The following is a 72089-nucleotide window of genomic DNA, read 5'->3' on the forward strand; positions in this document are numbered from 1 at the left end:
CGTCCCAATGGACCAATCTTACTAAGCGTTCCACGCACGCATGACGCCGCCATAAATTTAGTTCACAGGAATCAAACGGCAGTACACGAGACGGCTCGTGTCGTCACGCCACGCGCATAAAGTTCCTTCAATGCATTCCGGCAGCGGCGGCTTAACGAAAGTGGCTGTTGAGATCGGTATATTCAAAGGGAAAAACCCTGAGGCTGCTGCGTAACCAGTCGTTCGAACAACGCAATGTCTATTCGTGCCGAAGCCACCGGTCTTCACACCATAGGACGTCCTATGGTTTGAAGACCGCACTTTTAAAAAAAAAAAGGGAGTCCAAAGAGAGTCGCTGCTTCCATGACTCTCATCGCTGCCTCCATGACTCCCTTTGACACTTCACGACTCTCTTAGAGAATCAATGATTCTTGTGACTCTGTTTTGACTCTTCTACTTCTCAACGGGAGTCATAGGTCAGCAGCATTTGGCGCATAATATTCGTGTTCTAATTTATTTTCCTGGTAATCAATGGCTAATAAATATTGTAAATATATCGTTCTACAAAGTAGCTATCAACACGTACACACCCAACTAACGCTACCCAATTTTTATTTTTTATTTCTAAAATTGTCACTTACATTTAGCGATTAGTGGACGAATGTAAATACTACAAGAAAAGCACGAAAAGACTAGTAAATATTATAGTATTGCATAAAAACCAGATGTCACAAAAAAGATAAAAAGCCATAAGGTATTAGATCAGTAATACCTTTGCAAGACAACTCACTTTCAACGGGTAGTTTTGGTTTGGCCGGGTTCTGGATCAGTCGTCTGCCATCGTCTCCACGCAGCCATTGTTCACGCGGTCGTCGTGAATTGCTCCACGCTTGCGTACCATGCAGTAATTACCCTTTTCTTCTGATGGCTACTTATCGGACACAACTAATAACGAAAGAAATACGATTTTGATGGCACAGGAAGTGAGCGAAAAAGCCGCCCCCACGAAGTCACGTGAACGCAGGTCGACGTACGCCGAACGCCTCGCAAGGTCAATGCGTGCATTTGTTTGTAAGCTGGAGAACAGCCACTAAGACTAGTACTAAAATTTTATAAAACCATTTCGTCGCCGTTCGCTATTTTCAATGAGGCTAACGCGATACATGACAACCCTTGCTGTCCGAGAAGGCGTTCAGGCGCAAACATGCACCTCTTGCTACGGCGCTGCGACGAAATTGACCAAGGGAACGAGGGTGTTATAGAAGTGCAGTACTAATAATCTAAATGGTTGTTCTAGCTAGAGGTTGTGAACTAATGCACGCAGTGAGCTGGCACGGCGTTCGGCGTACGTCGACCTGCGTTCACTTCGCCTCTGCTTGGTTTTTGCCCGCTCCCCTGAGAGCAAAATCGCGATGATTAGTATAACAAGAAAATTTTTGACGTCTTACTGAAAGCAGTAAGTTATTTGGATCTCAATATGCAGCCCAAAAGGGAGCAAAAAAAGCTGGCGAAGCCATCTAAAGAAACAAAAAACACTACGTCAATGTAAAAAAATAATAATTGAAGGGGTTAATATTATAGTTTTTTTTAGTGCTTTCTCCATTATCAAAATACATCGTCTGCTGTTTCCCGCCATCACTGCAATGTTTTCTTTCTGCCGTAGCCCAGGACAAAGTCAATCTGCATAGTATCCAGGCCCCTCCAAAATCGAGTACTGAGTACACGAATACTGTTTACTCCGTTTACTCGCGATTTCAAGTGGTATTTTCCGCGCAGGTAGGAGGCATGTTACTCGGGTAAGATTTGGAACATAGCCTGTTGGTATTATGTTTTACTAATAACCTCATATAGATATAGTAAATCTTGCTTGATGAGAAAAAGTTGTATCTTGTAGCATACCCACGACCGCCACGACTATCAGGAGGGTTGAGTTTTAGCGCCGCCTGGTGAGAGGCGCACGGACTACACCGAAAAAAGGAGCTCGCACTAGGGGTGTCGCGAACCGGCCGAGGTTCGAGTTCGACCAGGTTCGACTTTTTCGAACTTTTCGTGGAAATTTCGACGAACCTTGTATTGAGGTTCGATTCGTGTGCGCATGTGCAACCGGCTGGCCAGTTGGCTTCGGATTGGATGGTAATGGCTAAGGGATGAATTAAGGGCACCGCTAATTGGTTATTTCAGTTAATACAGTAGAAAAAAAAGTTATTAACGTCTTCAGTGATTAGAAGTGGTTTCTTTTAATTCCAACTGTTCATAAAATAAAATAACCCTTCGCATAAAAATAAATTCTCCAAACCTAGACATGCGTCTATCAAGGTCTGGCCACACTGTCCGCGAAGGTTCGTCGAACCGGTTCGACCCAGTCGAACCCCGAAAGTTCGACCTGAAAATCCGGTACTACAAAAGTTCGCGACACCCCTAGCTCGCACATGGAAGTTGGAACGCTCATATGACGTGTTCGTTAGGAAAGAGGGGGTCGTGCTCTCGTCCTTCGTCGTGTTCGTCGTGCGTCGTTGATTCATTTCCGGAGTGCCAACATCAAATGTCCGCGTGTTATTTTTAATGTAGTGTTCTTTAAGTCAAATGCACTTGTCCCAGCAATCCTATAGCATTTCTACTGCTTCCTGAAAAAAAAGGTTGTCGAAGCTCTGAAAACAACGCATCTGCAGTCCTCTATTACCTCACCATATATACCGATCAAAAATCTCCTCCCAAGCAGTTGTTTCTTTGTTTTTGTTTTTAAGAGTTTGTAGTCAATGGCAGGAAGGTACAGTAAATAGGGTCAGATCATTTCCAGCTTTTTTTAGAAATGGCAAGCTTTTTTTAGGAATGGCAACCATTGTGATCCAAGACCCGAGGCCGCGGGTGCATTGCCGTAATGAAGGAGCACTCTCGGTCTCAACTTTCAAAGGCGTTTTGTCCTTGACTGCGGTGTATAATTTAGTAATTGGGTTTACATAGTCATAACCTGGTATTGTGGCTCCACCTCATAAATAATCACAAGAATAAAAAACATCCTTGGCATCACAAAATAGTTGACCGAGAGGTTGTTATTGTTAGTCGAACTTCGACGAAAAGAAACAATCCTTTCTGCTCAGCCTTCGGGACGGGACCCAACAAGACTTGCTGTCGTTCCCACTGTACGGAACTGTACAGGGCCTGATATCGCTCCGTCTCGACAGAGCTCTAGTGCACATGCCATCAGTTCGTTTATACAAAACTCTAGATATATTTTTTTTAACGTGGAGTGTTTTGAGTTTTGTTGGTCTCTTTCAACGCTCTTTAACAAGGCGGAGTTAGTAAAGTGTTGTTCCACAGATGTCTACCGCTATGGGACAACCAGAGGGGCCGAGATTTTTTTTTTTCTTTTAAAGTGAGAGCGTGTTAACCACTCCGCGACTGGTCCAAGGAGAAGTAACAAGAGCAGACGGCATGCAAGTACCTCGGCAATCCCGCTTGCTATTGCTCTATTTCGTTTCATATAAGTAAAAAGAAACCAAAATTTGTGTTTCTTATTTCTTTGAAACTGCACAAGTCAAGACCAGCTAAGTCGAAGTTTACATAAAAATAAAATCATTTACAAGAAAAATAAACAAAATAGCGTGATTTAAAAATAATCAAACAAAGATATAACAAATATGTGGGGTGCATACAAGGACGACGACACTGTGCGCTTAGGACCCGCTGACGTCGTGAGACGACTGCGCGTCAAGAAGGGCATGGCAGGCCGAAGAATGGAACCGCAGTATGTGTGCGTCCACAGGTTTCCAAAGTCAACGACAGAAGCTTCCGAGGGTGCCCCAAGGATGCACCTGCAACTTTGGGAGGATGCATGGGCATTGCTATCTTGGAAGCACTTTCCAAGATTCAAAGAAACTGAATACAGTTGGCAAAAACTTGAGTCTTAAGGCCCGTTCACACTCTTACAACCGAGTACGACCGAGAGAGACAAGATCTGTTAAAACTTCTTAAAAGTTCTTAGGACGAGGCAACACACTGGCATTCTGGCACCATCTATGCGGTGACCCTGGAACTGCATTGCACAGGAGCGAAGGTTTCGTGGGATTTCTGAGGTCGAACGTGCGTAATACCAATAAGAAAGGCTCGTTTATAACGTTGAAAAAAGTTTTTCGAGCCGAGAAAGAAAGGATAATGCGAAAGAGAAATAGTAAATATGCTGGACCGCCAAGTTTGCACTGCTACCCAATAGATGGCGCCGGTGTGTCCTCTTGTAAGAGGTTTTAAGGAACCCAGTTTTAAGAGGTCGCAAGAGTGAACGGACCTTTAGATAACCATGCAGTCAACGGAAAACTTAACAGTTCATGCGTTCTTGGCATTCAATACACTGCTCATCCGGTTGTCGGCAGGCCTCTTCACGATGTATAATTCGTGCATTACTTTGGAATTGATTTTTCTGGAAACAGGTGCCAGCAGGTACGGGCATAGACAATGGTAATTATATTCATGCATCGGTACAACTTTTTTTGTTATTTTATTTTAAAGCTTGCAGTTTAGTTTTGAAAGAACTTCGTGGTTCCCATGGCGAAGTTGCAAACATTATATTGGTGCGCTCAAAACCAGTTCAAGGTCAGAACTAATGCCAAGGCATCTAAAAAAGTAATGTGACCAGAAACAATGTCATTTATTATGTTGTCAAGCTAGGCCTCGCAAGTGTTAGCCGAATCGGGTCCACTAATACTCGCCCATGTAGGAGGGTGTCTTTAGTGCCCATGCTTGTTGTTTAATTAGACCTTGAACATGATTCATTACTACGGAGGACTTGCATTACGAATGAGTTTTCTAGTTAACGGCGGTGTTCCTGTGAACAAACCGCTGTATTAGGTGGGTAGAAAATAAAAGTGAAGAAGTGAACTTTGGTCTTTAATGGCAAGTAGGCTCATATGGAATCATTTTTGCTTCATTGGAGGCTCAAGTTTGCACGACACTGAAAAGATATTCCTTTCAGTCGACGGAGACAAGGGTACCACAAGAGCCAGCGAGGGAAGGTGAACGGAACCTCTTGGTGTCAACGCCCTGCCGCCTGCGTGGCTGTGCCCCGAACCGTGCAGTTTTTACCGAGGTAAACAGTTAGGCCATTTGAAAGTTTTGCGGATAAAAAAAAACTTGACTCACTTGCATGCCTTGCTGTAAACAATCCAATGCAGCACTGAAGTTTGCGAGTTGCAGATAATGTCACAGGTAGGATAGATAACCTCTACATTCTCAGAGTTCTGTGGACTAAGGGGCTGCCCAAAGATTACACAGCAGGATGGCGTCCCGCTGCAGAGCACCAGCATATGTCGTATGGCAAAGCCTGGAAGATTGCCACGAGAAGCGGTCGCCGAAATGGAAAAGGTGGAGTGGCATACAACAGAGAAGAGTCTCGCCGCAGCGGACGCGAAACACGAAACGAGTATGTTTCGGGCCCTTGCCATTGCAAAAGCTGTGCGCTGACGTCCAGGTTCTCCGAGGAATGGCTCTTTGATGCTCTGTGCTACCAAATCCTCACGCTCCAAATCTGTGACCAGGCACTCTATTACTCCGTCGTTGAACTGGCAGGCTTTGTGTGTATAGAGGTGCTATGGTCATACTCTAATTCACTTTACTCCTTTTTTTTGCAGGGGGAAAGTATCTTTTTATTTGCATTCTTAAAAATGAGGGTTAGACTGTTATGATTAAATTGGTGCGGACAACCACTAACAAGCTCTGTTTGCTGTCGTCGAGGCCTACGCTGTTTTTATCGATGCCGATGTTCGCAAAAAAAAAAAAAACGGCGAAGGGACAAGAGCGGAGGAAAGCCGTGCGGTTTGCGTGGTCGATGTAACTACTCATGTTAAAAATAAATCACATTGGTTTATGATAAATCCGCTTGAAAAAGTGTCTTCGCTATGCCACTCTGTAAACATATTTGTTTTTAAAGCTGAATACCAAGTGAGATAAGTATCATCCGCTGTCTTCTCAACTGGCTATTTCAATATTTTATTAGGAGTACTTGACCATGACTTAAAACAAAACCAAAGACCAGATTCGGGCTCATATTCGAAGGCAGTTCTTTCCTGCTAAACTTCAGTAACATTTATCTAAGCAAAGATGATAAACAAATTCCTATTAGATTTAGTGTCCCGCCATTTCGGCGTGCAAAAGATGCCTATATCGGTACAGCACACGAAAAGTTATAGGATACTTTGTAATGCAGAGATGCATTATTTTGTTACTCAGATAGAAAATTGTTATGATTACGTATACCTTGTAGTAGGCCTTGTACACGCAGCGTTCCCTCACATGCACACAGATGTTAAAGCAAGTTTTTTGCCCTCTAAATTCCATCGTGGGTTGCTTTCGTTACAACTAAAAAGAGAGCACAATAAGACGGGGACGAGAAAGGAAGAAACAAGCGCTCACTACCAACTAGTTTATTCAGAAAAAAAGTCTTCCCTTCCTTCCTTGTCCCCTTCTTAATGTACTCTTTTTTTCATTGCAGCCACGAAACAGCTTGCCCCGCAAAGAATTTTATAATGCTTTATTTGACTGCACTAGACACTCTCAGTAGATAAGCCCCAGTCTTGCCTAGCACCTAGCTTATGCAGGGTGCTGCAGAACAGGTACAGCTAGACTTTGTACCCTCCCGTGTTTCCTCAGTAAGGATCGTGCCCCTTGTGGTTCAAGTGCTTTCAGTGCACTTACAGATGTATTGCTTACGTTTCCTTTGAGCCTTAAATTGATATTCTTTGAAAAGAAAAAGTAGACAATAGCAGCAGCAGCCTCCCCCGCCCCTCCACTCTCTATCTCTCTCCATGGGAATATTTTAGGTTCCTCCTGATGGCTAAAATAATTTTGAATGCAATAGTCTGCATTTTTATGGTGTCCATTTGTAACCTGATACATCATCAGGCTGTCTACCAACCTGAAATTCTCAGGGAAATCGTCAAAAAGTTGGCTTCATCAGGGAAAATGACCAGTGAAAGTGGAACGGTTATGCGGAACGAAGCTTGACGGTTGCGCATAACATGTCCTCGACAATTTTACTTTGCTCAGCTACAACTTCGTCTGACTTCCAAAACTTATTTCTTTTCATTGGCTTCTTTTTCCCAGGACCCAGAAAAGACTTTCGGGAACCCGACGGTACTTTTCACTGGAAAGCACCCATGGACATCTGGCAGCATGTCCGTTGTCTGCGAGGACCTATGAAACGACGTCCCGGACTTTTCAGCAGGAATCTCTCTGGTATAAGTCATGTACTGAGCGTAGAAAGGTCAGTATGTGGGGAAAAATCGACGAAGCACACTTTTTGTGCTTGAGCACCTCATGGGTAAAAGAATACCAAGATTTGGTAAGAGCTGTGAAAGTTGTGACAGCACTCGGAGCACATTCCTAGAACAGGGGAAAAGAATTACCAATAAGATTACTGTTTTAATGTTTTTCATATGAATTTGGTGTATGTTCCAGCTATAATACAAAGGTTTTGAGTTCCATTGTGCATCCAAACTTCTGTTAGATTTCTTTTTGTGCATCTGTTGATCTGAGGATCCAAACCATAAAAGAAGAAACAGCAGAAAGAAGAACAAATCTTTGAAAAAACAACAAGTAGGCAAACCAAGGCCTAAGGAATTTTATTGCAATTTATTTTTATTCTAATTTAATCCTGCAACGCCAAGCAGGCAAAGCAATAATGTAGAAAACCCGAGACTGTGGTTTTTTACCAATTTCTTGGGTTTTCTACATTATGATCAACATCCACCAGCTCGCCTGCGCACTCACAGTTTTTTTTATTTCTTTCATAGGCAAAACAACCCTTCACAAAAATTGTCATTTTAATTTATTTTCATTCTTGTCTAATAATTAAACCAGTTTTGTGCCTTAGTATTACTTTTTTTAATGTTATTTGTTTAGTTATTGTGATAAAACACCTGTGATAAGCCGAAGCAGGCTTTTGAGCCAATATGTATCGCATTAGATTCTAATAAAGTAATCGTTTTAAATACTTGTGGTTTGTTTTTCAGTACCTGCACGGTAGGACTCATGAAGTTGCATGTGCACAAATGGCAGTGATATCATACCACTGCCATTTGTGCACATTGTTAAATTTGAAGATTCCTGCAATTTATTGCCACCGACCTGTCCACTCAAAGCAGGCATGAAGCAACAGAACATGCTGGTTCACACCAGCTCTTGCCAATAGTCCAAACATGTGATAAAAAGATATACAACCTATTGTAAATGATAAGTGGAATCAAACAAATAGAAAGTTAAGCTGCCGATTAAAAAAAGAAACTTCCACTTTTTTGTGTGCAAATTTCAATGTAACAAAAGAATGCCGTCCTGAAAGCTTCTGGTGTATTTCATGATAAAGTTTAGAGTAGCATTCAGTTCAGCATCGTTAAGACCATCATCATTCATTTTTTCATGTTTCATTAAAGGAAATTGCAAGATATTAGTTCTGCATTTCGACGTTTACACTTGCAAACAATTGATGTTACCGGTTTTTTTTTTTTTTTTTGGTGGAATCTAAGTTTCCATTTCAACTTTTATACTTTCACACAGTTGATGTTACTACTCTTTTTTGAGGAAATTCAAGTTGAATTACGCATGCGGCAAGACGTCTCCTAACGATCACAATGCCTCCCTTTGTTCAACAAACTGACACTTGACTATGGCTGCTATACTCCAGACGAAGTAACAGTCAGCACCGACTATCTTTTGGAGAGTCGCTCATACACTTCCATGACTCTTTTGCGAAAGGATTCGGGGGACTCTTCAATAAAAAGAGGGTCCTCACAACTCTTGCTACAGTGTCACGGGGATTACCAGGAAGGAGTCGTGTGACTCTTTTTCTCCGTTGGATAAGAGTCGTTAAAGAGTCGCAGTTGACTACGTCACCTGGAGTCGCCCATACACTACCTTGACTCCAGTGTGATGAGAGTCGCAGGACTCTTTTTAAATAAGAGTCCAGTGACTCTACAAACTGGAGTCATGGAGGAGTCAAATCTGTAGCGCGCAAATACCCCCCAAATGGAGTCATAGTGACTTTTGTTTTTAAGAGTGCGGTGGCTTCGGTGCGTTTCCATAGGAGTTAAGCCTTTTTCTTTTTTTTTACTTTTTTCTTGGGTAAGTTCGCTTTTTGAGAATTTTATAGAAAACATGCACCACCTGTGGCCAATGCTGTACAAAATCGGAACGCGATAGGTTAAGAAACCGATTTTTTGAGGTCGATTTAGAGTCGTGCCGCTATTTGGGACACGCACTCTTAGAAAAAAGGGTATGGATAGTCCTCCCTTAGGGGAGGAACGGTCTTGTAACCTATGTTCCTTTAGAAAGGGAGAAACTTTCGTCCCTGAAGCAGGGGAGCAAAGTTCCTCCGTCGCTTGCATCTCAATATGGCGGCCCCGAATTGAGCAAATCGAGCCCAATAAGGCTTGACGAGGACGCTACGTCTCTTGTACGGGATGAGAGCAGCAGCAAATAAAAGTGTAACACGAGTTTTCCGCAAACTGTGTTTATTTCCGAAGCCAGATTCCCCCCACAGGTACAGAAACTTGCGTTTCGAAATTAGTTACTCAGTTTTCTCGTCGACAGCACTGCGATGTTAAACGGAGACAACCGATACCCAGTTACTTCGCGCACTTTACGTCTTACCTTTGGTGTTCCTCGAGTCACAATTCCTTCGTCAACCGCACATCACGGAGAAGGGCAAACTCAATCCGCGAAACCAAAAGCCGCTCTCGAAAGAACAAACTCGAAGCCGCTGTTTATCGCGTAGCGTGAAAGGTTAAATCGCTAGCCACCAGATGGCGGGGTCACGCAGAGTAATTGCAAGTAGCTAGGCTAGGTGGCGCTAGGTACCGCCCAATTCATGTTCTACAAAAAAAAAATTGCTTCTCTCAGGCCATCCTCCGCTTGGGGATCCTCTACACTGTTAGCAAGTGCCGTGTATTTGGTGAATATTTGGGGTGAAAAACACGCTATTTACACAAATTACCATAAATTTACACGATGAGTAACGGATAATACGTTCAGATATCATGCGAGGTTGTAAAAAACGTGTTTTGGTTCGGTCATACACGCATAACCGTGTAGCCGACCTCGATAACACGCATCGCCTCCGGCGACGACCGCGGCATTGCCGGCTATCGAAGCACCGGAATGCTTGGGGACACACTTAGAAAGGACCGTCGAGACAAATGCCGCGGAAAGAAACATGTCTCGGAAACAGATATGCACCAAAAGCAATTACGCCATGTCGCGGGACGTTGGCGAAACCCGCGCTTACCGTGGCTCGCCGCCATTTTCTGGTCGATGGCAATACGGCTTCCCTCATGTCGCCCATGTTTGCATTTAGTTTAGGGCTCTTGATAATAGTTTCTTACACACCACAAATAAAGTCATGGGTCCAATTATTCGTTCAAAACAGTTAAAATGGATATAAAAAGCGTGTCTTCGATGTGAACACGTGACATTGCAGTTGGTTTCGTTTTTGCTTCAACCTTCAACTGCTTCAACTGCAAGCGATCTGGCCGATCTAACGTCGATGTACGGTGGAAGCAAGAGCCGGTTGGCTTTCGTTCTTTTTGTTTGACCGGAGAAATTTCTGGCAGCCGCTATTGTTTTGGTTTGACGGTACGCGAGAAGCTTCGCATAGAGCTTCGCAGTTTGCGAGCACATAGTGAAGACGTGACCGGAGAAGTGCCCCTGTGTCGTTCCCGGAAGACGGAAAGTACCATTCGTCGTGTGTGCTTTGAAAGCGAGGGGAGTCACAGGGTCCACGAGTGCGCAACCACAAGCCAAGGTTCACGACAGCGCTGCGTTCTTCGGCGATCTCGTTCTGTTTGGGGCAACACGGCGATGCGAGAAAGGGCCGAAACGTTCGTGGTGTGTGGTGCGGTGCTTGTAGGTAGAAACCCGCACTAACGCGGAGCTCATATTGGTTGTTGTGGGGTTGCGCTTGATGAGTTTAGCCCCGTCGTCGTCAGCTGATCCGGTCCAGCTGGTCGGGGAGGACGCAGCGAGCGTTCTTAAAAGTAAATCTTCCTTCGTTCCGTTTCAAAATGTGGAAGACTCCCGACGCATACCGTGAGTAAAATGCTGCGGACGTTTTCAACAAAATTACGTCGTTTGAATTGAACAAGGGACTTCGGATAGTTTCCCTAAATCTGCCGTTTCTATGCTTCGTGTCGTTAGACTGCATTTGCACAGCGACGTGTTCGCACAGCGACGCACCGCTCGAGTAGATGATTCGGTCCCGCAAACGACCGGTTATACAGAATTCCAGGGAAACTTAAGTCACCACCGATGTTTTCCTGTAAATCTCGTGTGACTCGTGTGAGTTTGTTGCGCTCATCATGCGGTGTGAATAAACTAGGGCAAGATTTTCTACCTGCCCACAGATGCATGAACTGAGACCAATTTTTTACGTAGAGAACATAGTGGTTTTTCTTTACATTGGGAAGAGGCCCGAATGTCTCTCTTTTCCCTCTGGCACTGCCCCAAGTTTCAAGTTGCAGTTTCAGTAGACATACCTACTAACAGGTACAAACTGCTCTAAAGCAGGTAAAAGACTGGGAAGCCAGGACGGTGCGGACACCGTGTTTTGCGCTTCTCGCAAGGTGACTGATGCTTTTGCGAGGTATGCGGAATATGCAAACGATTTTGTTATCCCCTTCGTTTCCGTCTCCAGAAAAAAGAATAAGATTATTTACATATTTAGGCGCAATCACAAGCCAAGATTTACGATAACAGTGCGTTCGCTTCGGTGGTCCGTGTAGTGGTATTATACGCTGCTTTCTGCAACACCGCGTCATGACGAAGAGCTGGAACGGTCACGGTCTGTGCTGGGCTAGCGGTTGACAGAAACCCGCATCGCCCGCATCGGCACCGAGTGCACTTGGGCTGTTGATGCTCGAGCCTTTCATACGCGGCTTGTCGCCAGCTGATCCTGCTGCTCGACGGTGAGGAAGCGGCGAGTGTGACCTCTGAAGTAAATGTAAATCCTCGTTCATCCAGTTATCCAGTGTCAAAGTGTGGAAGATGTCCAACGTGTACTGAGGGCGGGAACTACGAGCGTTTTGCCTTGCTTTTATAACCGAAACCAGAGCAGCGAGATAATTGCCTTGCGTACTCCAAAATGACGCAAGCAATAAGTTTCAAGAGGTCGAGTACGTCACCGCGGATGTAGGCGAGACTGTGCACTGTTTAAACGCTTGCAGTATCCACGAGTGCTACCAGAAAAACGACGTCAACAGAGAAGGAGCTCGCGATTTTAGCATAATGCAGTGCCACGGGCTCGTGAATTTTCAATGTGGCTATATAGAAATATTTAAAAAAAAACAAAAAAAAAAAACGCATCAGCGCCACATTAATGATCACGAATAACACCGGTCACAAACTCCCAAGCCTCACCGCTTCGCTCGACACCAACACGACATACGACAACAATCTGCATCAAAACGCCCCAAAAGTGAAGGCGTCTGCTCCCGTACGCGTACAACAACTAGCGGAAGTGAAGTGTTGGGCGGATGTCCTTCACAATAATATATATAAAAAATGCCTTGCGCAAGTATAATTTCCATTGATTATTGAATACGTACTGATAAAATCCCAATCATTTGTTTTTCTATCTGATTCAAGCGAGTCGGACTGCTCATAACACTGGTCGAGCATGAAAATAACAAAAATTTGAACTTTTTCATGGCCGGTTTAAGATTTATTGTTAGTACATCGTTGTTTTTCGCAAAGGACTAATTTTACAGATTTTGCCTCCATACTTTTTAAATGCAAACAGTTCTTACATACGGCTGTCCATTTTGCCGTGTTTTGTGTCTTCTTCTATAAATCGGTAACGGTCAGCGACCAAAGAGCTCACCCGTACATGTCAAGCATATATACGCTGCGGGGAGAGTCCGCTGGTAGTAGGAAGTGTCGGGCGTAGTGTCGGTGTTGTGTTTGTGTATGTGTCGCTGCTGTGTCCTATGTGGTGCTCGTGTTGTCTGTGATGTATGTAGAGTAGCAGTCTACTCGTGATAGTTTCCAGCGTATTAACCGACTCGTGCTTTTTCTTCATTGGTTGCAAGAAATCGCACTAGGTGGCGCAAGTTACCGCCCGATTACAAGAGTTTGCTTGAGCTATTTATCCATGTAAGTTCAATATTCTTTTTTTTTGCTTTTGTTTTTGTCTAGCGGTTTTGTCGTAGCTGCCGACGCCACCGACTGCCGACGATGCACGTAGGTACCTTTGCACGTAGCTACGTCCGCCGCTCGGAGACTGTTTACTGTGCATAAAAGACATCGAGCGAGAACGAACGCGTCCTGTATGCTTTCAGTTCGGCTGAAAGGCGCGGCTGGCTGGGCTCGTCCCTCGCCTGTCCCAGGCTGCTGGCCGCCATGTTTCATAAGGAACACGTTGAACCGTGCTTCTCGGAAGGCAAACGCGGTGTAGCGTGTTAACTTTACACAGCACCTCATCTGTAGACGAAAAACACAGATGGCTCCGTGTAAAACGAACACGTTTCGACGTGTCCGCTATGGGACAACGGTTTACACGTCTGGGCGTGTTATTTTTGCTAACAGTGTACTATACATCATTACGCTTATTACTAGCATCAGGTGAACAGACATTGAGCACATACACGGCACACACAAATATCAGTACAACGGAACACCACACTAACCCGAACACTACATCCGTGCTCCGCGTTTCTGTCTTTTATACTGGTCGTTTTGAACGTACGGAACTTTTCGGTGACTCCCTCAGCAATAAAAAATATTCCCAGCATGTTGATTTTTGCCCAGCAATTTCATACATCTGAGAGTATCTTGAATGGCTCAAGGGATGAATCTCTTATTAAAAAGCAAACGCTCGATCATGCCGTAATCACTTGAAAGCCAATAAATCAAGCCGCTCCAATGTGGTTCGAAGCCACGAGTTTGTTTCCCCACACGACACGTTGTAGCCTGTATTTCTATTGGTTTTTCTATTTGTGTTGTTCGCGCAAAGCTGCAATTACCGTCTTGAATTAATCTCTGTAGAGCGGATATTCACTCAGCTGGAAGTGATGCTTCACGGGCTGAGAAATCGCTTTTCGATCAACTTGAATGTAGTCAAAGCCGCGAATTGCGGCAGGTACGGAGCTACGCCGTGGCGAGCACGAAAACTTCTAGCACTCATCCCAGCGCGCCACTTGGAAGGCAGTTCCTCCAGGAACCGTAGTATATTTAAACAGCAAAATAAAGGGTAGCTTTTTTATTTTCGATTTTACCTACTATTGTTTTTAATGCCGAAATTCCATACTGTAAATATACGTACTTTCCGTCACGATTTCGTACTGTTCAGTCCTTGCCCCAGAGCGCAATCGCTCTCGGGGGCGAGACAATTCCGACAGTAACATTGGCCACTGTACGATAGGAGCTTCTACTGTTCAGACCAGCTTTCCAACATGACTATCTGCACGTTGATTGATTGCACGTAATCCCTCAAGTGGTATTAAACTTTTTAATATAAAGCGGAATGTCAACCTGCGACATCCCCGCCCCCTCCGATCAGGGCCCGTCCAGCGGCATCAATGCCCAACAGTTTACGATCTCATCTTCTTGTTACACCACTGATACGCGAACACACGGTCACATCGGCGATAATTCCAGTCTTCTGTTCACAACCCACAACACTGCCATCACGATGTTGCAGCTATGTTGCTGACATGCACAAACACAGAACCACGTTGAACGCTGGTTGCACTCGGCATTGGAAAACAGAACCGAACTCAGCACGGAAGGCACCCAGGCAGCCGGCAGCAAAACCTGCCTCTCTTGGACGCAGTTCTTGCGGTTTCCATAACGTCGAAAACCTCGACACAGTTCCGCGTGGTTTCGCTACTGTAGTTCCGTGCCGCGCGAGTCCCGCAATCCGGAGACGGCCATCCCCCAGTGTACGTGGCGCTGCTGGCACTGCTCCGGAACTTCGCTGTTTCTAGCGGCTTCGTTTGCTCGTTTGATAAAATTAGCGATAAAAACGTCAATGCAACCGAAATGTTCTGCACGTTTAAACTAGAAGACGTAATTACAGGCGGCCTTCGCTGCCGCTGAAGCTCAATCAACTGAACAGCTATTTATTAAACAACGTGCGCGACCTGCTCGAAAAACGAAACCGAAAGAAGATGAGTCGGGAGGGCGAAAGCTTTCTCCCGTCTGCCTGGAGAAGGAGAAAGACGTTTCGTTCCTCCCCTTTTCTCGTGTCCGCTTGGGGGCGCGTCAGTAGAAGGGAGGAAGACGCGCCGTTGCTACTTTTTTCCTCCATTTTTTCTTAGAGTGCGGGGTACATTAATAATCACCCCCTCTGTGTTTGTTCCACCATCCGCCTTCATGCAGATGACTACGAAATTTATCGCTCAATCACGAATACTGACGATCCTTCATCCCTGCAAACCGACTTATCATCCATTGCTCATTGCTGTGGTAAGTGGCAGCTGTCCCCGAACTTAGATAAATGCAAAGTGCTAACCTTTTTAAGTATTTTATCACTCTCCTCTTACACCTACAATAATAACGACATAGTACTCAGTAGTGCTTCATGCTTGATTCTGTGACGATCGCGAGTTCCGAGAAAGTCGGTGTTTCGTGAAGCCGGGGTGTGACATTGACGTGTTCCGAGAATGACTGCCTCGAGGGGCCGGGGTGTGGCAGAACAGGAAACAGCGCGCCTGCAACCTTGGAGGGACCACCCGGGCTTTCCCGCATTCCGCGCTCGTCGGGAACAATGGGGGAATCGAGGGAGAGAGAGGAGGGTCACTCGACGGCCATCGGTGGGGATTTCGGCGGCAGCGGCAGTTGGACGAGCGCGTCGATCAAGACTTGACGCGTGGTGAGCGGCCAGGGAAAGGAAACAAAGAAGGAAGGCCGTGCTGAGCCCTGGGGCGAAAACGGCGTTGACGAGCGCCTTCCACGCAACTGCGACGACTCCATTGCCAGCCAGCCCGTACTCTAAACGGGAGCCCCGGTCTGCCTGCCCTGCGGCGTCCTGAACGCCTCGACAAGCACGTCGTCAACGCAAGAGCCCGGACTCTACACGGGAGCCCCGGTCTGCCTGCCCCTGCAGCGTCCTGAACGCCTCGACAAGTACGTCGTCAACGCAAGAGCCCGGACTCTACACGGGAGCCCCGGTCTGCCTGCCCCTGCAGCGTCCTGAACGCTTCGACAAGTACGTCGTCAACGCAAGAGCCCGGACTCTACACGGGAGCCCCGGTCTGCCTGCCCCTGCGGTGTCCCGAACGCCTGGACACGCACGTCGTCAACAAAGTAGTGAGCTCCTAAGTCACCAACCTTCCCTCCAATTTCTTACAATTAAACTTGTTGTATCTGTTCGCCGGTCTCCTCACTCATTCTCGCCCAAAAGGAACCCCTGGACCAGGGTTGGGGTTACCAACCGTCACATTGGTGGCAGCGGTGGGATACCTCAGCTTTTGGGTTATCGGACGGGATCCTATAATCTTTGAAGGGCACCCCCTTCCGGGTGGAGAGTGAGTGCGGAGGCCACTAATTTTGGCGAGCATGGCGGTGGACCAGGCAGGAGCCGTTTCGGGCCCTAGTATTATGGCTTTGAGCAGCATGGTGCCGGTTTTCACTGGGGACGGCAAAGGTGTGACTGTGCACGATTTTGTAGATATGGTGGAGCAGGTAGCAGTAATGGGGTCATGGAAAGAGGTGCACAAGCTGGGAGTCGCCAGGTGTAGGGTAGCGGGAGTTGCTTACGATTTCGTATGGCGGGACGAACGTGTAAAAGACTCCAAGACGTTCACTGACCTTAGGGCTGCGCTCCTGAAGCGCTTTGATACTGAGCTGCCCGGTGTAAGATTGCAGCGTTTTCTGGCCGCCCGTCAAAGAGACGACGAGGACGTCCAGACGTACGCCACGCGTCTGCAATCGTTGGGGACAGACACGTTGCGTGCTGATCGTGGCGGGGTGGCAGTACCTGGGACGGAAGATCGAGCCAAAATTGCCAGGGAGCTGATGAGGGAGCAGCTTTGCTCGCAGTTTGTGCAGGGACTAAAAGACCCAATTCGTCGTTTTGTGTTGTCTCGTCGGCCAGAGCGGTTTGAGGAGGCAGTTGAGGTGGCTACGCAGGAGGAGGCTAACGAGAGCCTGGCTTCCGGGACTCAGCCGGTGCGCATGGTGGGACAGCCCAGCGAAATCGACGAGTTGAGAGACAGACTAGCTCGACTCGAAACGCTGTTTCTCCAGAGAGAGGAACGGCCTCGCGGGGGATCCGGAAATCGAGGACGCCGCGCTCTTAGGTGCTACTCGTGTGGCGAGCCTGGCCACTTTGCTCGACAGTGTGATAGACCGACGGTACCACGGTCCGTAGAGGGTACTCGAGACACGGTTCCAAAAAACTAGTAAGCCCCCCTACCGCCCCGTTTGTGAAGAGGGAGGAGGGGGACCGGAAAGAGAAAGAGGCCGGCGCGGGCTCGGTCGAAGAGGAAAGGGAAACACATGCTAACCTTCCTAGAGAGAATAACGAACGGAGATGCGACACGGGTCCGTCTGAGATAATTGTTGTTCGGTGTTCAGAGGAGTCGAGCCCCGTCGTTGAGTGTGAAGTGAATGGCTGCATTCTTAGAATGTTGGTGGACACGGGTTCGCGGGTAACGTTGCTAAAAGAGGTGGCGTTGGGAAGGATGAAGGACAAAAAGCTGAGGCCGTGCACGGAACAAAATAACAAAAGGTTTCACGGCATCACCGGAGATGAGATTAAAGTAAAAGGTTGTTTCTGGCTGAGGATGAGCTTGGGGAACTGCCGCTTTGAGCATCCGTGTTTTGTAATCTCTGACGACACAGCACTCGCTCTTGATGGAATCTTGGGACAGGACGTTCTCTCTGGACAGGGAATAGATGTTTTGGTGACTCGGAGGGCACTAACGGTGGCTGGTCAAGAGGTCCCCATTGTGAACTGGCAATCTGCGGGGACCAAAGGCGGTGTGCAGGACAAATCGCGTGCGAGGATCCCAGTTCGTCTGGCAGCCCCGTGCACCATTCCCCCTTTGTCCGAGGTTCTCTGCTGGGCGAGAACGGCTGAAGAAATTCCTAAGGAGGAGCTGGGAGTGCTTGAGTCAGCTGACCTTCTGACTCACGGAGTCAAGACTAGGGAGGCTCTTGTTATGGTGAATGACAGGTCGAGAGTACCGGTTGCCCTTCTTAACCTAAGTCGAGAAGAGCTTATAGTGCCCAAAAACAAAACAGTCGCTCATTTTTATGGAGCCTGTGTCAGTAAGTTCGAGCAGGTCATGAGTGTGGGTGCTGCGAGTCCCCCGCCAGAGCCGACAGACGAAGAGTTGGAGACTAAGTTCAACCTCACGGGGGTAGCTGTGGAGGACAGAGCTCGCCTCATCAGCGTAATTCGAAAGCACCTGCCGGCATTTGCATGGGGTCCACTGGACCTGGGCCGCTGTGATGTGATTAAACACCGCATTGATACCTTAGATTCGGCACCCGTGTTCCAGCGCGCGTACAGGATTCCATACTCCCAGCGGCGCGAGATGGATAATCAGGTGAAGGAGCTGGTGGAGAAGGGCATAGTGGAGCCGTCGAAGTCGCCTTGGGGGGCTCCGGCCCTGCTGGTTGAAAAGTCGGACGGATCGTTTCGGCTCGTGGTGGACTATCGGAAGTTGAATGCCGTCACGCGAGTTGATCCATACCCGATTCCCGACATCCAGGAGACCCTGGCGCAGCTTGGCAGTGCGGGGTACTTCAGTGTCGTGGACTCGGCCTCTGGCTTCTGGCAGATTGAAATGGACTCCACAGACAAGTCCAAAACGGCATTTAACACTCCATCAGGCCATTACGAGTGGAACCGGATGCCAATGGGACTCGTGAACAGTCCAGCCGTGTGGCAAAGGACTGCCGATGTCATTCTCGAGGGGCTGGTGGGACAGTTCTGCCATGTTTACATGGACGATATTGTTATCTACAGTCGCGATTTCGACTCGCACTTGCGGGACATTCAGTGCGTCCTACGAAGGTTTCAGGCGGCTGGGCTAAAGTTGAGGCCCTCGAAGTGCCAGTTTCCGAGGCAGGAGGTTAAATATCTCGGACACATCGTATCCGCGTAGGGGGTTCGGCCCGACCCAGAGAAAGAGGAGGCCGTACGAAATTTCCCGAGGCCGACCAAAGTGAGGGACGTGAGAGAGTTTTTGGGACTCGTTGGCTATTATCGGAGGTTTATCGATAACTTTTCCAAGATCGCCAAACCCCTGACTATGCTCACATCTAAGTCGGCAACCTTCCAGTGGGGTGATGATCAGCAGGAGGCCTTTCGGGAACTAAGAGACAAACTCCTTGCAGCACCGGTGCTTGGTTATCCAGACTTCGGGATACCCTTCGTTTTGGCGACGGATGCTTCGCAATATGCACTCGGGGCTGTACTCTCACAAAGAAAGAATGGAGTTGAAAGACCCGTGGCCTACGCCAGTCGACAGCTGAACCGAGCCGAGCAAAACTACAGTGCAACAGAGCGGGAGTGTTCAGCATTGGTTTGGGCTGTGCGCCATTTTCGGTGCTATTTGTATGGCCGCCGCTTCCAAATAGTAACCGATTGCAGGCCTCTGCGGTGGCTAATGAATGTGAGAGATCCCGGCTCTCGCCTAGCTCGGTGGAACCTGCAGTTGCAGGAATATGACTTTCAAATCGAGCACAAGTCAGGAAAGGGAAACACCAATGCGGACGCCCTCAGTCGATCGAGGGAGGCCTTTACGACGGTAGGCGCCGTTGAGAGTTTTGTGCCGGTCATTGAGAGCGCTCGTATTAAGGAAGAGCAGGAAAAAGATCCGGACCTCGCGAAAATTTTGGACAGGGTGGCAGACGACACAGCCGACGAACGAGACTATTTCAAGAACAGCGTAGGTGTCCTTTGTAAACGCAAACTAGGAAACAATGAGGGTAGGGCACAGGACAGGGTTGTAATCCCACGAAGTTTGGTCGACGCGGTGTTGCGGGCCTATCACGATGCCCCATTCTCGGGACACTTTGGAGTCAGAAAGACATTGGCTAAAATTAGTGTGAAGTACATTTGGACGGGAATGCGGGGGGACGTCAAAAGACACTGCGATTCCTGCGAGTCATGTCAGCTGCGGAAGACGGGACAGAGGAAGCGAGCGCCTATGGAGTGTTTCAGCGAAGTCAGGGAGCCCTTCGAGAGAACAGCACTCGACATAGTGGGACCTCTTCCGACCACTACAGAGGGGAACAAATATGTTCTCGTCTTTGTTGATCATTTTACGAAGTACGCGGAGGCCCTGCCCTTGAGGGACCAGAAGGCGGAAACGGTAGCTAGAGCCTTTGTGGAGAAAGTAGTCCTGCGGCACGGTACTCCACAGCAGCTTCTTACGGATCAGGGGACGAATTTTGTTTCCCGCCTGATGAAGGAGACGTGCCGAATCCTGAACATTAGACAGCTAACAACAACTGCTTACCATCCTGAATCGAACGGTGCTGTGGAGCGACTCAACAAAACGCTAAAGGGGCTGCTGTCCCACCTCGTTAGCAGGGACCAGAGGGACTGGGATCTTTGGATTCCATACGTGTTATTCTCCTATAATACTGCAAAACACGAAAGCACCAGCGAGACCCCTTTTTTTTTTGTGCCACGGCCGAGACCCACGACTACCCCACGAGATCCTCGACGCGCCGAGAGTGCCAAACTACGGTAGTCTAAACGACTTCAAATCGGAGTTGGCGTTGCGGCTACAGGCGGCTCACGATCTCGCTGGCGAGGCGTTGCGTTGCTCACAAGAGAGACGGAAGACCCTATATGATCGCGGATCGCGAAATCCAGACTTTCGAGACGGGGATCGCGTCTGCGTGGACGTGCGCTACCCAGGGAGGGGCCTATCGCAAAAGTTGGGACCCAAATGGAGGGGCCCGTACCGGGTAGTTAAGCTCACCACGCCGGTCACGGTAAGAGTTAAAGAGCTGGCTACCGGAGCCGAGAGTACAGTGCATGTAAACCGGCTAAAGCTTGCGAATGATCACGCTCGTCCGGCCTCCTCTGGCGCCCCTTTGGCTGACAGCTTTCCAGCCTCTTCCTGCACTTCCTTAGACGACAATCCGCCTCGGTCGACGATAGACGGCGCAGGCACGATTAGAGGGGAATCGGGTTAGATATACCTCCCGAAACTTGGGAGATGCTCGAACAAGCTCTGGTCCCACCGATGCTAGAGGTCCCGGGTGCTGCCGCGCGGCCAGAGATCGAGACTGCTTGTGTCCGTCCTCCTTCGAGTGGAGGGCTTGTAGTTGAAAAGGAGATCTGGGAAATGTGCTACCCTTCCGGCGGCGACCCTGTGGCCGTGCACCTTTGAGGGAGAAATTTATTTGCTCATCTTTCTGTATATGCACCTGCCTGGTTTTATAAAATTTTGAGCGTTCACATTGATGTAAACCCTTGAATTGGAGGAGGGGTTGGAGTGGTTAGGATGGACTCTGTAGATAGATGCTTAATATTGTTTTGAATGTAGTTCAAAAACAAACAAAAAACAGGGGCGAGTGTGACGATCGCGAGTTCCGAGAAAGTCGGTGTTTCGTGAAGCCGGGGTGTGACATTGACGTGTTCCGAGAATGACTGCCTCGCGGGGCCGGGGTGTGGCAGAACAGGAAACAGCGCGCCTGCAACCTTGGAGGGACCGCCCGGGCTTTCCCGCATTTCGCGCTCGTCGGGAACAATGGGGGAATCGAGGGAGAGAGAGGAGGGTCACTCGACGGCCATCGGTGGGGATTTCGGCGGCAGCGGCAGTTGGACGAGCGCGTCGATCAAGACTTGACGCGTGGTGAGCGGCCAGGGAAAGGAAACAAAGAAGGAAGGCCGTGCTGAGCCCTGGGGCGAAAACGACGTTGACGAGCGCCTTCCACGCAACTGCGACGACTCCATTGCCAGCCAGCCCGTACTCTAAACGGGAGCCCCGGTCTGCCTGCCCTGCGGCGTCCTGAACGCCTCGACAAGCACGTCGTCAACGCAAGAGCCCGGACTCTACACGGGAGCCCCGGTCTGCCTGCCCCTGCAGCGTTTTGAACGCCTCGACAAGTACGTCGTCAACGCAAGAGCCCGGACTCTACACGGGAGCCCCGGTCTGCCTGCCCCTGCAGCGTCCTGAACGCCTCGACAAGTACGTCGTCAACGCAAGAGCCCGGACTCTACACGGGAGCCCCGGTCTGCCTGCCCCTGCGGTGTCCCGAACGCCTGGACGGGCACGTCGTCAACAAAGTAGTGAGCTCTTAAGTCACCAACCTTCCCTCCAATTTCTTACAATTAAACTTGTTGTAACTGTTCGCCGGTCTCCTCACTCATTCTCGCCCAAAAGGAACCCCGGGACCAGGGTTGGGGTTACCAACCGTCACAATTCTACAAATATGTTGGTCTTCATATAACAGGCGATTTAACATGTGCCACTCATATGAATAACATAATCGCTAAGGCAAATAGCACACTGGGTGTTCTACGACAAAACTTAAAACTCGCCCGCCCCCCCCCTCTCCCCCCCCCCCCCCCCCCCCCATGAAATGAAACATATCGCTTACCTAAATTTAGTCCGCTCAAAGCTAATGTACACTGCATCCGTATGGTCCCCGTGGCAAAACTACCTTAAACGAGAACTAGCAAGTGTGCAAAACGGAGTTCTGAGATTTTTTTTCCTGGTTATTTTTTTTACACTTGTGTTTCTGGTTTGCGAGAGCGAGCAAATCTTTCTGAGCTCGCTTTAAGGCGGAAGATATCTCGATTGACTCAGTCTTACAAGATCTGCCACCTCAACCCTACACTTAGAAAAATTTTACTCCCACGTTCCATTTTGTTTTTCCCAAGACCAGACAACAGTTGTAAAATAGGAGGAGGTGGTGGGTTTACCTCCAACACCTCCTACGCCAATTATGTTCTCCCTTTGCCAATGTTAGAATAGAATGCTTTACCTGATAACGTAGTTACAACTAACAATGTGGACGTATTTAAAAAGCTACTAGGTGAACATTTAAATCTCTGTGAAAATGATGCTGTGTCTTAGTATGTTAATAACGTGCCCTTCAATTTTTTTTTGTGCTTATTTGTATTTTTGTTATTCCTGCGGAGGGGTTTGTATTACTATTCCTATATCGAAATGTTTAGCTTCCCGTTCTTTGTGTAGCTGCTCACGAGTTTGTATTTTTTCTATATTGAAACTTTTAGTTTCCCATCTCTTGAGTAATGCCCTGTAATGGGGCCTTTTATGTATTATGAAATAAATAAATAAATAAACAAAAGTCAAGCGTCAATTCTAGGTTTACATTACGCCCTCACGCCCCCCCCCCCCCAAACCCTCTACCCCCCAAAAATGTTAGTAAAATGATTTTTGCTATATGGCTGACTAATTAACTGATGTTGCCTCTTCTAATGATCCCCCCCTCCCCCTTCCCAGGGCTAAGGAAACACTACGGCAATTTAGCTTCGTTTGTTTTAAAAACCGCTGCCTGTAAAAAACATCCTGTATCTATTCGCTCCCTTTATGGGACGACAAAAATGACATACAAATACTCCAACATAGAAATCCCCGATCCATATTAATTTTGGTCTTGTTTATTATGGGGTACGGAGAAAACAAAAGAGCCAGGTTATGTGTGGGCCTCCGTTGTGGGTCAAGCTGCCTGGCGCTTGGGATTGGGTAGGAAAAAATAAATGAGGGAGAAAAAAAGACGGTACTTGGATGACGTTGACGTCGAAGATGTCTGCAGTAGCTCCAGCAATGCAGACAGCAAAGCTGCTCTGATTTTCCTATGTCAAGTACCATGACGTCTAGGACCATAAATAGCACCAGAACCAGCATCAGTACAAGTAGTGTACTAGCACCGGCGCTGTATCAGTACCTGTAGGGGGACGGGGACACCGCCTTATTTTACTCTGTATCTGACATCTCATGCATGTACAAAACACTTTCGTCAGAAAATAATATATTACATTTACTGCTTTCTTACTTAGCCGAAGCTAACGCCAAACTATCTGGTTTTCACAACTGTAATGCATTGGGGAACAGAAATACTTGAAGACCGCAGCTATTTCATATTCATATATACTACCCTATGTTGCTTCAGCCCATCAAGATAATGCGATGCAGAGTGTGAACGAACAAAACGTGAGGGCGCAAGTGAGCTGGTGTAAGCTCATAATTCTGGAATTACCAGAGACTGCGGGGACGACAGAAAACGGGAGAAGGAAAGAAATCTCAATTGCCGGGTCTGCACAGAATTGGACGTTAAACTGATCGCAGCGCAAATATGCAAACGAGACGCTTCGATATTTACACAGAACTTTAGACCGTTGGACAAAATACTCTCAGTAGCCTCGGACAAGTCAATCCCAACCAGATTAATGGGAGCGGTCTTTAGCGCCGTAACTTTTAATAAACTGACTGGTTTATTGAAATTCGTTAAACCAATCTTTTTGCTTTAATGTGCTGAACACATTATTATTGTCCTTATTTCTTAGATCCTGCCAATGGGTAAACAAGGGTCAAACATGGAAATCTTCTCCAACTAGAGCAGACCAAAGCTGATCCCTCAGACGACTCACAGTCCGAAGCTGATCTCTTGGGCAGTTCCGGTAATTGTTGAGGATCTTCTTTCGAGATGGTCGACGCGGTCCGGGAGACTGCTTTCCTTCTTCCTCAGAGTGTCAACGTTTGCGCGGCTTCAGTTTACGTTTACTGACAAAATATTCATCCCAAACTTAAGTATACTGGATATTATATCGCACATTTGTGCGAGATAGAAAGTTTTCAGTAAATAAATCGAAATAGTTTAAGACTGTATCCACAAACTGTGACATATTTCCCAGGGCTATTTGTCACTTCCTGCCCTAAAGAATCCATATTGGTTATTTACCAAGCATGACGGCGTCGTCAAATTCTTGAATATTTCAAACAAAACGGCCTACAACTGTCTAACAGGTAGGCAAATCCATCAATAACAATAAGCTGAGATGCCGGGTTCGGCCCCATACAATTTATTCAAAGGGATTTGACTGAAAAAGATTTGCGGTCGCATGTATATAGTCCTCATTTAAGCGCTGATCCGTTCGTCAGTTGTTTCAGCAATCCATGTACTGGAAATACATTACCGCTCTTTTTTACTACTTTCGCTCTTTTTTTCTTACTTCCTCGTTAAACTGTGTAGCTGAAGGAGAGAAAATATAGGCATTGAACCTAGCAACAGCGTATGCTAGCCGCACGAAAACAACTGCGAATGAAACGACTAGCGAGGTAGAAGGTTTCCTGACGGTGTGCGTCGGCTCAGATTTATCGATTGAAAGGTCGCGAGCACAGTTTTATTTGAACTGTTTCGTTGTAGGGTAGCTGAAACACTATCAACGCCTTTATTTTGAAAGCACCGACGGATGTAGGCGTCTTAAGAAAGGTTCATTACATTGTGCATCGATTGTAGGTATGTCTTCAAATCACGTTTACCTTACGTTGTGATTATTATATTAGTTTTGTGTAAATCATAACTACAGAAGCGTGTGTCGCGTTAAAATTTACTATCTATTTGTTTATAGCTTCAAAATCGCTTTTAAATTTACATTTATATGAACAGCGAGTTGCGAGTATACCGATTACAAGAACCAACTTTGAGTTGATTGACACATAGCGTGACGTACAAAAACATTAATGGACAAACATGAATTGGAAGTTTGTGTCTGCCCTTTACTTGTTATTTCTTTCTCAATGTAATATTTATATTATCACCATGTTCGTCTATACTTTAAACGTTATATCAGGAGTGTCAAAAATCATATTTTATTTCGCACCCATATGTCTCAGAGACCGATATACAAGAGTATTGTGGAGGACATCACACTTTGGTGTCCCAAAAGCCTAAGTTTAAAACTACACGGATGGGGACAACAAATAGCAAGGACTCAGCGCCCGGCTGACGTAACCGAACGCCGCGCCAGCGGTCAGCTGGAGTTCGTGTTCTCCAGTCGCCCGCGGAGGAAAAGCGACTCTTTTTTTACCACTCCGGCCTGAATGAACAATACATCATGCACGCGGTATATTGCCCAGCACAAAAGCCGAAGTGGATTCAGCTCGCATTATCTGTCGACTGCTTTCAGGAGATCCGGTACTAACAATAAGTGCCACTTCGTTTATTGTTAGCATTTTTACAATACACTGCCCCCAGTTCTATTGGAGAAGTTGACGTGGACATGCCCACAGGGCCTGCGGACATGTCAACAGGCCTTGTGTTGGGTAAGCACCGATGTGTGGGGACAAGAAACTGGTCAGGCACCCCTTATATATCGATCACCACGCAAAAAATATAATGTGATTTGCAGCTCTCATGTTTGGAGTCTTCAGTAGTCGGGCGCGCCAAACAAAGTAATAGAAAGAGTACTAGAGTAATGAACATGAGACAGCAAGCGAGAATCTACATTGTTATAGATCGGCCTGCCAATATTGCACAGGAAAAATGTGCGTACTGGACGGTTTCTACCCTTGTTAAGCTCTGCCATGCGCTTCTACCTACTACCTGCCTAAGTATTATACTTAAGGTTTATATTAGGCCAAATGTGAAGCTTAATTTGTAATTTAACGTAATCTTCATGTCGGGTATATTCAAATTAGTTTAAAAGACAGTGAGACGTTCCAAAAAGGTAATTTCCCAATGTGAAGGCAACGGATCTTGTTGCCTTTTCTTTATAGGTGCGAATCCTTGATATAAGACTTGGAAAATATAATCAAAAACTCCCTCGCAAAGGTCAGGTTGGTACGCACAAAGTGAAGAAAAACTGGATAGCAGAACGACTCAAGACATTTTAACCTTTTATTTCTAGAAGATAGCATTAGGAGTTTTCGGACTTCACATTTATAGCTACCCTCGAGTGATAAGATATATAAGTATTATCAGGGATAAAAAAAGGATTCCAACAGTCGACATTTACGCGACCCAGGGGGTCGCCGCTAATTCAGAAGGCCTATCTTAGGCTTTCCTGCAGTTTGCGGACTTTCCTGAATATCGGTACCGGAATAATTACATAATATTTGTCGCAACGTCATAACATTGTTCACGGCTTGCATGCTTTATCGCTTGACGTTATCTGCTATTTCAGTCTCCCGAATATGCCTACTGAACAAGTTCTTGCCAGCGACCAGAGTCCGAAGCCTAAGAAAAGTGGAATTGATGCCTGCTGGCACGTTCCTGTACTTGCAGCTTTGGCATCCTGCTTTGCTTCGATCGGGATGACAAATTCTGGGTTCTTTTTTGTGGGAATAATAGAAGAGTTGGACACAGATCGTGAAAAGGCGTCGTTGCCGAGAACCGTGATGGGAGTGATGATAAACTTATCAGGTATGTTAGATCATTTCCCCTACCAAACATCGAATTATTTTTTTTATATGTGGCGCAGTTCACGTATGTACATGTTTTGGACATTAGAGACGTTAGTGGTATTAGATGCATCTGGACTAGGGAATAAAACAAAAGGCACCTTAATTGATTTAACGTTCAGTTGACGTATTAATGGAAGGGGCAAACCTGCCTCCGGACCCTGTAAGTTATATCCAGATTCGACCAAATTGAGCGTGGATATGTTGTTGAGATAAATGCACTGATACAATTTTGATCACTGTAATAAGGAGTGTAAAATATGAGGCATGTCGCTCTGCAGGTTGGATAACCTGAAGGGAAATGGTGTGTATTAAGTCTTTAAAAGAAGAAAACCCCGCAAGGGACACGTGTAAAAGCAGGTGTTTCGTGAGTCGCGTCACCACGGACCCCAAGCCCCGCAGGGGGTGCCTGCACCTCAGGTGCTAGGTGCTTGGTGAGCAGCGTCACCACGGACGTCAGCCACGTGGGCCACCATACCCGCACACAGGGGGCACCTACTTTAGTAGGCGTTTGGTGAGTGGCGTCACTAAGAACCCCGAGCCATGTGAGTTCGCCCACCAACGTCTGGCTGTGCGTGGCGTACCCGTGTCCGGAGAAAAGGGAATCCTTGTGGTTGAGCTGAGTCCAGGGTATGTTTGGACCCTTCGGGGCCCCCCGGGCGAGGCAATACACCACTTCGGCCCCTGCTTCTCGTAGACGGGTGTCCTGGCTTGGCCCGACCAGGATGATTCAGTCAGTCGCCTCTTCTACCCTCTTCTTCCACCTTACACTTTTAGAGCGCAGCTCTTAGGGGAACGTTCCCGGCTGCGTATTAGCAAATCATATCCCGTACAGTGCCTGGCCACGCCCCCTTCGGCGCGACGCAAAAGCGGCCATTTCATTGGTTTTCAAAATGTCACGTGACATGACGTCACTTCCGCGCCGTTTGAACGCATTTGAGCGCGTTTTCGTCTCGTCAAGATGGCGTCCGCCGCTACGCTGGTGGGTGAGACGCGCGTTACGCTGCGCCGCTGTAAACACTTCGTTTCACGCGCGTGCCTAGATGACTCGAATGCTTTCAACTTAGCGATGTGAACTCGTTTTTCGGTAAGATGAACGCCCAGGACTGCACGCCGAGATGATGCCTCCGCATACGCGCCGCTGCCGAAGTCGCCCATACGAGTACGACCCATAACGATTCTTGGAGTTCGCCGCTGCACCGTAGCACCAAATGCTAGCAACTAAATGCTTTCACCTCGGCGATGTGAACTCGTTTTTCGGTAAGATGAACGCCCAGGACCGCATGCCGACATAATGCTACAGCATACGCTGTAGCATTATGTCGTGAGATGCGCAACTCCAACCTACTGCGGTACATTTACTGAAGGTGTCAGTCATTCTGAGGGGCCAGAGTACTTTGATGGTGATAGAACGACACCTCCATCGCTTTTCGAATTCGCACTGGAACGCGCGTAGACATCAGGCGCACAGCGCGCCCGTGTCACGGTTAGGCGCGAATTCGCGTAACGAGAACATATTCACGTGTAAAAAGCATTGCGTCCGCGTCGAGCCGTCCTCCTGCTAGCATTTGGTGCTACGGTGCAGCAGCGAACTCCAAGGATCGTTATGGGTCGTACTCGTAGGGGCGACTTCGACAGCGGCGCGTATGCTGTAGCATTATGTCGGCATGCGGTCCTGGGCGTTCATCTTACCGAAAAACGAGTTCACATCGCCGAGGTGAAAGCATTAGTTGGTAGCATTTGGTGCTACGGTGCAGCGGCGAACTTCGACGATCGTAGTGGTTGTACTCGTATGGGTGACTTCGGCAGCGGCGCGTATGCTGTAGCATTATGTCGGCGTGCAGTCCTGGGCGTTCATCTTACCGAAAAACGAGTTCACCTCGCTAAGTTGAAAGCTTTCGAGTCATCTAGGCACGCGCGTGAAACGAAGTGTTTACAGCGGCGCAGCGTAACGCGCGTCTCACCCACCAGCGTAGTGGCGGACGCCATCTTGACGAGACTGAAATGCGTTCAAACGGCGCGGAAGTGACGTCATGTCACGTGACGTTTTGAAAACCAATGAAATGGCCGCTTTTGCGTCGCGCCGAAGGGGGCGTGGCCAGGCACTGTACGGGATATGGTTTGCTAATACGCTTCCCGGCTTGAGCGGCGTCGGCGTCGCCGTTGGCGTCGCCGTCGCCGTCGGCGTAACCAAGGTCACCCCAAGGTCACGCGACCCCCAAGGTCACGTGGCCCCCAAGGTCACCCAAGGTCACGTGACCCCTCCCCCAGGGTCACGTGACCCACAAGGTCACGTGGTACCCAAAGTCACGTGACCCCCCCCCCCCGAGGTCACGTGACCTCCCCGATGACGTCATCGTCACTGATGACGTTACCGGCATCCACATCGTCATCGTCATCATCACTGATGACGTCATCAGTGACGTCACTGATGACCTCACCGGCATCCGCATCGTCATCGTCATCATCACTGATGACGTCATCAGTTACACCACTGATGACGTCACCGGCATCCGCATCGTCATCGTCATCATCACAGATTACGTCATCAGTGACGTCACTGATGACGTCACCGACAACCGCATCGTCATCGTCATCATCGCTGATGACGTCATCAGTGACGTCACTGATGACCTCACCGGCATCCGCATCGTCATCGTCATCATCACTGATGACGTCATCAGTGGCGGCACTGATGACGCCACCGGCATCCCCATCGTCATCATCACGAATGACGTCATCAGTGACGTCACTGATGACATCATCGGCATCGTCACGTGACCCACCAAGGTCACGTGACCCCTCCCCCCCCAGTACCCTTCCCTCCTCCTCCTCAAGAGCTGCGCTCCAATTCGGTGTTACAGGGAGTTGTAAACGGCTTTCACTTTTTCTTCCACCTCTTTCTCTTTTTTTCTACACTCTCTTCCTTCCTTTTTCACCTTCTTAGGCGGCAAGGGCCAACCTTGAGTGGAAACAGGACCTGTCCCTGCAAAAAAATTGGGTTGTGTGTGTGTTTATACAGCCTAGAACTTGGTCTGCCTCACAGGGGCGACGAGTCTCCCAGCTGTAGATGAGAAATTTAGCCAGTGCGGTACAGCCGCTAGCCTGGGGTCTTTAACGTGCATCACGCAGTAGTGATACACGACCGCACGCCGGTACGATGCTCATCCAGATCAAAACGGGCAGGGGTGGGGCTCGAACCCAGGATCCCTGGGTTCTGCAGCGCGAGCTCTCGCTCCACGTGCTCCGAGCTGGTGTGCGCTAGACCACTCGGCCACCGATCCCCCACCTGTCCCTGCAACCACACTAGGGTAGAGTGCCCGGGCAGCACTGGTAAAGTAATTCTATCAGCCAAGCCCTTCTTGCTATGGCACATTACCTACCCCCTTGTTGGGCTCCGTGGTGGGCGGTGCACCCGGGTGCTGAACTTTCCTTCCCATCTGTATGGGTACCAAGCAAAACAAAACCTCTGATCGGTCCCTGAAAAGGGTCCGCAACGAAGAAAAGTCCCCTTGTTTGGAGTCACGGAGCAACACTGATTATATCACCAATATTTTTTTAGTTCATGCGGAAGACACATCCAAGCCACTGTCTAAGATGTCACCTTTCCTTGTTGCAAAGGTGCTGAAAGGTGTGTTAAGAGAATATTTTAACTGCAAAAAGATGTTTACTGGTGGGTGACCTCTTAGTAAAAGTATTCGAAAAAAACCAGGCAGTGGCTTTGCACCGCCTTAACCATGTTCAGGAAACAAAGCTAACCGTTTCTGCTCACCGGACACTGAACACCGTTCGTGCTGTTATTTCGGAGGATGACCTGGTTGACTGTCCCGTGGAAGGAATTCTTGAAGCCGTTGTCGCTGCTAAACGTATCACCATCCGAAGGGATCGAAAGGAAATCCCTACAAAGCACATCATTTTCACCTTTGAACTAAATAGCCTACCATCTTCTGTTAAAGCAGGATATTTAAAATGCAGGGTCCGCCATTACGTGCCACACCCTATTTGCTGTTTTCGTTGCCAGCGCTTTGGGCACGCCTCGCGTTCCTGCCGTGGTCGGTAGACATGCGCTAAATGTGGGCGCAGCGAGCACACCGCTGATGATTGCCACGAAGATCCCAGGTGTGTTAACTGTAAAGGGAATCACCCGGCGTATTCCAGATCTTGTGATCATTTCAAGAATGAAAAATAAATTCTAACCCTGAAAGTGACGGAGGGTATTTCCTACCCCGAAGCAAAACGACGCCTCTCTGGGTTTCAGAGAGGCTCGTTTGTCGAGGCCGTGCGCAGGGGACCTGCACGGCCTACGGCAACTGCAGGAACGCAAATGTCCTTCTCGGAGCTTGCGCAACCGCTTAAGTCCCCAGGTCCCAGGTTGAGACTCCAGCTCCCGGGGCGTTGCATCTCAACTGCACAGGCAGCTGCTGCACCGAGCCATAGTAAAGGCTCTGGTGCACCAACAGAGGAGGTGGAGGCCACTCCGTCGCAGACGGAGAGTACCTCCTTTCAGGGTGGGTCGCAGAACCCACCAAAGAAAGGTGGACATGCACCGAGCCGTAAGGCTCGGAGGCATCAGTAGTCGAGATGGAGGTTACCCCGTCATAAACGGAAGGTGCCTCCTCTCCAGGGGGGTCTCAAAACCCACCCAAGGAAAGTGATCCAAAAAAGACAATAACCAGAATCATTGGCCCATAATTCACAATCCTCTTGTTTTTGGTTTCTATGGCCAGGGGCCTTATGCAATGGAATTGCAGAGGGTTCTTTCACCATTTAGATGATGTAAATTTTCTCCTCCAGAAACATGTGCCAGTAGCACTCTGCCTTCAGGAAACAAACTTAAAACCATCAAATACCAATGTTTTAAAGTCATTTCAACTTTTTAGAAAGGATCGTTTAACCTCCTCTTGCTTTTCAGGAGGAGTTGCCATTGTTGTGAAGAGTTATGTCGCAGCCTCTGAAGTAACTCTAGCCACCCCTCGAGAGGCTGTTGCAATACGTATTTTAGTTGATCGACTGGTTACTGTTCTCTCATTGTACATACCACCTTTATTTCCTTTATCAGCAGGAGATCTTGAACAGTTGGCTGATCAATTGCCAAAACCCTTTTTTATACTTGGGGATTTAAATGCACACAACCCACTTTGGGGGTCTCAATGGTTTGACAGTCGGGGAAAAGTGATTAAATGTTTCGTCACATGAAGGGAACTTTGTGTGCTTAACACTGGTAAACCAACATATTTCAGCTCATCTCACCGCTCATTTTCTTGTGTCGTTATTTATATTTGTTCCCCGGATATATTTACCTTTTTTCAGTGGAATGTGATTGATAACCCATATGGCAGTGATCACTTCCCAGTTCACCTGGCCCCAACGCAATTCCTGCCAAGATTTCCGTCGCGCCCTCCGCGGCGGAGGCTAGAAACCGCAAACTGGGAGCTTTTTCACAAAACTGCTGTGTTCTCCCATGACCTCCTTGGCACGCTTTCTGTCGATTAAGTAAATGACCACATCGCAACAATCTTAATAAAGGCAGCGTGGATTTCGATTTCCCAAACTACAGGCTATTTGCCTAAACATCCTAAGCCTTGGTGGAACGATTAGTCGTGAAGCAAAGAAAACACAAAATAAATTCTGGGGAATTCTGCGTCGATATTCAACAGCTCGAAATGTCTTGTCTTTTAAGCAAAAACGTGCTTTCGAACGCTATGTCCGAAAGCAGGCAAAAAAGAAGTCTTGGATTGGCTATACCTCCTCCATCAATAGTTCCACACGTGTCAAGGTCGTCTGGGACAGGGTCAGGAAAATAGACGGGGACTACCGTCAGTATTCATTTCCCTTAATTTCGTCACCAGACGGTGATACCTCCTTTTCGCTGGAAGAGCAGGCTAACATTCTGGGCAGGCATTTTCAAAGTATATTAGGATGTGGAAATTACAGCTCTAACTTCTTAAGTCACAAGGCAAGGGCAGAGAAGGTTAGGCTTGTTACCGCTGGCAGCAACAATGAAGAGTACAACCAACTTTTTACACTTGCTGAGCTACGTTATGCTCTTGCATCATCAAAGCCTTCAGCCCCAGGTTCCGATAGAGTTCATTACAGCATACAAACCCATCTCGCTGAACCATCATTTGATTTTCTCCTTAATTTTTTAATCGCATATAGAGAGAAGGGCAGCTACCTAATGAGTGGAAAAAAATATTATAGTCCCCCTTTTTAAAACCAGGAAAAGACTGGTTTAATGCCTCTAGTTTCCGTCCCATTGCGTTGACTAGCTGTCTGGGAAAGACGTTTGAGATACTTGTAAACAACAGGCTTATTTTTATTTTCGGAAGCAACAGTCCTTTAAGTCGTTTTCAATGTGGTTTTCGTGCTTCAAGGTCTACAACGGATCACCTTGTCCGCCTTGAAACTCGTATCAGAGAATCTTTTGTTAACAGACAATTTTACCTTTCTGTGTTTTTTGATCTTGAGAAGGCTTACGATACCACCTGGCGGTATGGCACTTTAGAGGATCTTGTGCATGTTGGTTTACGGGGAAGAATGTTCAACTACATTGCCAACTTTTTAAAAGATAAAACCTTCCAAGTGCGTTTATTAACTACACTTTCTGCTTCTTTTGTTCAGGAGAATGGTGTCCCCCAGGGCTGTGTTCTTAGTGTGACATTGTTTCTCTTGAAAATCAATTCTTTGTCACAGGTGATAACACCAAATGTTACGCACTTGTCATATGTCGACGACGTGCAGATTTCGTTTGCGTCTTGCAATCTCTCCATTTGAGAGCGCCAGTTGCAGATGACTATCAATAGAATGACGAAGTGGGCCGTTCAAAACGGGTTCAGTTCGACAGAAACTACTGTTGTTGTCTGTTTCTCCCATAGAAGAGGCCTATTTCCGGACCCCTCGCTGCATTTGGCAGGGGCAGTGCTGCCAGTTAGAGCCGAACATACGTTTCTCGGCGTCACTTTTGATAAAAAGCTCACTTTTCGTTCCCACATTTAGTCGCTCCGATTGAGGTGCCAGAAAAAAGCTAAATATGATGAGAGTTCTTTGACACAAGTCCTGAGGTACAGATCTGGTCTCTCTTTTGCGCATTTACAGAGTACTTGTACGCTCAACTTTGAACTATGGTGTATCGTGTATGGGCCAGCCAAAGCAACAACTGTCAATATGTTGGACCCCATCCACCACCAGGGTATTCGGCTTGCAACGGGGGCATTTCGTACATCGGCGGTGCCTAGTGTGTATGCAGAAGCAAAGGAATGGTCTCTTCAGAGGCGCAGGCTGTTTCTTAGTGTTCAGTACTTTATACGAATTCGCTCTTCGCCAAACAATCGTGTCCACTCCATCATACAAAATGTACAATATAAACGCACCTTTCAGAATAGACCATCTATCACAAAACCTTTTGTTTACGCACTAAAACCCCCACTGAACAAAATAGCTTTGAAGCACCTGGTCCTTTTTTTGAACGCCAACAGCCACGGGCCCTTTGGAAGAACATAAAATGCCATCTCTCCTTGACCAAAAATAGCAAGAAAGTAGTGTCTGCAGATGTCATAAAACAAGAATTTCTTGAAATGCATGCCAGTTATAAAAAAAATACCGTAGTTTGTTTACAGATGGCACAAAGACTTCAGATTATGTCGGATGTGCCTTTGTTTCGGAGTCCATTTAGTGTGTTCGAAGAATAAATAGAGATGCCACAGTGTTCACAGCCGAGCTCTATGGTTTAATAATGGCAGTTGAGCACAATTTGAAGCATAAATTCCTTAAAACGGTAGTTTTCTCCGACTCGCTTAGTGCAATAAGAGCCCTTAAATCCGTAGGAAGGAAAAATACCCCCCTTGTGACAGATCTACACCGACGAGTGCTTAAAACACTGGAGTGGAAACTAGCCATTGAGTTCTGCTTGGTAGCCAGCCACATGGGCATAGCTGGTAATGAAGAGGCCGATGGGGCTGCCGCAACTTCGGCTGATCGCAGTGTTGATATTTTTGCGATACCCACTGCTGAAGATAGAGCAAAATTGCGAACGCAGATAGCAAAGAACTTGCGAGAGGAATGGGACACTGACACTCACAATGAACGTTACCTCATTTAAAGCACGCTAACTGAATGGAAAAGTTGCCGGCATCGTGAGCGTTTTTACGAGGTTGTTTTGTGTCGATTGCGGATTGGACTTACGCACTGAACCCCTTACTATTTTACATATTCTCTCAGTCTGCCCAAAATATGAGTGTGAACGTCACAAAAATTTTGCATTGTTTTACCATGAGCATGTTCCATTTCATCTGGTGCTTTTCTTGGGGAAGAACCTCTCATACCACATACTGATGTTCATGAGTTCTTGAAGGATATTGGCCTTATACACCGTCTCTAAATTTTTGCGCTGCTTTATGAGAGCTGACTCTGTTATCAACCTGGCCTTTCTATTTCTTTTATCATAGTTCTGGCGCACTAAGGCCTTTGTTGCTGATGCGCCAAAAAAAACAAATTTCATTCATTTATGCAGAAGAAGCAACTGCAAATTTTATCTGCGCTATAGAAGCTGATAGCAAGAATAATGCGCGCGCTTACTGCGATGGTCTCTCCCTTGTGGTTGGTGCCATGGGGGACACATGTCCCGGAGGCCGTACAAAATGCTGTTTGGCAAAATACAATATTATGGAAGGTAATGCTTTTCAAATAGAACTCTTGAGTTAAATGCCACACGCAGGTTGAAGGTGACGTAAATTAGCCAAAAGCCGAAATAATAAATACAATATCGCGATCATTTTTTTTTGCAACTCGGTTACTTGGCGTATGACTCGTCTAACGAGGACGTAGCTTCCGCCACAGTCTCAGTTAGGGGTGAACAAAGTATAGACAATATAATGTCATCAGATTAATCAGTTCGTTCACTGCTGCTTTTGAGTATTTGCGATACTGATCCATTACTGTAAAGTGGCAAATTAACCAGAGTGACGCGATTGCTTACCTGAAGATACGGTTTCTGGAACGCGTCTCTGACTGCTGTTGTGTTTTAGTGTATACGAAGTGAAAAAAATGACGTTACAAAAGCCCGAATGTCACGCTGTCGGATGTTGCGATTCTAGAAGTTAAACGCAGAAGTTAAAAAAATATAGAAAAGAACGTGATTGTTGTTACCGTCACGCCGTCCCAAAACCTGGCTGCCGAATTTTGCGTGGACTGTGAAGTGGAGTGCAGCTTGCACCAAAATAGGCCCCCGCCACATCTATCACCACTGCTGGGACGCCGCAACGATCGCGGCCTGCGACATGACAATTCTATGACGTCATCAAGTAAAGTCAAAGGACAACGTTTTAGGATATGATAAACACAGCGGTCGGAGACGCGTTCCAGGTACGATATATAAAATGTGAAACGTTCACTACATATAAGAAATTGGCTGACCGCACGCCGGTGAAGCTGGCCATAAAAAAAAGATGAACACAAGGGAGCAATAGCTCGACCGGCGATAAGGCGACACGGGGCGCTACGATAGCGTGAGCACGCTGGGGCCGCGACTACCGAATCAGTCCACTCTTGGATGCAGGGGGTAGTGACACACCAAAGCCGTTCCCAAAGCGCGCTTTCCAGACGACACAGCGTATATAGCTGCGCACATGTGTTCTCTTTTCGCTCGCTCCATGAGAGCAAGGCTATCTTTTTTTTTTTTATCTACGTTTTATCGTCATTTACGATTTATTGACGCTGAACTGTCAAGGCTGGCGAATGAGAGCAACACTACCTAAGGCGCCAAGGATATGAGATGGAGGAAATACTCCCTCTTCCCCGCGCAAATTTAAGAGAGCTAATAAAATATATATCACAGCGGAGGCCTTGTTGATTACTACGGAAATAAAAAGCGTCGTCTCACGCATGACCCGTCACCTTCAAAAGCAGCCCGACCGTAAGATATAAAATATTTAAAAAAAAATGCTACAAACGATAAGTCTCTCCAGGCACACCTGCGATTGAAAAGTGGGAACGTCCCGGCCACTCTCGGCTCTCCGTGTTATCGCGAAATACAGCGCCGCGTCTGGTGGGTTCCCCGCGCCGGCCATGCATCTCTTGTGTTCATCTTTTTTAAGGCCGACTGTACTGTGTTCATTTATGCGGAAACCGCGAGGTGGCAAATTTTATTTCAGCATGCTGACTTCTGCGCATTTTGCTCCACAATTTCGAGTTGTGGTATTTTCTCAAAATAAAATTGCTCCTAGAAAACTATAAGTTCCTTTTTAATATTTTTATGAGTCTCACAAAAGGTATATGCTGACTCCACTACATAGGGATTTTATGAAGTCTATTTCAGTGGTAGTACTTAGCTTATAACGGTATACTAAATATTCACATTGCTTTCAAGTTGATGTGGTTGATGATTAAGTCATTAGTGCTGCCGCAGGATATTAATCCCACCGAAAAAAAAACGCTGGAACCTAGACGTGGATTGAACCCTTGTTCCTAAATAGGTGACGTTAACCCGAGGATTCAGTGACGATGGCAATGACATCAATGTTAGAAGGTGCAAAAGGTTGCGTTGAACTGGTTGAGGAACTGCAAATTTACCTTATTAAACAAGGCGGAAACATCCAAATTCAAAATATTTCCCTAACTATCTTCTGATATTCATATATAGTTAATGTGGAAAATGCTGTGCGGCTAAACGCGCGATTTGACTTTTCTTTCTTTTTTTTTTTTTTTTTTTTTACAGGCAGTATTTTTTGGGTCTTGCGACGGAGGCTATCCCTTTTCCAAATCATTCTTTTAGGTAGTATTATAGCTTGGACTGGCCTAATTGCCGCGGCGTTTTCTCCAAACATGGCATGGTTAACCGTCTCCTATGGCGGTTTTTACGGTAAGTGGATCCATTCAAATGACCATTAAAGGTTGTTGCGGGCCGTAGAGCTCGGCGCAACAACAATTGTTTGTTCATATGGTGCACACAGGAACGAACGTTGACAACAATATAATCTAATTGCTATGAATCCGGTTACTCTTAAATTCACGTGCCACAGAATTGTGTTTAAAAACTGAGAACGATAATGTATTTTGAAGCGTGTTCAGCTGTCAAACCGCCTCGATTCAGTACGAGACGTCGACAGTTTTGTCTGCTCTGCTTTCCTACTCCTTGTCACGAGTGCTCACTTTTGATCTATTCACGATGTATTTTTTATTCACGATGTTGCTAAGAAAATGTGAATTTAAAAATCTACATCTCCTTAAACAAGGAACAACGACCTAGAAATCAACAAATGGGAAATAATTACCAAAGCCCCTAAGACTTGGATTACTTAATGGGAAATTGCCCGTGTTCTCCTGATGCCAGAAAGTTGGTTTACACTTCTAAATCTCCTGACGTCATCAGCGTTGTTATGATAATTTTACTGGATAATTGAATATTAATTGAGTTACGGTGGCACATGAGCTGCTTTAGACACGGCCTTTCTTCACTTTTCGACGTATTGCTCTCAAGAGATAATGTTTGAATCGATAACAAAACACAATAAATCTGGTATTCAAAGTCAAAATATTAGGCAGTTTTTTGGGAATGGATAACGCTGCATTGAGGTCCATGTTGAACGTTGTTCATTTCCCTTGATTTATTTGGCAAGAGCAATGAAGTTATACTGTAACGCAATGAAACCGTGTATTCGTGCCAAGTCGTGGCGTATCCCCAGCCTTAAAAGTTGCATTGTACTTTTTGATAAATAATCCCGAACTGATGTACGTTTGAAGGGTGACGCTAAAAGAAACAGTGCATGATATAGCATGTTTCTTAGGAATATATTTCTGAAGGCTCACGTGGGTGAACTACGTGCTCTTCGCTTGCTATGGTAAGAACATTGACAGCGGGTTTCTAATGTGAAGTGTTTTGGGCTTGATAGTACCAAATTTGCTTGGAAAACCTGCATTTATTTAACCATCCTAAAACAAAATCTGTTTTCCTTCCGTTATGTTTCAGGTGCTGGGTTGGGAATAAACACACTGTCTACGAGTATGTTGATTACCATATACTTTGATAAGTACAGGGGTATAGCCAGTGGAATAAGATCTGTCGGTCTTTCGCTTTCAAGCCTAATATTCCCGCCGATTCTTCCTTACGCGCAGAAAGAGTATGGCCTCCGGGGTACTCTGTTTCTATGCGGTGCTATGACGATGAACACTACAGCTTTTACTTTTGCTTTAAAGGAGCCTCGTCAAAAAAGATGTCTTGTGCTTGCGCCTATCAGCGATAGCCTTCAAAGAGCTTCATCACAAAGAAAGGAAAATCAGCGAGCGTCTTTTGGGTTGCTGCGTAAACCAACCTTTTACGCGATAATTATGGCTTTCGTATTTTTCGATTACCTCTGCGTTTCGTTTCAAACATCGCTCGTCGATTATGCATTAGACAAGGGGATTTCTCTTTCAAAGGCAGAAACTATTATTGTTTACATGACCATCCCGCAGTTGCTAGGACGTTTGGCAATTCCGCTAATCGCTGACAAGGGTTACATGAACCGCGGCACTCTGGTTATGATCAACTTTTTTTTTCTGGGTTGTTCATTGATGGTTTTGCCTCACTGCTCAACATTTATCTCGCTACTGATTTCGTGTTTATGCGTGGAAACGTTCCTATCTCTTGTTCTACTGATGAAAGAGGTGCTTATGGCAGACTACTTTGGCATTGAAAATATTCCTACATGCACAGCCATCGGAGGTCTCGCAAGCCTGCCTCTGCTCTTATGCGGTCCGGCGATAATAGGTAAGCCATGATCAAAATAATTTGTTGGCCTAGCTGGTTAAACATCGCAAATGTAGAAAGCGCGAAAAACACGGACGAGTGGAAGACTACGCAGGACAAGCGCGTACTCTCAACTGATGTTTTAATTCGGAAGAGCACTGAAACAAACACATCAAAAACCATAACGTTGAAATCGACGAATATTTCTGAGAAAGGAGCGAAAGGATCTGAACAGACTGAGAAGTAAAGAAGTGTAAAAAAATGATAAAAATAAAAGGAAAAGGTATACATGCGTGAAGAGTAAGAAATTTATTTTCTTCTTTTACCTTTCTTTAATTTCCAGTCTTTTTTTTTTTTTTTTTACATCCGCTCGCTCCTTTCTCGCATACTTGTTGCTTTTAACGTTAGGGTTTTTGATTCTTTCGTCTTCGTGCTCTTCTGAATTAAAACGTCAGTTGAGAGTACGCTCCTGCCCTATGTAGCCTTCCACTTGTTTTTGTATTTCGCGCTTTCTATTTTCGTAAAGCCATGAGTCTCGTGAGTCCAATCAACTCATTTATATAGTTGCTTTACTTCAATATTTTATGCTGAATAATCAGCTCAAAGTTTTCAAAAAACTTTACTCAAAAAGATAATGGAAGGACTTAAAATATTCAGTGATTGAATCTTAAAGGACTGTTATTAAATTGATAGCATCTTAAGATTCATTCGTTGTTGTTGTTTTTTTGTTTTTTTTTTGCGCATTTAGCACGAACGCGATGATGGGTGGGGGCAATTTTGTGTGTTTCTGGCAGAGGATAAAGTGATAGCAAACACTTAAAGGAACACTGACACCCAAAAAAATCTTCTTTTTTTTGTTTTGCTATATAATAAGGTGTCAGAATACTACCTAATCAATATTTGTACTACAAAGTCACATATACATTTAATAAAACTAAAAAGCTCAACTGCTCAAAACCGAAACACCAGCGCGGAAGCTCATGGCCAGATACCACGTGGCTAGACCTGACCGCCTTTTTTTTTTTCTCTCCGCTTTTCCGGCGTGCGAGGCAGACGACAAAGTACACCGTTTGTCGTGTGATTGTTTCGCACTTATATCTATTCCGCTCGATGTTCTGCGATTGAAAATTGATTGGCCGGTTCCACGAACGACATTTCCGAAGTAGAGGCGCCACGTCCGCTACTTCGGAAATTCTTGTAATCTGTGCAAACCTTTTTTTTTTTTTTTTTATCCACGTAATAAAGTTTTTTTTTCTTTTCTTAAGGCTACAAAATTGGGGTTTGAATTCTTTTGTATTTTCATTACTAAATGTGTGCCTTAGATGACCCACGACTTTGAACACATTGGCACACTTAACTTGAACGCCACATGATTATGGAAAAAAGAGTGAGCGCGTCTGAAGCCGGACAATTCTCGACCGACTGTGTTCGAGTGGAAAGAAAAGGAATTTCGAGCTGCGAATCGTGCTCTGGGTAGTTGGGCTGTTAAAGGTCATGTTCAAATACAAACTCGGGGGGCGTCAATACCCTATCAGTGTTCCTTTAAAGGAAGGAATAGATCCACCTCCGGCAATTACAATGTGAAAGTTGGGAAGGGTTAAAAAGCGGAAAACTGTAAATACACATTTTCCTCACTTCACATATTACTTTAAACATTGCATAGGGTTATTTCGGAATTTATCAAATCCTAAAGACAAACTGTAGTACTCTAGTTTCACAATTGGCTGTTTCTGAACATTGTCTACCGACTTCAGAAATGCTTAAACGATATTTGTTATACTTTCTACACTCGCGTTTGTATTTTTGGGTATTTTAGCTTACTCGAATGTCGTGATAGTATTCTGCCGGCGTATTTGAGACGATATACGCCATATTATGCGCAGAAATGGCCCTAAAAAAATTACTGCCACCGCAAGCACTAAAGCAAAGTACTGTTTTGAGTCTATGGTGTCTTTAACGCCACGTCATACATTCATAACCAATACTTTCAGTGAGGCTCTCCCAAACAATATCTGGCCTGAATTTTCCTGAAACATCCGACCTAGATTATATTTGGTTAACAATGAACCTATCCCGAAGACAAAAAAAAAAACGATAAAGGAATAAAGCACTGAAAAAAGTGAAAGCCGTTTACAACTCCCTGTAACGCCGAATTAGAGCGCAGCTCTTGAGAAGGAGGAGGGAAGGGTACTGGGGGGTCAAGTGACCTTGAATGGGGGTCACGTGACCTAGGGGGTCACGTGACCCCCATTCAAGGTCACGTGACCTAGGGGGTCACGTGACGATGACGATGCCGATGACGTCATCAGTAACGATGACGATGCGGATACCGATGACGTCATCAGTGACGTCACTGATGACGTCATCAGTGATGATGACGATGACGATGCGGATGCCGGTGACGTCATCAGTGACGTCACTGATGACGTCATCAGTGATGATGACAAGATCGATGCGGATGCCGGTGACGTCATCAGTGATGATGACGATGACGATGCGGATTCCGGTGACGTCATCAGTGACGTCACTGATGACGTCATCAGTGATAATGACGATGACGATGCGGATGCCGGTGACGTCATCAGTGACGTCACTGATGACGTCATCAGTGATGATGACGCTGACGATGCGGATGCCGGTGACGTCATCAGTGACGTCACTGATGACGTCATCGGGGGTCACGTGACCCCGGGGGTCACGTGACTTGGGGAGCCACGTGTCTTTGGGTGTCACGGCTTTGGGGGTCACGTGACCCTGGGGCCGGGGTCACGTGACCTTGGGGAGTCACGTGACCTTGGGTGTCACGTGACCTTGGGGTCACGTGACCCTTGGGGAGATGTCACGTGACCTTGGGGTGACCTTGGGGTCACGTGACCTTGGGATGACCTTAAGGGGGCAAGTGACCTTGGGATGACCTTGGTTACGCCGACGGCGACGGCGACGCCGCTCAAGCGGGGAACGGGCCCCTAAGAGCTGCGCTCTAAAAAGTGAAAGCCGTTTACAACTCCATGTAACACCGAATTAGAGCGCAGCTCTTGCGGAGGAGGAGGAGGGAAGTGACCTGGGGGGGGGGGTCACGTGACCTTGGGGGATCACGTGACGATGCCGATGATGTCATCAGTGACGATGACGATGCGGACTCCGATGACGTCATCAGCGATGATGACGATGACGATTCGGATGTCGGTGACGTCATCAGTGACGTCACTGATGACGTCATCCGTGATTATGACGATGACGATGCGGATGCCGGTGACGTCATCAGTGATGATGACGATGACGATGTGGATGCCGGTGAGGTCATCAGTGACGTCACTGATGACGTCATCGGTGATGATGACTATGACGATGCGGATGCCGATGACGTCATCAGTGACGATGACGTCATCGGGGAGGTCACGTGACCTCGGCGGGGGGTCACGTGACCCTGGAGGAGGGGTCACGTGACCTTGGGGTGACCTTGGGGGTCACGTGACCTTGGGGTGACCTTGGTTACGCTGACGGCGACGCCGACGCCGACGCCGCTCAAGCCGGGAACGGGCCCCTAAGAGCTGCGCTCTAAAAGTAAAACGCCACATTCTGAATTTTATGTTCCTATAAGTGTTCGTATGTTCATGACACCTTAAGCTTCAGCAGGGCTTCAGGTGTTGTGGAGGTCTAAAATGCTCAAGAAATAAAATTAGAGATGGGGTAAAAATTGGGCTTTGTTATCTCCCTACATCTTTTTTCTTGGGGATATCTAAGCATGGTCCTGAATTACGAGATCTCTTGTGAGAACGTTGCTCGTGTATATTTTGTCTTCTATTGACACATCGTTGAACATTTTCTCGGTGAAAATTTACGCTAGAGTAATACCTTCGCGCCATGTGGACGGAGTACAACTGCGCTTTAGTACGAATGTGTCAATTTTGAAATCCATTTGCTTACCTACTTGTTTATAGGGTATTAAACTTCACGGGATCAGTGTATGGGAACAAATTACTGTATATGCGAGGTATTGTTTCTTTAGATTTCCTGCCTATAATATTAAAACACGTATATCGATTATAACTTGAGGAGCGAGGCATATTTATGGTTAAAAGCAGATGCATAATAATTTTCGCAGATTCGTAACTTAAAAAAAAAGAAAAAACTAACAAAAACAATAGCGAATGTATTGGCGGCCCTTCTCGGCTTAACGAAATCTCATAATTCCTTCCTTGTTCTCTTTGAAGGTGTCTTCAGAGACTCCATGGGAACGTACGACAACTACTACAGGCTGCTCGCGGCGCTACAATATTTTGCTAGCTGTCTCTTTCTCGGTATATTTTGCTGGGATCAAACTCGGAAAAGTACATGGACACCCTAACTTCTGCCAACGTGTGACGCGTGTGTTCAGTCGCCGGAAACACTCGCTTCAAAATCAAGTCTTTGTTGCGACCGAACGCATGCGTGAAGGAACCAAAGCTCTGCGTCTGCTTCGTACCTAGCGCTCGCCGCCCATATCAGGAAACGGCTCCACAGGGGACCTTTTTCAAAAGTCCGCGCCAAAGGCTCTCCGCCATTGCTTGCTCACGCACTCTCAGCATGTATTGGACATGAGCGCTGCGTCAGAGTTCGGCGACGACTCGGATCCAATCACAGGCTTCGTGTTCAAACAATGGCGACTGCCAATGTTGCCTGACGGACTTTTGAAAAGGGTCAAGTATACGGCTCTTTATCGCGCCAATTTGTCGCCTGCGTCGACGTCTGTTGTTAAAAGTGTCAAGATGTTTTACGATGCTGAAATGTACTTTGAGCTGAACGACACTTTTGTATAAAGGAGAAAGGCGCAGTGTGGTCAATACTACAGATGGGCGCATTGTCAGCTAACCATTGGGATTAAAAACGAGGAGATACTCCATGTGATACCAGCCGATCAAGTTAGATGAGGCTTCCGGTTGCAATATCTTTTACAAACGCATATGCGGACATAATCCTCTTTGAATGTATTGAAGATCTACCTTTCGAAGTATCAAAGTGAACTACGCCCATTAACAGTGCGCAAAATATTTCATTGACCTACAAACAAAAGCCGGGGACCTACATAAAACAATAGAAAACACGTTTAGACGTGCTTATTTTTTTCTGCCGGAGTTCCGTCACACATGCGGTCACAGATACATAGAAGGCACTGTGGCACGTAACACGGATTAAAAAAGACGAGCACATTGTGGTGTAAGTTTAAACGGCTCTACTTTTCTTTGGCAGCTGTATTCTATATTTTCGCATACTGACCCGTTCAGTAATCAAAGTTCCATGTTTTGTTTTTCAAAGTTTTAGTTTTAACACTGTAAATTGAACTGCATGAAAATTGTTATTTCGCCTGTGTTACACAACTGTCAATGCGCGGGTCTGCGGCTTCCTAAGATGCCCTTGTAACAGCTTTTTCTTACGCCTTCAGTGTCTTAGTACTTGATGCAAATGAAAAAATGAAATAAAATAAAATATTTGAGGCTGCATCGCATCGATATTTTTTTTTCACTTGAATGTCGTAGTGCAGTTTATTTGATATGTTAACGTTTTGAATATTTCTATACCAACTAAACTTTAGCGCGGTCATGGCGCAAAATTTAAATAAGTTAGATTATTCTTGAGCTAAAATCTTCCCACACTTCCTAATAAACACACCGAATTTAACGATGCTTGGAATCGTAATGTTTCAAAATATTAATTTGTATTCCTAATGATATGAACCTTTTCACCAAAACCAAACCCCTGATGAAACACTGGCATCGCACCTTTTGCTGGTTACCTAGAAACAAATCCCTGGGTTGTTAACATACCGAGAGGCATTCTTTGCTGACACACTTGTCATTTACATATCTTACAGAGAGATATTTACACCCGGGTCAGTCCGAGATAATGTCTGAGTTGGGCGAGCTGAGCCTGGGTTGCAGCTATACTTCGTTTCACCTTATGTTGTACCGCAGCGAAGACTAGAAGCGCGAGCTCACAGTGTTGGCAGCTGTCCTTAAGTCACGAGAGCTTATGCCGCCGACGTGTGCCCTAGAGCAAGGAGCTCGCGCTTGTAGCCTTTCCTGCGGTACGACACAAGGTGAAACAGAGTATAGGCGTGTTCCATCCGAGATTTTGTCGCGTGTCCGCCGCTCGTGGTACGTGGCCCCTGCCTCGTTCGCTGTGCGTGCGTTAGTGCACGTTGCTCTACCGTGTAGATGGGGTCACCCGCTTGTTTGCTACATGGGCTCCCCCCCTATTGGAAGAGCGGTGAAAGACGCTGTTATCGCGTTAGTTGGTAATATTTTGGAGGTCGAACCGAGCGGTGCTGGGTCGGGCTTGGTCGGGCTGGGGTGGATGCGCAATGTCCATCGTAGCACAGCGTACCTCATTCGTTGTGTGTGTTGTGGGGCTGTCCGGGTCGTCGAAGCCCAGAATATTAAAAAAAAGCATTGGGGCGTGTGTATATTTTACAGAATAGAACTTAGTATGCTGGGAAACAAGCGACTTGTTTCCAAGTTGGAGATGAGCAATTTAGCCAGTGCGATACAACCGCTAGCATGGGGCCTTTAAGTGCACCACGCAGTAGTGATACACGACCACACGCCGGTACGATGCTCATCTAGATCGAAACGGGCAGGGGTGTGGATATAAGGGTATAAACATGCTTGAGTCGGACGATCGAGACATGGTCTTCATGTTTTCGGTAGACCAGGGTAAAGTGCTTTTCAGCTCTTCTGAGGACCTTTTACGAGTCGTCGTATATGCTTGTCACGCAGCATCGTAGAGCACGAAGACATGCGTGGCGGTGGAAAGGTCGGGGCTCACAAAGAATTTTTGTAGTCGGGTTCGCCGGTTGGCTATGTGGGAGCGGAGACTTTCCACGTAGTCGAGTTGATCAGGCAGTCAGCTTGGTGGTAAAGCACAGAAGAAGGCGCCTGGTAGCCGTGTGTGTGTGTGGGGGGGGGGGGGGGGGGAGGGGGGTGCCGTAAACAAACTCTGCTGGCTGCGCTGCGCCCAAGGTCGATCTGAAGTACAGCTGTGATTTTTTGTATAGAGAGCGAAAGACATTCACTTTATGTGGATGGCGACGTGGCAGTGAAAGCTGTTTTGAGCTCGAAGATTCTATTCGCGCTCGGTTGGTAGGACATCGTCGACATGTGATTGAAACAAAGCAGTTTTGACGGCGTTGCGAACAGGTTGGATTGAAATTGACATCCGCGGTCTGTTGTGACCGTGGCAGGAATTCCGAATCTTGCAACCCACGATGTGAGGAACGCGTGTGCAACGGTCTCAGCATTGATATCGATTAATGGTACTGCCTCAGGCCATCTGGTGAAACGATCGATGACGGTGAAGAGGTACCGATTACCTCGAGATGGTGGAAGGGGGCCAACTATGTCCATGTGAAGGTGGCTTAATCGTGCGTGGGGAAGCTGAAATGTCGCAGTCAAGGAAGCAGTATGTCGATGGACTTGAGTTCGCTGGCAGTTGATGCAGGCACGTGTACAGTGTCAAACGTAGGAATTTATGCCAGATCAGACATACCGATATGAAACACGTCTATGTGCTGACTTGATACCAGGGTGTGCCAGGAGATGAAGTATGTCAAAGGCTTGGTATCGAACACATCTGGCGATGTAAGGACGCGGCTGACCGGTTGAAGCGTCGCATACCAGTGTTGGTAATAATATGCCTATCTGGACTTCCTGGAGCTTCAGTGAACAGGAGAAGGAGTTGAGCAGCTTCTTGAGTTCAAAGTCAGTTTTCTGGGAAGCTAAGAATGCCGAGTAGTCCAAAGGCAGGTGTTCCATGAAAGACTCATCGATGTGAACGCGGGAAAAAGTATCGGCTACAATGTTTGCTTGTCCTTTGATGAACTGATGTCGGTGGTAAATTCGGATATAAATGCCAGCTTACAAATTTCTTTTGGGAAGTGCGCAGCACTGCGAGAGGCAGTGACGTATGTGAGCGGCTTGTGGTCTGTCAGTATGAAGAATTGTTTCTCTTCCAGGAAGTGACAAATGTGCTTGACAGCAGAGCAGGGGGCGAGTAATTCACGTCCAAAAGTACTGTATTTCACTTCTGAAGGGGACAGCGATTTCGAGTTGAAGGCGATGGGGCACCAGGACCCATCAATCAACTGTCGATAAACGTCCGATCTGGGATGCGTCAGGAGTACACCCTTGGCTAACTGCTCCTTTATCCTGACAAAGGCTTCCTCGGCTGTGGGATTCCGGGCCAGGGGTGAAGGTCTCGCCTTAACTCACGCGAGGAAGGCAATAAGTGGGCGAAGTACAGCAGCGCATACTGGAAGGGAGCGACAGTAGAGGTTGAATGGTCCAAGGGATTCTCCGAGTTGTCGGACATTGGTTGGTAGTGAAAAATCCTGAATTGTTTCGACTTTCGACAACAGAGGTTGAATGTTGTCCTTGGCCACGTGGTGTCCGAAGTCCAGTTCGGACACGCCGAATGTGGATTCTGGCACATTGATGGTGACAACAAATTTGTCTAGACGTTCGAAAATATTGGGAGATGAAGTTTGCGCTCTACAAATATCATGGTGAACTTTTTTTTTTTAGGAAAGAAATTTCAGGTGTCAATAAATTAGCTCTCTATCTACCCACATTTCCTCGAGACGTTATCATGACTTTCTCTTATTTATGATCATATTGAGCATTTATCGTATGGCATCACTACGGAATGAACCGATTTTCGCTCATTTTTCGGATGTGTCTCAACATTCATACTTGACCCCCGCCAATGAATAGAGCCAAGAAGCTTGTAAATTCCGTGCCAGTGGAGCAGTCAACATTTGGAGTCTCCAAGAGGGGTCGCCCACCTGAAACATTCATGAGAACATCGTTTACGTTTTCTAAATAAGAAATTAACTCACGTATAGTAAGCGAGAGACGTATCTGAGCCGGGCTTGCTCTACGCAGTAACAAAACTTCAAAGCCCTCTTTAGAGCACCCTTGAACTCTCTCTTGTAAAGAAGAAAGAAAAAGAAGCTAACGACACATAGCTAGCTGTTTTGTTTGGAGGGCAACAATCCGCCGAGACTTCCAAACGGGATACATCTTGTTGTAACACAATACCAGAAATATACTCGGAAATGTAATTTGACGCAGAAACTAAGGTACAGATTTAAAATTTGATTGGAATACAGAGATGCAAGCATAAAATGTATGCCTGAAGGACCCTCTCGTTGTGTCTGTATCGCTTCTACCCTGTCACTTGCTTAAATAAATGTATGAACCCCTGAATAAAAAAACATATGGGTTCCTTAAACAAAAAAGAGTCAATATCATAATTGTTTTCATCGATAACCGCGGTTCGTTTAAACAGGATCTCCTGCCTGCTCCAAGCATTGTGGACGTCAATCACTTAGTACGAGGAGAGCCAATGTGAACAAAACTTTTTGTGTGATCTTTTCAAGCAACTAAAGTCGTTCGAATTATTTCGTTTCATTCCCCTTTACCACCCAATGAGATTTCCAAGTATTTTCTACAACTAAGTTACCGGCTTACTGTTGAACCAGGTTGTCTCGATAAATATTTTGTAAAACAAAATATATGAATCGGTCATAACTTAGTAACTTATTTATGACATATAATTTCAATACGTACATATTTTTTGAACAACAAATATCAAAGCGTTCATTTTTTTACACGGTATCTATATACTCTATAAAAGGCCATATTCAGTTGTGATGCAACCTGCTACAGTAAAGGAAGCGTTTATTTTCATTCCTACAACAAAAAGGGAGGTGTACTACTTTGGGAGTTTATCAGATAGAATTAAACAGTTGACGAAACTTTTAGGTCATATGCAAAATGCACTGCGTGCGGAGTTCAATTTTGCTGCCGAAATCAACTTAAATAGACTAGTATATGAAATCAGAATTATAACTGGGATCGCGAATTTTCTTAATTTTTTAGCCTGCTTCATTTTTGCGTAGATAACCCTATTTATTGCTTGTCTTGAACCTTTGCATTATTTGCATTTTTACCATGCAATAACGAATGTTTGTCTTATGGGGAGGTATACACACCAGTGCGAGTGTGCACCGTTAGACCTTTTACATGTACAACCGACTGCATGTGGCGACTGCAGGTGGAAGCGGGACTTGCGGTCGGCCCAGTTGGCGAAATAAAGTGACATGTTGTTCATTAGAAACCAAGCATGGCAAACAAAAAGTATTTGCCAAGATATGTTTTAGTTCTGATCTACCTTACATGAGGGATTGTTGTGTAAAACAAATATATAAAAATGCAAAACTGTATAAGTTTTTTGTAGAGGTAAGGAATAGTTGAAAATTACACTGAAAACGGCCATAACGCAGTGATAAATTCCTAGGCGATAACAGTCAACTAGACTCCCCTCGTACGAGTACGGTAACCTACTTCCGCAATAAAAGTAACAAATGAGTGAGATATATAGCACGACTCTCGGTGCAATTTATTCTACAAGGGGCTGCGTGGTGTCAAAGCGCATATAGAAAACGGTTCATTAATAACGAGCATAGTTCTAGGTTATTTTGTGAATAATTTTAAATGTACTAGCATTATTCCCAAAGATGTACCTTCGACGAAATTAACATAAACTAACCACCATTCAATCCCTTAGCCTAGCCTCATCCTAACCACCTAGCTTGTAACGGTTGCGTGGGTTGCCAAGCAAACAGTGGGAATGGTGTTCATATATTTTATAAATCAAAATATATCTACTACATAACTTAAGAGGTCAACATAATATGTGTTATTAACACAAGGAGAAGTCGAATGGCCAAGTTCGGCTGAGCGAAGCTCGTGGTTTTGATCTCACTTCTGAAAACTCACTCTACTTACAGTCGTTGTAACTATTGTCAAGATTATGTAATAGTACTCTTAAAACCTTTGAAATAGGTGGAGGTAAGCCAACATTCTTTAACCTATCAGCCGTTTATCTCGTCCTTGTAGCCTGAAGGAAGATGTAGAGTGCCAGTCCGCAGCGGTCACTCTACATCTGTCCTTACGTATTTCCAGGTGCTAAAAGTAGGAAACACGGAAAACGCAAAACCTCTCCAATGAACCGGGCAAGACACGTCAACACGATACATTCAACGCCGATATTTGCTACAGGTGGAAGAATTAGGATAGCGCCAGCCAGCAAAACCGCTGCGAAGACACATAAAAGCTTGCAAACGACGCCTTTTTCTCGGAAGACAGCGCTTCAATGGCACCAAAACCACGAAGAAGGCTTTTTCTCTCGATACGTTCTTAAAGACGCGTTTTCTGGTGTATTTGAAACGTCCTAGAGCAGCCAGAATCAAGTCTGATACAAGATTTCTTTTCATTACCCATCTGCGCAAATCCTCAAGATATGGTACTGACGAAGTGATTCGGCTCTGCCGTCGCGTCGATCCTGTCACGACTTAGGTATGATATGCCATATATTCAGGGGTTTGTCCTAGGAGCCGGTTTTTGTCGGACCTCCTAATTCAATGTCACCTGCTAAAGTCCTGATCAAAGAATGCTGCAAGGATGAAGAGTTAAAGAAGTGGTTGTATCTCAACATCTACGTTTTAGCGTCTTCATGAGGTGTCGTCTTTGAACGTCTCTACCAACGCCACCTTCCGAGATTAATTGGTGACATCATTTGCGAAACACTGCGTCACTTCTTTCCGCGTCTTTTGTTTGTTTTGGGCTGAACAAAACAACGTTCGCCTTATATCTGAACGCGACTTTTTTAAGTCCGTGTGAAATGCTGTAAAGATATGGAATAGCCGGAACTTTGTATTTTTCTAACTAGTTCCTCCAAGATAAAATTAAAACTAGTCTTAACGTTTTTTTTTTTTTTTTATTAACATATAGCATGGTGATGAGATAATTGAGCCTGGGTATCCTGAATCCCGAATCCTTTGGATCTGGGAAGTGAAGCTATAGCGTCTATTTTGTGAAGACATGCTTTTCTTAAAGCGGATTTGAAACAGGAATCTACTATGTCCATTTTTACGAGTTTCGAGTGTGCTGACTAGTAGTTTAGCCAACTCTTTGATGTTCTAGGATGGTGCAACCAGCAAATGTGTTCTTTTGTAAATTCAACAAGGGGATCTAAAAACTGAATTTTACTTCCTTTTTTTTTTTTTTTTTTTCATAAGTGAACTGAATTCCTTGACCGAGCTCATGTAATACTTTTAGTATTCCATGTTGGTTTTGTTATAGCAAAAGCAACAAGATGTTTCCTTACGCTCTAAACTGGCTGAGAAAAGTCTTTACCAATGCCTCTTAGTTTTCGACCATTTGAAAGGATGGCCTATTTCGTTTGGAAGAATGTTAATTCGACAATTATGGGACTTCAGCGGTTAGTTGCCCGAGGCAATGAACGCGCTCTATTTCTTTGGGTCTAGGGCCACATTAAAAATTCTGAGCAATGGTAAAGTACTTTTGTTCCAATTGTGCAAAGGTTTCAGATAAAGAGGGACAAGGAGAACCATAAAAAATTTAAGTTATTGCGCCGCAAGCGATTCACGGCATCGTCCAGATGGGCCTCTAGATCGCAAACCTGGCGAGCTATTTCGGCGCTGTTGGCGCGAGTGGTGTCGAGACTATTCGCAATGTTGGAAAATTTGGATAATGACCCTCCATTTGCGGCTTTTATAAAGATAAAATATGGTCTTATTGTTTGTTTAAAGTTGACTTTTAGAACTTTTGACTTCAGAAATTGGCTGGGCCTGTAGTGTTGTTAAGTTCTGCAGCTTTGGCAGTGACGCCTCAGAAGGGACAGTTCCTGGGTTGGCTTCGATGTCGCCTGGCTATAACAGCAGGGAGCGTATGACCATAACACATTCGGCAGAGGTGGCAAGGTAACACTGCGGGCTAGATAGCCGCACTAGAGTATAATTTCTGGATTTTTTTGCAAAAAGCATACAATTTACCAACCTGCAAGGCAAAGATAAGGCGGATTAGTGAACTGAGCTGATGCAAAGCCACCGAGCCCACAAAGCGCCGCAGATGGTTGTTACTGTCTTATATGGGCTGACGCGCCCGATGTTGCCGATAATGATGGGATTTTTCAACTTGTTTTCAAGGTACAGCAATCCAGTGATGACCTGCTTACAAGTGGTAGCTGGCAACCACACATTCGTCCTTCGTGGCATCGATGTGAAAGTCGCAGATTGATGATGTACGAAGCAGACAGCAGAGCAGGGAACAGCACATGGATGATGACACACGCAAAACACCTGCATGGCGAAGACAAGTGAATTAGTGAACTGTGCTAATGCACAGCCACCGAACCCACCAAGCCTCTTTACAATAGTCATTAATCATCACTTCCTCTGCGAACTGAATACGCTTATACCTCTTGAGACGCCTTCGAAGCTGTTCGCTAACGTTGCGAGATAGTTTTTTGCAATTCATCTCAAACTTGGCAACGTGCACCTTAAAACATACAGCCTTTCCATATGTCAACCCCCAAATGATTGTAGTCAAAGTGACACAACATCAGTCCTAGGCACTTCTGAGATTCTTGTGGTTCAAGAAGTAGACGATACGTTAGGTACGATTACATTGTTGCCTACTTGGGACTATCAATCTAAAAAAGTGCACTTTGTGAGAGTTGCAAGACTGTTTTAACTCTGCAGCGGCACTCTCTACAGGTGCAACTATGGTGTTCAAGGTCGTTCATAGCCGCTTGTTATCCCTTACCAACTACACACACAGGTGTCTTCTTCCCTAAAATAGAGCTAGGCATATTTGCAAGCGCAGCGCATACGACGACGATTTTGTCAATGGTTGGCACATGCCCCTAAACCCTTTTTGTTCCAGAGAGACATGAGCAGTGCGTTAGAACCGCTGGAATTTATTTCGCTGTCCGAAGGTTCGCTCTACTTGTATACAAACGCTGGATATCCTATGGGACACCTCAACCTTTCGTCGTGTCAGCTGCTGCTTACCCCCTGTAAAGCTCGGTACAACCAGGGGAATTACTTTTGGTTGCTAAAATCATGTGCTCTGGCGTAACCGATCGTAAGCTGGAAATGTTTTTTTTTCTATTATTATTATTGTTTGCATGAATCTTTAGACTCCAAGAGAGGTTACGACTACTTTTACACTCTCCTGGTAGCGGTGATATATTGTGAAAGTGACTTTCTCTTGGTTCATAAATTCTACGAGCAAATTGGCAATAAGATTCAGCCTCTAAAAGTTGCTGACAATAAGCAAAATGACGTCTTTACACTGCAGTACCGATATGACAGTTTCCTCACGCGCCTTATTGAAAAACCAGAATGCTATACATTTATGCATAACGAATTAGAAATATTGGGCTTGAGCTGAAAAAAGTGAAAGCCGTTTACAACTCCCTGTAACGCCGAATTTGAGCGCAGCTCTTGAGGAGGAGGGAAGGGTACTGGGGGGTGGGCCACGTGACCTTGGGGGGTCACGTTACGATGCCGATGACGTCATCAGTGACGTCAGTGATGACGTCATCAGTGACGATGACGATGCGGATGCCGGTGACGTCATAAGTGACGTCACTGATGACGTCATAAACGATGATGACGATGCGGATGCCGGTGACGTCACTGATGACGTCATCAGTGACGATGACGTCATCGCATCGTCATCAGTGATGATGACGATGACGACGCGGATTACGGTGACGTCATCAGTGAGGTCACTGATGACGTCATTAGTGAGGTCACTGATGACGTCATCAGTGACGATGACGTCATGGGCGGGTCACGTGACCTCGGGGGAGGGAGGTCACGTGACCTCGGGGGAGGGGTTCACGTGACCTCGGGGTGGTCACGTGACCTCAGGGGGGGGGGGGTCACGTGACCTCGAGGGGGTCACGTGCTCTCGGGGTGCGGGGTCACGTGACTTGGGGAGTCACGTGACTTTGGGTGCCACGTGATCTTGGGGGTCACGTGACCTTGGGATGACCTTGGGGGTCACGTGACCTTGGGGTGACCTTGGTTACGCCGACGCCGCTCAAGCCGGGAACGGGCCCCTAAGAGCTGCGCTCTAAAACGGGAATAAAAATATATAATAAACTAAACAAACACCTGAAATTGGACATAAAGAAGCTTGAGTGTTATTGTCGATTTATAAATATTGCACTCTTAAAAAAGTAAAAGAGCACCACGCTGTTCATAAACAAGTCCACTTTTGCCCACACAAGGTTCGGGCATTGCGCATGTGCGCAAACCCGATGCGCGTGAAGAGAATCGTCGGCGCATTCGTCGTGTGTATTACAGGGGCTGTAGCCGTAAAAATTACCTGACAAAGTGATGATACTTTGTTAATCAGTACATTTGTTACTTTCCTCATTAACTTCCTTACGTGTGATTTTGTAATCGATTAGAAGCATCACATGATAAGCGTGACATCATTCCACTTTTAGAGTAAGGGGCAGTCGAGATGGAGATGACCAACAGTGGTGATTCCTCTGAAGTTGCCGAAAAGCAAGTGCAAGACATGGTTCGTTCCTGTTGATCACGTTGCGACGAGGCAGATATTAGTGGCCAGTGTGAGAACCTTAATAATGACGTCAAACGTCAAGTTACACAAAAGCAAATGTTCATCCCAAAAGACAAACCCCACACCTTTTTGGTTCCCGTCTTAAAGCCGAATCTCCTTAGTTCTCATGCTGTTCAGTTTGTGGACGTGCGAATGATCACCCCTTTCTGTCCAGAAAACAGACACCTGCGAACCATTGTTAAAATGTGATAATGAACCAAAAAAACGCATTGTTTTTTGTTTTGTTTTTTTGTCCTTCCGCCCTAAAGCCTGAGTGCGCACTCAGATGGCGTACGTGTAAAGGCGCACGCATCGAGAGGGCTCACGTGCTCGATTAGAGATTCTGCATGGATAACTGTGCTCAAGTCTCTCCTCCGATGCGTACCTTAAGACCGAAAGCACTAGACACACAGGACATGTTTCCTGCGAAGGTAAGCCTAAAAAAAGCCTAAATTCCCGCTGGGCGGATTCTTCTATTTCTCAGGCAGGAATATAAACAATAAACTACACTAAATAATTCTAAACTTCAGAACATATGTTAATGTAGAATATTTGGCGAATATCGCACTAAGGCACAAATATTACCAACGAAATTTTAGCCCCTTCTAGCGAGATCGAACTTTTTCGGCATTTAAATGTTGCAGCTCTGAGGAACAAACGGAAACATGAGGAGGTACATTCAAGTCTTACAAAACATCTTCATTTCTTCGCCCACGAGTATTCGCACGTATATGGACGCTGTCGCTTGATACCTCTGTGCCGGTCTGTGTGGTCTTTCCCTGAGCCTTCTTGAAGCCAAGACATCTAGAGCCACCCCCCCCCCCTCCCCAATCTGGTTTTGGCGCTATTAAAACAGGTAACCGAGAGATTAATTATATCTATGATGTGTTCTAGAGAAGACAGTTGGGAGTAGAAAAACTGGGATTTTAGCTCAAGGCTTATGTACTCACTCGGTATTTGTTCAGTTCCTCTGCGACCTTCTCGAGTGACTATGTGGAATAAATGAGATATAAACGCACCTTTGAAAACAGATCCAACGCTATACAGGAATTCAGTTTAAGAAATAGAATCTTTTGAACCGGGTTGTAACTTGCACATGACTCCAACTGCCCTAATGGTACCTCTTTGGGTTTAAACTCTTATTCTGTGTAATTAGTAACTTACAAAACACAATAGAAAGCGCGCGCCAATCGAGTTAACTCAGCAAAGAAGCTTTTCAGCTACAAGATATATGGTGGGGTTAAAGCTCATATTACACTGATGCCAATAAGGACATTTTTGGGGGGATGTGCCATGAATGGTCCCTTTGTTTGCTGTGTAGATTTTGTTGTAATTTCGATGTAATTGTTGCCCTAGACATTTAATCATTGTCATCAGGCAAAAGTGGCAATATAAAAATTAAATAAGAAAAATCGTTACGAAATTAATGCTTTTAAACAATTGCTAAGTGGGTTGGAAATCGCACGACACCGTGAACGTTTTTATTAAGTTGTCTGGTGTAAACTAGGTATTGGTAACACGCGTCCCAGACACAGCCATTTCTTATTCAGCGTAGAGGCCCCAAGTTGTGATCATTGCAATAGTCTTCAAAGAGCGCGTTTCATGTCACTGAAATTGCCGGCCTCCGCCTGACAACCCCTTAAACACCTCTCCCAGTTATAGAAAGGCCAGAAACGTTTGCATGTTTTAGTTATGCTCAGCGACGAGCTCAGCGACGAGCTGTAGATGTTTTTGAGTCATAAAACCACAATCATTCAATCAATACCGATATGTCCACCAGCGGTTGTCGAAAATCGTATTTATTACGCCCGTGCAAGTTTGTCTCAGCCGATTTAATATTGAACGGTAAGTTTATATTTTTTTGTTTTTTGGTTATAAAATGCCGCATTTTCTGGAAATATGCTTTTACGTGAAGCAGTTTCTACCTGTTGAATAAGCTGTTATAAAATCAATGAATGTGAGTGCCTTTGTCCATTTGTGTTATCAATCTTTCACTCCTCTTCACCAAGCTGCAATCTAGAAAAATATATTATGGGTACACTTTCCAGCCAAACAAAAAAAAAGTCAATCAAGCAAACAATGAAAGGAGTTCAGGAATAACGTAGCTCAAAATACGATTAGATTTCATAAATTCGATGTGTACAGGCACAATGAACAACTGAAACATCACGCCAAATGTATCTGCGCACATTCCCTTTTTTTTATTTATTCATATTTTGAGTTTTGCTATTTCGCTGGGATCCCTTTGCTCTTTGCCGTGATTGACTCTCTGCTTTCTAAAGAAGAGCTTACAAACTTTTTTTTTTTTCAAAGTGGATACCATGCTTCAGCTTTTTTCCCCATGAGGTAGCATACTAGCACGCCACGGTTATCATCACAAGCTTCATCATGATTTGTGGTGGAAGCAAGTACGAAAAGTCAAATGCACAAAATTGAAAAAAAAAGCAAACGATAAATTGTAACACAATTTAAAAAATCACGACAACGTATAATTATGTAGATTAAAAAAATAAGACAGAATTATATGCGTGGTTCTGCATCTTCATACTGAGATAAATACGACAAGGATAGAAGATAAAGGAACTGCCCTGGTCCTGAGTTTGATGCATGACAAGGGGCCCGATGTTTTCGTAATGTAATGGACACGTTCAGATGAGAAATTACCGGGATTTCTCCTCAGTGCGAATGCCGCTCTAGGGGATCGGCCTTGACAGTTGCAGCTGGCATTGAAATGTTCTCTCGCGTTGCTACGGGATGCCGCGCTCACAAAAACTTCCATATTTTCTCGTCATTGCTGCGCAAAAAAAAAAAATAATAAAGTCGTGCGCAAAAGTTGGAATGAGTTGGAAAGGAAACTGCAGTGAACGTCGCGTCCTTTGGGTTGTTGCAAAAAAATCAAGTCAAGTGTAAGCGAATCGGTCAGCTTGAGTGGCGACGAACATCTGAACTTTGAAACTTATTTTATACACGCTAAAAACAAGAAGAAAAAAACCTCAATAAGTGAGCTCTCTTTTTTAGATCCAGAACCTCATGCGGTGCAATTAGTTTGTTTTTGCACTCCTTGCCTTGTGTTATATCCACTCTTCTTCGCCCCTGTGGGCGACTTGTGTTGTATACACTCTTCATTGTCCCTTTTAGCAGCTTGTATTGTAGTCCCTCTTATTTGTCCCTGTCGTTTTTGGAGCTTTTATATAATTGTTTCTAAAACCAGTGGTTTTATTTTCTTAACAGTTTTGTAGTTTATATCGCCTTCTTTAAAGACGCTACTCGGAAGCCTCTATTTCTTTGTGAGTTGATCTTAAATTCTCCCATGTCCATAGTTACCACCTCGTCAAGGGTTGTAGTGTGTCCCTTCATAGAACCACGAAGATATTTTTTAACGTAAAAGTGCTGTTGATATTTTTTTTAACACGAGAAAAAAATGTACAGATTATGAAGAACGCAGAGAGAAGAATAAATATTACTGACAGCGTAAGAAAGAGAATGAAAGATAGGGGGATACTTGTGATATATTATACTTGGCTCGACTGCTGTAATGATATTGTACGTCTGACACTCCTAAACAAAAAACCATGCCTGCACGCATGGCGGGATAAACAGTACTTGCACAACGAGCACGTGCCACATGCCAGCAAGTGTCGTATACACTTCCCCTATCCGGCATGAGTTTCCAGAACACAACTGACTCTAAACATACTGTTTCGGTGCTATCATTATATAAATAAAATGCCGAAAACACAGGGCGATGGGTTCAGCACTAAAGTCGAATGTGGTGAAAAGAAAAAAGTGTTGAAATACTTTTTCTCTTCGGCTACATGCAATTTGAAGATCCCTAATGAAATATACAATCGTGGTGGAAAGGGGAAAAACCTCTTGAATACATTATGTCGGTAGCTTTTCATACACTAGTGGCCTGGTGGAACACATTGAAATCTCGCACTTCAAGCAATGTCCCACGATGCAAACTTCTTTAAATCGTTACACGGTGAGAAGCAACAAGTATATCAATATATATTGTATATTCCTTAAATGAACCAACAGCGCGCATTCTTATAGCCTATAAAGTAATGTGAAACGCATTGTTAACGCGTGTTTTCCTTCCGTCAAGCCAAAGTCGGCAGCGTCTTAATATTGTCATTAAATGTGTTTTATCAATAAAAAGGACAAAATAACTAGGCGATATGGAGTGGATAGCCCCCTTGACAGGTAATCAGTAGACCCAAGGTTTGTATCCCGGTGCAGTCAAATACTTTTTTTGTGGCTGCCTAACATTGATCCTATTTTATCACTCCGGTTCATCCATCTGCTTATCTTGATTGTAAACATTTATGTATAATCAAGGCGAGCGACAGGAAACATAAAACACTACGGCCGAGTCTAACAGGGGTAAGTGACGTCAGTATACACTCCAAAAGGTTTTATTTAGCGAATTTAAGAACCGAATAGCGCTGCGTCTAGGATATTTTGGCAACTGAAGTCCAAGGGCCTATGAGATTTGAGTGTCCTTATTGTGCCTTAAGCGTCAGATTCGCTTGCCTGTTTTTGTCAGAAAGTATACAGGAGAAAACATAGCTCAGTAACTCTTTTTATTTCGCAGCCTCGACTCTACGGTTACGTTCTAGTGCACTTGCACCTTGTGTCACGAGAGGTGCGCGAAAATATAGCTTTATAAAGCGTAATTAGTAATGAGCAAAAACAACTCGCTGAAATATTTGCGCGCTAGTGGTTGGAAAACGGCGCTTCGATAAAGTACGGGTAAAGTTGTAATGCGGAAATAGGCGTCGAGAATACCGCCGTCCTTGTGTTTTCATGCTGACGCTTCAACATTCAGATAGTGGCAACATTCTCGGACTTCATTTGGTAAGTGGAAAATATCCCAGATGATCCTATCTGAGTCCGATCAAGTTACTTCCACAAAATCGTTAAACTATTCAAACAAGTGTGCGTATACACCACGTGGAAGGTACTGTGCACACACGATCCCTGTCTGTACACTGCTAATCTGATTTGAAGTGATAATTTTTGGCGATTCTGGAAGACCTACTTTTTGTTTCCGATAGGCTAAATTCTGCAATGTTGATGAACAGGGTCTGTGTAATACCTATATATTCTGATATATACATAACGTAGAAATACGACGTCGTAAAAACTGAATATGTAAATTCCGTTTTTTTTTTTTGTACGTGACAGACTGCTAAATAAATAATAATAGTTAAAGGGAAAAAAAAGATCGCAGCGACGCTATTGGGATTTAAGAGACAAGATTTTAGTCTCCTGTGGCGGTAGTCTGGCACGAGGACGAGGACCGTAGCAAAGCTGGGGCAGAGTAACGACCCGTCCAGGCCGGACTCTAGGAGGGAACTAATTTCTTTTCTTAAGATGAAAATGAACAAGATAGGATGTTGATGGCGATAGATTCGAGACGAGACAGACGGAAGACGAAGTTCTGAAGGAACATCTGAACACAAGGACGAACGGGCTAGTATAAGGGCCTTATACGGACAAAACATTCTTGAAATTAGAGCGCGCGATGGTATTGTACAATCGCAGTTTTAACGGAAGGGCTATGGAAGCACTTGGATCATTGTGCATGCTACTATTATTTTGTTTTTCCAGTATATTAAAAGGCCACTGAAAAAATGTCTTTTTTTTTTTAACAGTCTGGTTGTGACACGCGTGTCAAGATATGTATTTTACGGGAAAAAAGCTATTTCTATATCAATATTGTCCACGCGAGACGCGAGTTAGTCGGTAGTCACCTCCTTTCCACTTGTTTTATCCCTCCGCATTTCAAGCGCGTGGAGGAAAGGCTTGGCCATTACGTTGAGGTGGAGAGAGTGCATGACCATCTCGTTGGGGTTGAAAGAGTCTATGACCATTCCGTGACGTCGTGGACTTTACCTCGCAGAATTTAAAATAAATCTCGTGCAGCCAAAAGTGCTCTAAATTTTTCTTTTCGCTAAAAATTTATTTTTCGACAGGCGTGTCCCAACCAGATTGTTAAAACAAAACTTTTTTTTTCTTTTCAGTGGCCCCTTAAAGGGGTACGGAAACGAAAATTGAAATATCTATATTTCTTTTCGGGAATGAGTGAAGCACGACAAATTACAACCGTAAATAATAATCGCACGTTTGTCTTTTGAACGAGTTGCTATATTTTTCGTTTCAAACGGTGCGCTCAAGCAACCGCTGGAAGGGAAGCGAACGGAGAGCGCGATGCGCCATGAAATATCCGCCCCCCCCCCCCCCCAAAAAAAAAAAAAGAAAAAAACATCAAAAACAACAACATAAGTAAGTTCCTTGCATTTGGGACGTAGCAAGGCTGGCGTGGATAAGCTTGGCCGTTGGTGGCGTTGTAGTGGTGTCAACGCGTTTCAACCGAACCGTTTGAAGTACCCGTGGGGTGACGAGAGTATCACGCGTGAGACGCTCGTCACCCCGCGTCGGAAACGACGCACGTACTAGCCGGGTCAGCAGGGCCACGAAGCTTCTCATCATCCGGAAACTTGTGGAACGGCACCTCGCTGCTGTCCAAACAACAATTCTCAGCCATGCCGAAGCGCGGCGACACCTCGACGTTAAAAAGCGCAGAACGCTTTCGAACTGTACAGAAAAGACTGAGTAACAACTCGGTGACATTCCTCAACGAGTCCATTATGTCATCTGGGTGGCTTCCTTCCCAAACTGGCAAAAGATTTGCGATCGCGTTCAGGCCCAGGTAACTTAAACAGTTGAGCGTACTTCGAAAGAGCGGCGCTGCTCCGATGGTTAGTACGGCTACGTAACGGTTCCTGCTACGTCATGTAACGTAGCATGAATCTCGCCGTTGCTATACTTCGTTTCACCTTCGGTCCGAGCGCGGCAGATGTTATGAGCCGAAGGGCCAATCAAACAGCGCAAATAACGCAACGTCATGGCGTGCTCTCTGTGCTTGATATGACAAGCCGGCGGAAGAGCACGCACAAAGAGAGACGGCGGATACCGGTTGGTCCTATCAACTGCAGAGTGCACGCAATGACGTTGTGCCTCCTTCGCTGTTTGATTGGCCCTTCGGCTCATAACATCGGCTGCGCTCGGATCAAAGCTGAAACAAAGTATAGATTACCTCCCAAGTAATCTTCCCAGGCATCCACCAGGTGCACATTGAAAGATCGTTTAATTAGCTTTAAGTTTCGTTTGCTTGTGCTTTCAACGAAAGACTTTTTTTTTTAGTTTATGCTGCAACATGCAACATGTTTAGTCTAGAAAATGAGCGCTGGAACTTCGTTTGCGTACCCCTTTAAGGCTTCGCATGACAAAAAAGGTATATAAATCATTTTATTTGACGTAGTTGATTTTGTTACTATACAAGCATCTTAATGTTACCGTTTTTGAATTTTTCACAGCCAAGACAAAATGGCAGATGCAGCGAAGCCACGAGATGCCTCACGGTTCAAGTCACACGGGCCCAGAGTAGACACCTGCTGGCATGTGCCAGTTATTGCCGCCCTCGCGCTCTGCTTTGCGTCAAATGGAGTCGCAAACTCTGGGTTTTTCTTCGTAGAATTGATGAAAGAGCTGAAAACAAATCGCGAACAAGCGTCCTGGCCTCGAAATGCGATGTCAGTTATGATGAATATGGCAGGTACTGTTTGCGTTCTTGAAAATTCTGTGAATGAATAAGCATGTCGCGATTCGGAATCTGACGTCATGTTGTGTCCAGAAACTTTATGGGTGTTCGTTTCATCCGCGAAACCGAAGAATTTACAGAAATAAGACCCCAGACTCAATAAAAACACCGAGCAACACTTTAGCAGGAACACGACCTTCTGCTTCTACGCACATTACTTTAAAGGGAAATTGGCGGACATCAAATATTAGCAGTTAGGTTAGTTGCCCGAATCAATACTTTTTATAACACAAGTAGTTTTGATAAACGCCTTTCATCACAAAAAAAAAATATGAAAAACAAAAGATCGCTGGGATCCAGTAACTATCTCGCTCAGTGTATCTTTGTCTAATATGTGCCAAAATGTTATCAATACCTTGCTCTAAAAAGTTATGCGCATGTGAACATTAATTAACCTCAGCAAAAAAACAGTCGAAATTTCATACGTGTAACCAACTCCCCCATGGTTCCATAACCTAAAAAATGTTGTGATTGAATATCAGTCTCGCACAATCTTAGGCTTGCTTTGTGATCACGTGAACTTGTATATCAACTATTGCATTTCTAGAGGCTTGAGCTCTGATAACTATACATGAAGAAGTCTAAAAGACATCCAACTATTTCATTAATGTGGTTTTGCAATTCTCAGAAGTAGTTAAATTTTTATTTTAAGTTCACTTTGTATGCGGCTTCAAGAGGAAATTTAATTTAGTAAGGTGTTTGCGTCTTAGCCTTTTGTAACCGACCTATATAAATTGAAAATTTCTATGAAAAATCCAACTTTAATCATAATTCAAGCACATTGGAGGTGCACTCTTAGGTGCAGTAGCTTGATATGCTTGATATATTATGTTCAGCAATGATGTATCCGCTGCAATCAATGGGGCGACGGTAACCTTTGGAAATATTTTCCCCGGAGAAAGAGATTTGCTGAATTAAACGAGGGTGCATGCAGCTTTACTACTTGTTTAATCTTAACCTGCATAAAATGAATACAATGTATTTGTTTTGATGTCGTAGAAGAGCAGTCCTATCAAGAATTTTTTTTTTAAGTTTTTAAGTAATTGGAAACTAAATACTTAATTGACAGTTGCTTCCCATAGCTGTTAAGAATGCCGATAATGTTGTCATAATTTATTGTTTTAATAAGAGCGGTTACGGGCTGAAAGTTGCATCGTTGATACGACATGTGTTATTATACATCTTATATTATAAAAGGGATAAAAAATAGAAACGCAGTGCCGCTTTTAGCCTAAGCATAGGTGGGATGTCAGTACTATATGAAAATGTAAAAAAAAAGCAGTAGAGAAAAACGATAAAATATTTGCTCCGAAAAAAAAAAAGTATCCATGTCTGACAATGGTAAACAGAGATTATATTTGCATAAAATATATCGACATAGAACTTATATTTTTAAACATATCTAACCTATATCTGAAATTTGTGTGGCATTTGAAAAATTCGTTTCTTACAGAAGGGTGACTCCACGTCAATTCGTGCAATGATGGTCCGGGTCATGTTTTAGATATTTTTGTTAAAAATATATATAAAAGCCATGTTTTTGGGAGGAACATTCAGCTAGATATGAATGCCGTAACAATTGTTTTCGCTGAGATATAAAATAGAGAAGCTTGAGGCGTGGAAATTGAGAAGATTTCACAATGCTACTTTGCACAGTCGTCATTTCCTTATCGAACCTTTCACGGTACCATAACTTTTTTAATAGGTTTTACAAAGGTTATACAACACATACATAAAAAATAAAAATATTAATAAAATATTTCTATGCAAACAAATATATCAAACATGGCATAAAAACGCGTTTTAGAGACATATTCACAATTTTTTTGCAAATAAACCATCTTTCATAATACTTCGCAGAACATATCAAAATACGGGTATTTCAATATTCTTTCCGGATAGGTAAAAATTATATGCCCACCCTTAATTGTCTTCTTGTTATTAACGCGGAAATGCGGCTGATTTCTCAAAATGTGGCAATATTGGGCGTCGATATTTAAAAAACTCCATCTTTTTTTTTTTAACACCCCATGGCACTTTGCAGTGACTTGAACTAACCTGTGATGGCAAAAGATTGAGTAACATATGACCTCCAAGCGGGAAAAGCTACGACGAACCTTCACTCGGAGCGAGCCGACGTCTTCGGCAAGACGGCTTTGCCGCACAGCACCAAACGTTTTGAGCGTTAGTTATGGCATGTATTTTATATTATTAAAATTATTTTTTTCATAAGGGCTGAGTATTAGTGACGCGAAAATGGACTTTGAGCGGGAATACCATTAATTAGCTTACAATTCACAGGAACAAAACGGCCCCACTGTGCGAATTCGCTAACTATGCATAGATAAGCTTAAAACTCTCAGTTATGCGAGTGGCCATGTATACATCCGGCCTCTCGGCATATGATGACTTCCACAGATGAGAAGCCTGGGTTCCTCTCACAGGTTTTATGGTGGTGGTGGTGGTGGTGGTGGTGGTGGTAAAACTTTATTTTTCAAAAGGTTAGGAGACTGACGAGTCCCGGTCGGGGCCCTTAGTCCAGGGCTCCGTTGGCTTCTCCAATCCGGCGGGCGCGCTGAACCAGCTCACGCTGGTCCTCGAGCTCTGGGCTGGACAGGGCCGCCTCCCAGGAGGTCGGGGTAGGGGAAGGAGCGGGAGTGATGCCCTTGCCCGGAGGGCTAGGGCATTCCCAGACGGTGTGGTAAAGGGTGGGGCGGGGATTCCCACATCCCGGGCAGGTGCCCGGGTAGCGGGTTGGAAAACAACGGTGTTTATGAAAGAGATTAGCAAAAGAAAGAGTTTGGATTTGCCTCCAGTCCATCGCTTCGGCCCGGGTGAGTTCGGGATGGGGAGGTGGAAGTGTTCGGCGGCTAGCACGGTAGTATTCTGTGACGAGTGCGTATGTGTCCAGGATGGCGTCTGTATGTGTTGTCGGTGCATTGAAGTCGGTCGTGAACTGTTCGGTGTTCGTGTTGGGGCCCACCCACTCCGTCCCGTCCGGCAAAGCCCGGTTCATAGCTGCAGCTCGGGCTAGCGCATGAGCGCTCTCATTGCCGGGTAGACCGGAGTGTGCTGGGGCCCACAGAATTCGGTCCACTCTGCTTGCTTTACCGCACGAAACTCTCGAACCCGTTCCACAGACAGGTGGAACATGCAGATATTTGTTACTTTTTTACGTAGCACTTCCACAAAGTCTTCAGCGGTGGCAATCGTTGAGTTGAGCGAAGATCTCAACTTGGTGAGCGTTGGTTCTTCCACCTACTTCATCACAAGCGCTTTCTCCGTGTCCAGTGGCTGAAAAGATCCATCTTGCCGAAGAGTGCGGCTTCCGAGACAATTCGTGGAATTGGAAGCGATTCTTGAATGCGCCGCCGCTCCGTCTGATACAAAAATTATTTCAAAAAAGACTGGGATATGAACATTAACATACTCTTTTATGGCCTATGTGGCTAGAAGAGCGTGAGCTGTGTCATGTGTCGTGTACCATCGGTGACAACGGCAAAGCTTTGCGTGCCTTGCGTGGACGTAACCACACTTGTGGAGAGAGACACTTGAGTTTTTTTTCAATGAAAACTCTGCACTTCGGTTGGAAAGAGTACTGTCCATTTTTCCGCAAAATCGAAGTGGGACATCACTGCCTTGGGTGGTAAGGCGGTTCTTGTGTCATGTATCAGGCTTCGTTCAAGGTCAAGGATGTAAGAATGCCTCATATACTTTTCGCTCTCCTATTGCCGCAGGAAGGCAGAAGTGTCCATAACCTTTTTGACGAGTTCGCCAGCGTCCCATAACGCGAAACAGATCTCTTCGTCTTCGTCGAGATGAAGCGACTGCAGCGAGATGCTCTGCGTTTTTGGGCACTTTTCGCAACGGCGCAGAAAGCAGTCATTCTGTGGAGCGCAGAAGAGGTAGATGCGCTTGAGGTCGTCTTCAGTAAATGTCTTCTTTGGGGCATTTGTTATTTCCGTTAAAAGCAACTGAAAATTGACGCATGCGCACACCTCGTGCTCGGGACTTTTTTTTTTTACCCATTTTGGTCGTAGGGAATAAAATTTGGAGATTCCTAGTTCGGGTTGGGGATGGTCCTTCCTAAACAGCTGGTAAGCTTCCTTAATAGAGCGGGTCATAAACCTTTTTACGACATTGAACATGTCGTTGATCATGGCTTTGACGACGTCCTTTTTGACGAGGCTTTGAACAGAGCATGCGAGGTCGTCGAGTGTGTAGTACTCAATTGCAACCCCTACGTCTTCGGCATTCGCCTTTTTCCCCATGTATGGATCAGGGGTTGCCCAAACACCACCTTTGCGCTTCAGTTTTTATGTTTGATCAATCATGTAGGCAGTCGCACCCGACACCAGACGCAATATTGTTTTCTTCAGGATGATTGGTGGCAGAAGCACGTACAATCGGTTGCGTTCCTGGTGGGAACTACATGCCTTCAGCACTTCGCAAAACGCGTCAAACCACTCTGCGCAGTGCTCACAACTGTCTTCGAGTTCGACAGTTTCGTGCGGTGAAGCAAGCAAAGTGGACCACCGTAAAACCTGTCAAAAGAATCCAGGAAACTCATCTGTGAAAGTCATCATATGCCGAGAGGCCAGATGTATACATGGCCATTCGCGCAACTGAGAGTTTTAAGCTTATGTATGATGCATAGGTAGCGAATTTGCAGAGTGGGGCCGTTTTCTTTCTGTGAATTGTAAGCTAATTAATAGTATTCCAGCTCAAAGTTCCTTTTCACGTCACTAATACTCACCGCGTATAAAAAAAGAATTTTAATAATATAAAATACATGCCATAACTAACGCCCAAACGTTTGGTGCTGTGCGGCAAAGCCGCTATGACGAAGACGTCGGCTCGCTCTGAGTGAAGGTTTGTCGTAGCTTTTCCCGCTTGGAGGTCATATGTTACTCAATCTTTTGCCATCACAGGTTAGTTGAAGTCACTGCAAAGTGCCAAGGGGAGTTTAAAGAAAATAAAAGATGGAGTTTTTTAAAATATCGACGCCCAATCTTGCCACATTTTGAGAAATCAGCCGCATTTCCGCGTTGATAACAAAAATATATTTAAGGGTGGGCATATTATCTTTATATATTCGTAAATAATATTTAAATATGCGCATTTTGATATGTTTTGTGAAGTATTATGAAAGATGGTTTATTTGCAAAAAAATTGTGAATATGTCTCTAAAACGCGTTTTTGTGCCATGTTTGATATTTTTGTTTGCATTGAAATATTTTATGAATATTTTTAATTTTTTTATCTATGTGTTGTATAACCTTTGTAAAACCTATTAAAAAAGTTATGGTGCCGTGAAAGGTTCAATAAGGAAATGACGACTGTGCAAAGTAGCATTGTGAAATCTTCTCAATTTCCACGCCTCAACCTTCTCTATTTTATATCTCAGCAAAAAAAAATTGTTACGGCGTTCATATCTAGCTGAATGTTCCTCCCAAGAACATGGCTTTCATATATATTTTTAACAAAAATATCTAAATTATGACCCGGACCATCATTGCATGAACTGACATGGAATCACCCAGAATACAAAAAATAGTACCGGCTTAAATGTCGTACGATAGAAAGTATAGACTGTATATATAATTTATATTTTTTTTATAGATGGCACCCGCCGTCAGGACAAGGCAGGAGTTTTACATTAAAGTTGCAATTAAAGTTGTTTCGTAAATGATGCGATATCGCTAATATTGACAACACATGCAGGAAGCGTGCTGCACTGATCGGTACAGAACAAAAAATGTATATATAAAATGAGCTGTGGAGTACCAATATATATATATATATATATATATAGTATGTATTTTTCTATGTAAACTAGCTTTCAAAATTGTAGCATATTTGGAAGTATTTATCTTATAGTAACCACGAAGTACATGAGAGTGATAATCTCATACTATTTGCGTTCATTCTTGTCTGAACGCTGTTTATGTATGCTCAGGACTCGAGATAAATGACAGAGTCTGTTGACCTCAAACTGTAGTAAATGACGTCCAACAATTCAACAATGCCGAGAGAAATTTCAATACTGAATGCCGCACGAGTCACTGAATGCACATGTATTTTCCTGCCTTTTTTACGTGTTACTCCCTAAGCTATATAAAGTTTAGATGTACCGGAAGAATAGCGGATCTACTCGAGGAATAATGGCTTGTTTATAAACAAAGTATTTTCACCAACTTTCGCCACTGAGCACATAAAGAGCGAAACATCGATATCAGTAGAAAAAACCTAACGGAGCACAGATAACGTCAAAACGCAGAATGCTATCGTTGCAGAGCCGTTATTCCCCTCGCTTCTTATAATCCCTTTCCCACAATGCTCCGTTTCACGATAACTTGGCGAACTGTGGAGGCTAGGGCCCCGCGACTCAATAAGAGCGTCGGGACGAGGCACATGACCCTCGTCACGGGAGCATTTGTGTAACCACGCCAAATGCGAGGCGCGATGGCCCGGAAGAGCCGGCTGTCGTCTGGTAGCCAAGAGTCGTCTGCTCTGAAACAAACTAACTTCAGATGAACGTCCAAGGCAGCAACATTTAGGCTCGCTAGAATAGCGAGCACTTCTGAAAGAGTTCATGACAGAACGATACGCTCAAATTAACCGCGAATCTCTGACGGGTGCTAATGCCAGGGCGCAGTGCGATGTTTTGAATTGAAACGGCCGATTACACGGCTGCGATCGCCGGCGATCGCCAACGGCCACTGCGCTACAAGGCGAAACAAATCGAGGGAATACGGATGTTGCGTCACTTTCTTGGCCTAAATATAATTGAAACTCATAAATTTGTGAATATTTTCTCGTCATATCTTCTTGTTATAGACGGAATCGCGCGAGTCGAATTGCCGTTAAACGTAAAAGAAGCCTAGAACTACTTTTTGTCGCGAAGGTCTCTTTTCCACTGGCGGTAACGAAGCCACGGTGGCCTCGACCATGGACTGTTATCACGTGCCTTGTTCCGGCGCCCTTATTCCGTCACGGGGGCCGCAGCCTCCACAGTTCGCGAAGTAATCGTGAGACAGATTATAAGTCCTAGTGCAACCAACTCTAGGATCTGATGGAGCCAATCAAGCAGCGACAAAGATGTATCTCCGTGGCGCTCGTCGTCTTTGTGTGTTTTCTGTTACTGGCTGAACAAATCAAGCACAAAATAACTAGCTTGTACACCGTTTAAGCCTAAGTACAGACGCAGTTTGAGCTACAAAATAATGTGGCAAATCAAGCAGCATCAAAAGCGCATGTCCCTATGATTCTGTTATGATTGGCTCCGCGATCATAGAACACGCAGAGAAACATGCTGCACAGAAACAATTGCAGCAGGATTGAAGGGTGGGCTAGTTTAGTGTGGTGGCGCGGCCAACAACCATAGCGACGGTCGCGTTCCTCTCTACCAACTACCGTCCCCCAGACGACATTCTTCCATGTAACTTCAGTCTAATAAATTATACACAGGGTGGTTGAACTCATCAGGCTCGATCTAAAATAAACCCTAGAGATAGGCGCCTCACCGAAGCAATCTAAACTTTTCGTCAAGGGTGTACTTCACGGGCCGGGTTGTTCTTGTTAAACCACAAAGTTTAGCTCCATTCCTGTAAAAAAAAATAGGCTTAAAAAATTAAAGACGTTTTCAAACCTCCGTATGGCGAAACTAGAGCGTAGGGGAAGGTATTCCCCTCCTCCTCCTCTGTACCCTCCCCCTCCTCCTCATCACCTCGTTTCCTCCTCCTCTGCTCCTCCTCCTTCTTTCGTCCTCCTCTCCTCCTGCCGCTAAATTAAGCGGAAAATTTCCCCACTAAATTTAGCGAGAAACTTTCCCCGCTAAACTTATCGGGTTAAGATTACGAGCTAAATTTAGCGAGGAAATTGACGTCATGTTACCTCAGCACCAATTCGATTCCCCGCTAAATTTAAAGAAAAATTGAATTGGTGATGAGGTCCCATGGCGTTCATTTCCCATTTCGCACAGCTAGCACTGGCAAGACGCGCATGATTAAATCATTATCGCGTTCTGTCACCGCTAGCTTTGCGCCTGCTTCACGAGTGGTAACTTTGGCGCGCCCCTGAGTTTCCCACAAGCTCCAAGTCGTTCTAAAAAGAGTTGGTTTAGTGGCTTTCAATGACGCTCAGTACATTTATAATTGGAACTATATGTCTATTTTTACTAAATAAAAAGTTAATTAACGAATTTTAATTAATTAGCGAACTTCTTGCAAAGATTAGCCACCCACATACTGTCCCCCTGGCCGTATAACTCACCTGCACAAGCCGCATTAGTGTAGCTTTCACGTTTTTTTTTAAACAAATGTGTAAGAATAAAAAACACCCTATATGTATATATATACTTTTTTTTCAATGCGTTTAGTTTATTCCCCACAGCACTCTTCCTTAAAGGTCGGTCCGAACCCACATATGTCATGAGGACCTGGTCTGGGGAGACATAAATACTTTTTAGCTCTCTCTGACGTCACGATGACGTTTGACGTCTTCCGGTAACTGAATGTTCTTCAATTTTTTTTTTTTTTTATGTTCCCAGCCTTGGTTATCACTATCGCCCCAAAAGTAGCTCTTATTAATTTAAGTTCCGGTAGACTTACCTTTCTGTGTGTACCCAGACTCCTGTAACAGGTCCCAGAATCCCACAAACCAGTCTCTAAAAATCATAGCTTGAAATTGATTTCTTTTTTTTTTTCAGGTGCCATTTTTTGGTTGCTTCAAAGGTGGCTCTCGGCTTTTCACATCGCATTGATCGGAAGCGTGCTTGCCTGCATTGGACTGATGTCCTCGGCGTTTTCACCAAGCATGCCATTTGTTACCGTTACGTACGGAATGATATATGGTGAGAA

At 45.3% G+C, this 72089-nt stretch overlaps 1 protein-coding gene across 1 annotated transcript; it reads left to right on the top strand.

Moving 5' to 3' along the window:
* Positions 1 to 37853: 37853 nt before the first annotated feature.
* On the top strand, positions 37854 to 39838 carry LOC115323289 (monocarboxylate transporter 4-like). Its single transcript, XM_042290185.1, is given in 4 exon segments — positions 37854 to 37878; positions 38068 to 38211; positions 39319 to 39777; positions 39780 to 39838. Coding segments are annotated over 4 exon segments (687 nt in total).
* Positions 39839 to 72089: the final 32251 nt, after the last annotated feature.

This window comes from Ixodes scapularis, unplaced genomic scaffold (genome assembly GCF_016920785.2).
Source record: "Ixodes scapularis isolate PalLabHiFi unplaced genomic scaffold, ASM1692078v2 PGA_scaffold1__304_contigs__length_218370807, whole genome shotgun sequence".
In the NCBI taxonomy this organism is placed as follows: Eukaryota; Metazoa; Arthropoda; class Arachnida; order Ixodida; family Ixodidae; genus Ixodes; species Ixodes scapularis.